This window comes from Dendrobates tinctorius, unplaced genomic scaffold, assembly GCF_039654945.1.
Source record: "Dendrobates tinctorius isolate UK_male_01 unplaced genomic scaffold, ASM3965494v1 ptg000007l, whole genome shotgun sequence".
NCBI lineage: Eukaryota > Metazoa > Chordata > Amphibia > Anura > Dendrobatidae > Dendrobates > Dendrobates tinctorius.
This window is the reverse complement of record NW_027361675.1, coordinates 21,271,711-21,343,799: the sequence shown is the minus strand read 5'-3', so window position 1 is coordinate 21,343,799 and position 72,089 is coordinate 21,271,711.

Sequence of the window (72,089 nt, the reverse complement as noted above, 5' to 3'; positions counted from 1 at the left end):
GCCAGGGTACATTTCACCACTGACACCTGGATGAACAAACATGGGATGGGGGTGTTATATCTTGCTGACTATGCACTGGGTCACTCTGGTGGCTGTGGGGGAAGGCAGGGAGGAGGCTGCTCCACATGTCTTGGAATCTCCAAGGCTAGCAAGGTGCATGGGGGAAGGTGCATGGGGGTGGAGAATTACACAACTACACACCACAAGATGGAGAACTAAACTACTAGACAACAGGGGTTGGAGAATTAAACTACGAAATACCTAGTTTTGGAAAACAAAAACACAACACACCGGTGGATGGAGAACTAAATGACTGCACACCAGGGGATGGAGAACTAAACCACTACATACCTGGGAATGGACAATTGAACCACTACAAAACAGAGGACTACTACTACACACCAAAGGTAGTGAGCTAAAACACTAGACACCAAGGTATCACTAGACAGTAAATCTTGGAATCCCCAAGGTTGTGGGACAACATTGAGTTGTCAACGCAAAAACATTAGCAGCAGTGTAAGTGGCAGAGGCGGAATGGTGGCTTAGTGGTTAGCACTGCACCATTGCAGCACTGGGATCCTGGGTTAAAACCCCACCAAGGACAACATCTGCAAAGAGTCTCCGGTTTCCTCCAACATTCAAAAGACATACAGATGGGAAATTTAGATTGTGAGCCCCAATGGGTACAGTGCCGAAAATGTGTGTGAAGCGCTGTGTAATTAATAGAGCTATATAAGTGAGTAAAATAAATAAAGCAATTTCTGTCCAGGCCTATTTCATGTGTTTTATTTTTTCAAAATTCTGTGGAAGCATGGTTGAAAAGCAATGTCTGACTTTAATTTGTTCATTTTCATAGATTTTTTTTATTATTACTTTTGTCAGATTCAAGTTATTTCTGAGACCATTGTGGGTTTTTCTGTCATTAAACAGTACCAACAATTTTAACCACGTGTGTACAGTGGGGAAAAAAGTATTTAGTCAGCCACCAATTGTGCAAGTTGAGAGAGGCCTGTAATTGACATCATAGGTAGACCACAACTATGAGAGTCAAAATGAGAAAACAAATCCAGAAAATCACCTTGTATAATTTGGCAAGATTTATTTTGCAAATTATGATGGAAAATAAGTATTTGGTCACCTAAAAACATGCAAGATTTCTGGCTCTCACAGACCTGTAACTTCTTCTTTAAGAGGCTTCTCTGTCCTCCACTCATTACTTGTAGTAATGGCACCTGTTTGAACTTGTTAGCAGTACAAAAGACACCTGTCCACAACATCAAGCAGTCACACTCCAAACTCCACTATAGTGAAGACCAAAGTGCTTTTGAAGGACACCAGAAACAAAATTGTAGCCCTGCACCAGGCTGGGAAGACTGAATCTGCAATAGGCAAGCATCTTGGGGTGATGAAATTAACTGTGGGACCAATAATAAGAAAATGGAAGGCATACAAGACAACTGATAATATCCCTCGATCTGGGGCTCCACGCAAGATCTCACCCTGTGGGGTCAAAATGGTCACAAGAACGGTGAGCAAAAATCCCAGAACCACATGGGGAGTCCCAGTGAATGACCTGCATACAGCTGGGACCACCATAACAAAGGCTACCATCAGTAACGCAGTACGCCGCCAGGGACTCAGATCCTGCAGTTCCAGACATGTCCCCCTGCTTAAGCCAGTACATGTCCGGGCCCGTCTGAACTTTGCTGGAGAGCATTTGGATTATCCAGAAGAGTACTGGGAGAATTGGAATATATGGTCTGATGAAGCCAAAAGTAGAACTGTTTGATAGAAACAAATCTCGTCTTGTTTGGAGCAGACAGAATGCTGAGTTGCATCCAAAGAACACCATACCTACTGTGAAGCATGGGGGTGGCAACATCATGCTTTGGGGCTGTTTCTCTGCAAAGGGATCAGGACGACTGATCCGTGTACATGAAAGAATGAATGGGGCCAAGTATCGTGAGATTTTGAGTGCAAACCACCTTCCATCAGCAAGGGCATTGAAGATGAAACATGGATGAGTCTTTCAGCATGATAATGATCCCAAGCACACCACCAGGGCAACAAAGGAGTGGCTTTGTAAGAAGAATATGAGGTCCTGGAGAGCCATAGTGTTGTGAATTCCTTTGTTCGGATTTCTAAGCCGAAGCTCCCTCTGCTCCCTCTGGTGGTTACTGAGAGTAGTAGAGCTGGCCAGGTTGATGGAAGTTCCCCACCTGACGACGATAATTGGGAACCTGGCAGTACTGGCTGGGAGCATATATTTGAGCTGGCTGCTCTTGAAGGTTGCTGGTGATTTTCCTCCTTGTGCATTTGGAGTTCTTTTGTCCCCTGCATGATCTGCATGGTTCAATTAAGTGATTCTTTTGCTAATCCGTTGCATCTAATCTGGTTGTGCCTTTTTTTGCTTTCTGCTTTGTTGCTAGGGTTCAGCGTGCTCCCTGCTGGGGGTAGCGCTGGGCCCTGCTTCCTATGTTAAAGTTTATTCTGTCCCCTGTTATGTTAGTATCTTTTTGCCTTGCTTCCAGGTTATACAATTCTCTGGCTGTGACGAAGCATCTAGGGCACCGTAGGAACGCTCCACGGCTACTGCTAGTTGTGTTGATAGGATCTGGGGTCTGCAATCCGCTTAGTTACCAACCTCTCTGGTCTTCTGGTGGCTTAGCCTGTTCCTGCCATCCTCCTTGGTGACCCATTCATAACAGAATCACCAGCCTAAACCGCAGACTCTAGGGTACTCAAAAGAAAGAAAGAATTGTAAAAAAAAAAAAGTGACAGAATTTTTTAATATATTTTTTCCTCTTTTTCTCTGGAGCCATAGGAGGATTTTTTCTTTAATGGAGACTAAGCAATTGTCCAATTGTGTTGAGCAGCTCACTGCTGAAGTGCGGGGAATTTCTGCCTATCTCGCTCAATCATCTGCTGTAGAGCCAAAGATCCCTACTCCTGATGTGTTTCCAGGGGATGGGTCAGAATTTTTGAATTTCAAGAATAACTGTAAACTATTTCTTGCTTTGAAGCCTAATTCATCAGGAAGCTCGGTTCAGCAGATTAAAATTGTCATCTCCCTGCTGCACGGAAATCCCCAGGATTGGGCTTTTCCTCTGACACCTGGAGATCCTATTCTGGTTAATGTAGATGCATTTTTTCAGGCCCTGGGGTTGTTGTATGATGAACCTAATGCTATTGATCAAGCTGAGAAAACTTTATTGGCATTGAACCAGGGTCAGGATGCTGCGGAGTTATACTGCCAGAAGTTGCAAAAGTGGGCGGTCCTTACTAAATGGAATGATGATGCTCTAGCAGCTCTCTTTCGGAAAGGTCTGGCAGAAACTGTAAAAGATGTTACGGTGGGATCTCCTGTCCCCTTTGGTCTTAACGACTCCATGTCATTAGCCATTCAAATTGATCGACTTTTACGTGAACATAAAAATATGCGAGAGGCGGTGCTAACTTTTGAACAAACTTCTGAACCCATGCAATGTGATAGTGTTTTGTCTAGGGTGCAACGTTAAGAGTTCAGAAGGCATAATAAGTTATGCTTCTTTTGTGGGGATGCCTCTCATGTTATTTTTGTCTGCCCTAAAAAAGAAAAACGTTTTGCTCACCCATTTGCAGTGGGCAGTGTACAGCCTAAGTTCCTGTTGGCAGTTACCTTGATCTGCACCTTGTCTACAGTTTCTGCTAAGGCCTTTGCTGATTCAGGAGCAGCTTTGAATCTAATGGATCTTGACTTTGCCAAGCATTGTGGTTTCCCCATGGTGCCCCTGAGCACCCCTATTCCCTTGAGGGGGATTGATGCTACCCCTTTGGAGGAGAATAAACCCCAATTTTGGACCCAGGTGGTAATGCGGGTAGCCCCGGACCATCGAGAGAATTGTAAATTTTTGGTGTTGCACAATTTGCATGATACTATTGTACTGGGTTTTCCTTGGTTGCAAACCCATAATCCTATTTTGCATTGGAAATCTCTGTCTGTGGTGAATTGGGGTTGTCAATGTGTACTTAGAGACACTCCTGTTTTCTGCACCTCTCCCCAGTCTCAAGACGTTCCTGACTATTTGGCTGATTTTTCTGATGTGTTTAGTGAGAAAAAGTCCGCGTCTTTGCCTCCTCATAGGAGTTATGACTGCACAATTGAGTTAATGCCCTGTTGTAAATTTCCCAAGGGTCGGCTTTTTAACTTATCTGTACCTGAACATGATGCTATGCGATCTTATATCAAGGAATCATTGGAGAAGGGTTATATCAGACCATCCTCTTCGCCTTTGGGTGCTGGTTTTTTCTTTGTGGCCAAAAAAGATGGCTCATTTAGGCCACGTATTGACTATCGTTCCCTTAACAAAATCACTGTTAAATATCAGTACCCGTGACCCCTGATTTCTGATTTATTTTCCAGAGTTAAAAGTGCTTGTTGGTTTACCAAACTTGACCTCAGGGGGCATACAATCTTATTCGCATCAAGCACGGGGATGAATGGAAGACAGCGTTTAATACTCCGCAGGGACATTTTGAGTACCTGGTGATGCCTTTTGGGCTCACTAATGCCCCTTCTGTCTTCCAATCTTTTATTAACGATATTTTCCGGGACCTTGTGGATAAGTTTTTGATCATTTATCTGGATTATATTTTGATTTTTTCCAGTGATTGGGATTCTCATGTGGAACATGTCCGGACTGTGTTCCGGATTTTGAGGGAAAATACTCTGTATGTTAAGGGATCGAAATGTCTTATTGGTGTACAGAGAATTTCGTCTTTGGCATTCATTTTGTCCCCGGCTGCTATTGAAATAGACCCGGCCAAGGTTCAGGCCATTTATGATTGGGTTCAGCCCACTTCTCTGAAGACTCTTCAGAAGTTTTTGGGTTTTGCTAATTTCTACCTTAAATTTATAAGTAATTTTTCTGGTATTGTTAAACCACTGATGGATTTGACCAAAAAGGGCACTGGTGTGGTGAATTGGTCTCCAGAGGCAGTTGGAGCATTTCAGGAGCTTAAGCAGAGATTCACTTCTGCTCCAGTTCTACGGCAACCTGATGTTTCACTCCTATTTCAAGTGGAAATAGATACTTCTGAGATTGGTGCAGGAGCAGTTTTGTCTCAAAGGGATCTGTTAACCTATAAGATGAATCCCTATGCCTTCTTTTCTCAAAAATTTTCTCCATCTGAATGTAACTATGACGTCGGGAATAGGGAATTATTGGCCATGAAGTGGGCATTTGAAGAGTGGAGACATTGGTTGGAGGGAGCTAGACATCAAGTTGTGGTCCTTACCGACCACAAGAATTTGACTTATCTTGAATCAGCCAAGCGCTTGAATCCTAGACAGGCTAGGGGGGCCTTGTTTTTCACGAGTTTTAGTTTTGTGGTCTCCTTTCTTCCGGGCACAAAGAATGTTAAGGCAGACGCCCTTTCTAGGAGTTTCTTTGCAGATTCTCTTCATGTGACCGAGCCTACTACCATTCTAAATGAGGGTGTAGTTCTTTACACCATCTCTCCTGATTTGAGATGTGCCCTGGAGGCATTTCAGGAGGATAAACCTGAACGATGCCCTATGGGAAAATTGTATGTCCCTGACCAGTGGAGGAAAATAGTAATGTCTGAAATTCATTGCTCCGCGTTGGCTGGTCATCCAGGTATCTTTGGTACCAGAGATTTGATGAGTCTGTCTTTTTGGTTGCCTGCCTTATATAGGGATGTCAGGAATTTTGTGCAGTCCTGTGGGACTTGTTCTCGGTCTAAGCCCTGTTCTCATGCTAGTGGTTTGTTGATGCCCCTGCCGGTGCCCAGGAGGCCGTGGACCCATATCTCAATGGATTTTATCTCTGATCTCCCTGTCTCTCAGAGAATGACTGTTATTTGGGTGATCTGTGATAGATTTTGTAAGATGGTCCATCTTGTACCACTCCCAAAGTTGCCATCTTCTTCTGAGTTGGTGCCCTTGTTTTTACAACAAGTGGTTCATTGTGTCGGACAGAGGGGTCCAGTTTGTTTCCAGATTTTGGAGAGCCTTTTGTTCCAAACTGGGATTTCAGTTGCCTTTCTCCTCTGCATTTCATCCTCAGACCAATGGGCAGATTGAGAGAACAAACCAGACTTTGGTGTCCTATTTGAGATGTTTCATATCTGCTGATCAGGATGATTGGGTCTCATTTTTGCCCTTGGCCGAATTCGCACTAAGCAATAGGTTTAGTTCTGCCACTTTGATGTCCCCTTTCTTTTGTAACTTTGGGTTTCATCTTCGATTTTCTTCTGGGCAGGTGGAAGCTTCTGCCTGCCCAGGTGTGGATTCTGTGGTAGAGAGAATGCAGCAGATTAGGGACCAAGCAGTGAATAAGTTGTCCCATTCTCAGGAATAGGCCCAACGGTTTTCCAACTAGCATAGGACCATGGGTCCCCGGTTTAAAGTGGGTGATATGATTTGGTTGTCCTCAAAAAATATTCCCATGAAGGTTGCATCTCCAAAATTCAAGCCAAGGTTTATTGGACCTTATAAGAATTTGGAAATCATTTGGCTCTTCCAGTTATGTTTAAGATTCATAACGTTTTTCATAAATCTTTGTTGAAAAGGTTTGTGGAGCCAGTAGTTCCCATGGCGGCGCCCCCTGACCCTGTACTGGTTTAGGGTAATTTGGAGTATGAGGTAAAGAAGATATTGGATTCTCGTCTGGCTAGATGAAGACTTCAGTACATGGTCAAGTGGAAGGGTTATGGCCAGGAGGATAATTCTTGGGTCACTGCTTCTGACATCCATGCCAAGAGATTGATTCGTGCCTTTCACCGGGCCCATCCTGATCGGCCTGGTGGCATGGATGAGGGTTCGGTGACCCCTCCTCAAGGGGGGGTACTGTTGTGAATTCCCTTGCTCGGATTTCTGAGCCAAAGCTCCCTCTGGTGGTTACTGAGAGTAGTGGAGCTGGCCAGGTTGATGGAAGTTCCTCACCTGATGACGATAATTGGGAATCTGGCATTACTGGCTGGGAGCATATAATTGAGCTGGCTGCTCTTGAAGGTTGCTGGTGATTTTTCTCCTTGTGCATTTGGTGTTCTTTTGTCCCCTGCCTGATCTGCATGGTTCAGTTAAGTGATTCTTTTGTTAATCCTTTGCATCTAATCTGGTTGTGCCTTTTTTTGCTTTCTGCTTTGTTGCTAGGGTTCAGCGTGCTCCCTGCTCAGGGCAGCGCTGGGCCCTGCTTCATATGTTACAGCTTGTTCTGTCCCCTGTTATGTTAGTATCTTTTTGCTTTGCTTCCAGGTTATACAGTTTTCGGCTGTGATGAAGCATCTAGGGCACCGTAGGAACGCTCCACGGCTACTGCTAGTTGTGTTGATAGGATCTGGGGTCTGCAATCCGCTTAGTTACCAACCTCTCTGGTCTTCTGGTGGCTTAGTCTGTTCCTGCCATCCTCCTCGGTGACCCATTCATAACAGCCTAGCCAGTCTCCAGATTTCAACCCCATAGAAAACCTTTGGAAGGATTTGAAAGTTTGTGTTGCCAACGACAGGCCCAAAACATCACTGCTCTAGAGGAGATCTGCATGGAGGAATGGGCCAACATACCACCAACAGTGTGTGACGACCTTGTGAAGACTTACAGAAAACATTTGAGCTCTTTCATTGCCAACAAAGATATATAATAAAACATTGAGATGAACTATTGTTAATGACCAAATACTTATTTTCCACCATGATTTGAAAAATAAATCTTGCAAAATTAGACAAGGTGATTTTCTGGATTCGTTTTCTCATTTTGACTCTCATAGTTGTGGTCTACATATGATGTCAATTACAGGCCTCTCTCATCTTTTTAAGTGGGAGAACTTGCACAATTGGTGGCTGACTAAATACTTTTTTTCCCCACTGTAATTTTGAAATATATATTTGATATTGTGGTGATAAATTCTCCAAACTCTTTGCATTTATTACATACTCTTGGATCATGTTTACATTGCATTTGGTGGCCTGCTCCCCCTGTTTTTATTTATGTATCATATTTTTTAATCATGCTTTGTCTTTTTTTAATTTTGATCTTGTCTTGATTGGTGTTTCTAATGAAAACTTTGCTATATTGATATACATCAATTGTATATTTTTTTTCTCATTGTTATTCTAGTGTTCAAGTAGTTTCTTTATAATTTAAATGTTTAAGGCTTTATCCTCACCTCTGTGATTTTTCACATACGAAAGTATCAAGTTTCATCAGTGTTTCATCAGTTTGTCAGTTTTAACCATTGGTGTTTCGTCAGTGATTTTCAGTTATGAAATATAAATAGATTGCAAAGCTTATCCTATCCATTAGGCCGGGGTCACACATGCGAGTAACTCGCACGAGTCTCGCATCTCAATAGCCGGCACTGTCGCCAGCACTCGGGATCAGAGCGCTCAGCTGCACGGAAAGACACGCAGCCACACACTCTGGTCCTGAGTACTGGCGGCAGTGCCGGGTATTGAGATGCGAGACTCGTGCGAGTTTCTCGCAAGTCTGACCCCGGCCTTACAGTGTTAGTCATGGACAGCACATGGATGCAATCTACTGCACATGCTGTCCATGATTTTCATGGACCCACAGTCTTGTAGGAGTAAGTTTGATCCATTAATGCAATAATTGACATCTCCATGATTTCTCTGCATACACAGTTCTGCAAAAAAACACGGATGTGTGAATAGCACCATAGACTTTAATGGGTACATTTTGGAACAAGTAGTTAAAAAGCAGGAGTCTGAATGAGGACCAAAGCCAATTTGCATTTTTGACAAACCATGGATCTCTTTATAGTAACTTTGTGTTTGGTAGCAAATGTGTGCTTCCCTAAAACCACTGGATTACCTTTCCATTATATATAAGATTTTCAAGCTCCCTACATTTTTCCTGTTTCATAATGAAAATACAAAGCAGGGCAATGTAGATACATTGAAAGGGCCTGTGTTTGTGCCTTAACAGTAATATTGCCTATTATAGATAATTCAGACTAATTGACTGCAGATGGAAAGCGAAAGCAGAGACTGTGCAGAAATTAAAAAATAAGCTTTCATGATGTGCTTGCCACCCACGCATACAAAGTTAAATAAAAACTTAGATGCCGATGAAGAAATATTTTGCCTTGAAATGTTTGAGAAATTTTGGGGGGAGGTCAATTTGAATTTTTTTATAGAATAAAGTTAGTCTCAAAATAGTCTTTGGCTATGTAATATAGCATCTAATATTCTTGTTGCATACTGGTTTTAGCCAGCAAATACTAATGTTAAAGGGCTGGTCCTACGAACAAAGTGCATTTTAATAAACAGATCTTGGAATAATAATTATAATAAGTTCCACAATTGGCTGTGTTAAGTAAAATGTTCCTGTGCTGAGATAATCTTATAAATGTGCCCCTGCTGTGTACTGTGCAATGGCTGTGTGACCCTGCAGGAACATGGTCTGGTCATACCACAGCTCCTGGGCATGGGAGGAAGCAAAAGAGAGTATACAGACAGTATAACATGGAATCACAGCTGATTGCTGATTCTTAGGCTGGAGTCACACTCCAGAGGAATACGGGTAGTGCTATGCTATAAAAAAAATCGCATAGCACTCGGACTACTGTTAATCTATGATCATTTTTTAAATCAATAAAGACCCCAGTACTCCTATTTACAAACAACAGATAAAACCCCCTAATATAGATGCCCGGCCCTCTTAAATAAATGCAAATACTTAAACTCTTACAAACACATAAAAATAAAACAGGAATTTGCTCTAGTAACACCCACATAAAACCGCTCTCTCTAGGGAAAGCAAAATTGATGCCAAAGAATTTTGATATGCGTCTATGTGAAACAATAGTAGTGACGCCCCTTGATAACTGTGGGGGTGTATTATAAATATATCTCACTGTAAAAAGTGAGTAACAGTCTAAAAAGTACAACCAGTCTCACTGCCCAATATACATAAATGCGTATGTCACCAGAGGGAGAAAATCATACTAACCGTCCAGGTTACTGTTCATACTGTGGGCGATAATAGCAGTCTTGAATTCAGCACATAGCAACTCCTCTCCTGATAGGCTTTGATGAATTCCAATGGTGGTATAATACTCAGTCCAAAAAAATGCGGCTGATAGTGGGTATAATCCAAAAAGGTCACCTCTGCTACAATCGCGGGCGATGCTCCGGCCGGTAGCAATCGCCCAATTCCCCCGATGTTGCGCTGCCCATTATTAGTGGGACATGCAGAGGGAGACGCGGTTAATGCCGGCAAGGTACAGGACCTTGCGTGACGTCACAGTCACGTGTTAAGTCACGTGACCGGCTTAGAAAGACTGACAGAACCAACAACCAATCCTACGCGTTTCGGAGGCTTGCTGCTTCCTTCCTCAGGGATGATTCCTGTCATTGAGGTGACACATATATACCCAATCCATGTGATGTATTGGTCCTATTTATTAAAAGCAAATAATTCAATCTCACTATTTAAGTCATTTGGCCTGAGCGTGTTCATTTTAAATATCCACTCACTTTCTACTTTTGACATTTGTTCAATGAAGTTACCTTTTCTCTAGCTTTTCTTAACTATTTTAATACCGGTTACCGTAATTCACCTAATAGAGCCTCCGTGATGTGTAAAAAAGTGATTGGAAAGAGGATGACCAGTAAATTTATTAATAATATTGCGAACATGTTCAGCAATTCGTACCCGCATTGGACGAATAGTTCTTCCAATATATAGTTTACCACATGGACAAATTACCTCATAGATAACCCCTTTTGTGTTGCAATCAATAAAATCAGTTATATTATTCTCAATACCTTTATTAGTAATCATTTTTTGTTTCTTAGTGTTTAATTTTTTACATGGTCCACATTTCTTACATGGGAAAAAACCGCTTAGAAGGTTTCGTTCACCATTAATTTTACTATTTGGAACTCTTGGGATTGAAGGTGCTATCAAATTCCCAAGATTATTTGCCTTCCGAAAAACAAATCTAGGGTACGTAGGCAGTAGTTCCCCAATAATTTTATCATTTTGTAAAATATTCCAATGTCTACTAACAATATTCTTAATAATCCTGACATTGGAATTGTATTGTAAAATAATCGGAATTTCATTTTTGACAAAAAAATCATTAGGAATACGTTCTTTTATAGGGTCCAATAGTTGGTCTCTTGGTATTTTTCTAACCATTTCTGTAGTTTTTTCCAATGATTTTACATCATATCCCTTATATTTAAACTTAATATTCATGGACTCGGCTTCTTTTTCAAAATCTTGCTGTTTAGAGCAATTTCTATGCACTCTAATGAGCTGACTCTTAGGAACATTAAGAAGCCATTTTGGAAGGTGGCAACTATCTAGAGAAAAATTTTTTTTTGAATCCCTGGGTTTGTGATATACTTGAGTCTGAATAGTATTCTCCTCAATAAAAATCCTCAAATCTAAAAAATTTAGCTCTTTGTGACTAATGTTTGCAGTGAAGATTAAAAAATAACAATTTTTATTTAGATCACTTAAAAATTCATTTAATAAAATGTCACCCCCTGACCAAATGAAAAAAATGTCGTCGATAAAGTGACGCCATAGCACCAAATTTGCCCGTAATTCCCCATCCATATAAATGGTCTCAAGTTCCCATTTCCCCACATAGAGGTTGGCATAGCTAGGGGCAAATCTTGTGCCCATAGCTGTGCCCCATTTCTGGGAGTAGTAGTTCTCCCCAAATTTGAAATAATTGTGCATTAGGATGAATTCAATACAATCCAGAATAAATTCTCTCTGTTCCTTGGGTATCGCACTATCCTTGGACAGAAAGAACTCGGCTGATTCACACCCTTTTTTATAGGGACCAACTATTGGACCCTATAAAAGAACGTATTCCTAATGATTTTTTTGTCAAAAATGAAATTCCGATTATTTTACAATACAATTGCAATGTCAGGATTATTAAGAATATTGTTATTAGACATTGGAATATTTTACAAAATGACAAAATTATTGGGGAACTACTGCCTACGTACCCTAGATTTGTTTTTCGGAAGGCAAATAATCTTGGGAATTTGATAGCACCTTCAATCCCAAGAGTTCCAAATAGTAAAATTAATGGTGACCGAAACCTTCTAAGCGTTTTTTTCCCATGTAAGAAATGTGGACCATGTAAAAAATTAAACACTAAGAAACAAAAAATGATTACTAATAAAGGTATTGAGAATAATATAACTGATTTTATTGATTGCAACACAAAAGGGGTTATCTATGGGGTAATTTGTCCATGTGGTAAAGTATATATTGGAAGAACTATTCGTCCAATGCGGGTACGAATTGCTGAACATGTTCGCAATATTATTAATAAATTTACTGGTCATCCTCTTTTCAATCACTTTTTTACACATCACGGAGGCTCTATTAGGGGAATTATGGTAACCGGTATTAAAATAGTTATGAAAAGCTGGAGAAAAGGTAACTTCATTGAACAAATGTCAAAAGTAGAAAGTGAGTGGATATTTAAAATGAACACGCTCAGACCAAATGGCTTAAATAGCGAGATTGAAATATTTGCTTTTAATAAATAGGACCAATACATCACATGGATTGGGTATATATGTGTCACCTCAATGACAGGAATCATCCCTGAGGAAGTAGGCAGTAAGCCTCCGAAACGCGTAGGATTGGTTGTTGGTTCTGTCAGTCTTTCTAAGCCGGTCACGTGACTTAACACGTGACTGTGACGTCACGCAAGGTCCTGTACCTTGCCGGCATTAACCGTGTCTCCCGCTGCATGTCCCACTAATAACGGGCAGCGCAACATCGGGGGAATTGGGCGATTGCTACCGGCCGGAGCATCGCCCGTGATTGTAGCAGAGGTGACCTTTTTGGATTATACCCACTATCAGCCTGCATTTTTTTGGACTGAGTATTATACCACCATTGGAATTCATCAAAGCCTATCAGGAGAGGAGTTGCTATGTGCTGAATTCAAGACTGCTATTATCGCCCACAGTATGAACAGTAATCTGGACGGTTAGTATGATTTTCTCCCTCTGGTGACATACGCATTTATGTATATTGGGCAGTGAGACTGGTTGTACTTTTTAGACTGTTACTCACTTTTTACAGTGAGATATATTTATAATACACCCCCACAGTTATCAAGGGGCGTCACTACTATTGTTTCACATAGACGCATATCAAAATTCTTTGGCATCAATTTTGCTTTCCCTAGAGAGAGTGGTTTTATGTGGGTGTTACTAGCGCAAATTCATGTTTTATCTTTAATTGCTTTAAGATTCAGACAAATAGGTGGCATAGTCTGCTAATTTGCAGCTGTTATACCCCCACACAGCGCCGTTGGTTGTTAAAAATTATTTTTTCTCTTACAAACACATAGTCCAGAACCAAATATAAATATAAATGCCAGACCAGACCAATTTATTTCTTTCCATCTCTTAATTTAAGGTCTTCAGGTCCATATTAGTTAACTGAAGAGTTAAATTGGATATACAGTAGTTTGTTATCCAGGAATCTTTTTATTGAAAATAATTGTATGTCAATTTTGATCCTCCTCTGATTGATAGGTTTGTAGTATCATGTAGAAATGAGTGGACCTTTTGCTATTTGAATTCACCGAAAAAAAATTAAATTCAGGGCAAATAAATTTGCGTGATTTTCAATACTGCTAAACTTGTGATTGCTCATAAAACACACTTGGAGGAGAGTCGAGAGAAGAGAGAGAAAAAGAGCCCCATTGTCCATAGAGCTTATACTCTACAGGACAGAAAGAGGATTCATCTTACCGTAAGACCTTACACTCTACAGGAGAGAGACTTGCCCAGCGACTCTTGAAATGGAAAATGACTCTGCCATACGAACCGTGCTCCACTTGGATCCACGGATCTGTAATGGCCGAGGTACTAACCACCACTGTACAAGGTATGATATTCCATTATTAGCTGTCATAGCTGCAGGACATTATGGGGAAGGCAGTGTGGACACGCAGAAAAAACCTTAGCCTGTTCTCTGATGCTTCAGCAATGTTGGAACTGTTGGCGAGCAAGTTTGATTTTTCTCTTGCAAATTGGGAATAGAATATCAGTGTTTGAATTCTCATGGCAACCACGAATTTCAGGAAATTTTACTCAACCTCAGTTCTTTGCGAATTTATCCGCACATCTCTAGTATCACATCAACCACATGATAGCATAAACTTTGCAGTGTTTTGAGTAAATGTTCTACCGTGATTGTGAATAGTAGTTATGAACTGTGTAGGTAGCTGTGCACCACCTACACAAGAAAACGATGCCTTGGTTTGCAGATTTTAAGTTTTTTTTTGTCAAACTTCCTAAGTCTTACTGTTTGTGTAGTGCACATCTTCGTCCTTTTATTAAGCCTCACATTTTGCTGAAAGTAGTCTAAGTGAAAAATTCTTTCATAACCCAAAGCTGAGGTTTATGTGATGCTCTTCAAAGTGTGAAGTGTGGTTCCAAGTTGGGTTAAGAACCACGAGAGGTAAATTTGAGGTCTGACTTGTGATGGGTAAAACACAGAAGAAAACCAAACTAAGCTTTCTCTCCACAAAATATTGTCAGATGGTACCATCTAGGAAAACGAATTACTAGGTGAAATGATACAAATTAACATTTGCGTAAATCTACATTTTTATCTAAAAAAAAATGCACTTCTATAAAATCAACAGTTTTATGTCAATAGTTCTACTTTATGACATTGTAAAACACATTTAATTTTTTTTCAGTTCCTTGATATGACAACCTCTTCCTGACACTGACATTCATTTTTTTTTCTTCGATTTTTCTTGATAGCCTTGTCCTTCAAGAGCTATAACTTTATCTTTTCATTGTCAAAGCCCAATTAGCACTTGTTGGTGGGATGAGTGATAATTTTGAATTCCGCCATTTCATTTACCATGTGATGTACTGAAGAAAAAAAAAAAAAAGAATGTGAGCTGTAATGGAACATACAATTCTGCCACTTTTGATTGGCTTTAATTTTTACAGCTAAAATCAATACAGTATTATATATTTTCATGTTTTACAATTTTGTTGTCACCACAATATTCCATATTCCATAAGTATATTAATGCTCATTTTTTCGGTCAGTGAGTTATAGCTTTTATTGTTACTTTTTTGGGGTGTCTACAACTTTTTAGTCCCTTTTGAATCCATTTTTGGGAGAAGCGAGGTGTCCAACTAACTGTAACTCGGCAAATTTAATTTGGCAATTTTATTTCGAAACTGCAGTCACTTGATGAGCGGTAGAATACAATGTTACAGTAGCTTATCATTTAGACAGTGAGTGATGGTTCAACAAAAACTAAAAAAATATACAGCAAACTATTCACATACGATATTGAGATTCATTTTCTTGACATAAGAATTCAATCCAGTGAGAAGGAAATGACCTAAATACACTTGTTGCAGATTGACTCATATAGTTTATTTTTTTCTTCAAAATGACACAGCTGCAAAACATATACAAGGCACATTAAGGGTAAATTATTGACTTGCTACTTCAATTTTTTACTTGACAATGCCATGTAAATTATCGTGTGGAATTATTTGTTTGTACATTTATTGTTACGTTTGTTAAAGAAGATTGCTATGCTTAGTATACGGATAAGAGCAACATTATCTTCATATAAAGTTCATCATGGTCCAGAGTGGAACAATGAGGGTTTGTTAGGACCCCTGTTCTAGTAATCAATGAGGCCCCCTAGTTATAAGACAATTTCCAAGGATAGCTGATAATTTGGGTATGAGTTACAGATTCATTTTTGTAATGTCTGGATGATGGAGAAGATTATTCATCAATTAACGGTTTCACTCTAACTGAAAACCTCTACAAATGAGAATATACGTGTGAAATTGTTATTGTACATTTGCAGTTTGAAATATTATCATACAGTCAATTTCATTTTGAATGTGCACTCCTGTGAAAATGTTTAGCATGCGTTTATCAAAACCTGTGCTATGTGTGTAAAAATCAGAAAAGCAGATGATCTTCGGAAATCTTTATGTGTTTGTTATATGAATGTACAGTGGGTCATAAGTTTGACGGCACATGCAATTCCTTAATGCTAATTTTGTTACCTAGGTGTGCATTTTTGGGAACTTGGTGGAGAGTTTTGCATTTATGCTTTTTTCTAACTGACTGAAAGTGGAAAATGGTTAACACCTTCTTTTTCGGTTTCTGATCAGTCTCTTACCTTGGATCTTTTGCTCTTAATCTGCACTATGAGGAATTTTAACAGATGTGTGATGAGTTTAGTTATTAAGTCAGTAAGAATAGTCTGGGAGAAATCTTGGGTCTTGAAGATGTGCCTCATTTTTACTAACCAACCTCTATACAATGTAATCATGTGAGTGATGTGTGGAACAGCAATACAGTCAGTCATCCATGTCACATCAAGGCAAACAGTCTTCTGTCTACCAGTCTTATATTGCCTATTTGTAAGTTTGAGACAGCATATTTGCACATTCTGTACAAAACACAACCACATTTTTTTTTCCTTTTCTGGGACCATACAGAAAAACAGAGAAAAATATGACTATATATACAGTATATCACAAAACTCACATTTTTGTCAATGTTTTCTTATACCTTGACACTGAAGATGTGGCACTTTGATACAATGTTCAGTAGTCAGTGTAAAGCTTGTATAACAATGTAAATTTGATATGCCCTCTAAATAACTCAACACACAGCCATTAACTCCTTCCCTACATTTGCAGTACATGTGCGTCTTGATCGGGAAGGTCTTCCCAACATATGCAGTAAATGCATGTCATGGCGATGGCCTACGCACAGGGGGGTGTGCGCCCGTGAACAGCATCGGGTGTCAGCTGATTCTGACAGCTGACACCCGACTCTTAGTGCCATGAGCGGTGCCCGCACTGCTCCCGGAACTATAACCCCTTAAATGCAGCATTTAGAGAGTAGGCAGAGGGAAAAAAGCCCCTCTGCCCTGTTTTAGGAGCCCTCGCAAGTCATCGTGGGGTCACGATCTTTTCCGTGGTGACCTGATACAGTCATGACGACATCCCAGTAATCAGGCACAAGAATGTTAGCTAGATCATGCACAGTGAATGATCTAACTAACTTGTGTCTATGTGGCGCCCCTGAGGCTCAGTCGCTACAGAGGTACTGCACCTCCTCCTGAGGTGTGGTATTCCACCATCCAGGTAAGGTGGAGACTCCTGACCATACTCCAACACCTGCACCCCACACCACAAAATAGTGTAGCAAAGCACCTTCGGTGGCTCCCTGCTTGGAGTATAGCAAAGCACCCATTGGTGGCTCCCTGCTTGGAACATGAAACGTGCTGGGAGGTGGGTGGAGTTAGATTCCATTACAAGGAGCAGGAAGAGTTTAGGATGGGAGGTCAGTTGGTTCGAGAGTTGGAGAGAAGAAGTTCCCTGGAGAGAGGGATAGATGGATGGAAGTGCTGCAGCAAATCCCAATGACCTGGGTCTGCTGGCACGGGAAAGGAAGAGAGAGAGAGCAACATAGACTGAAAGCCTGATTCTCCATAGAAAGAAAGATTAGTGTGGAACGTGAGGAGTAAAAGGGAACAGAGGACGTGGGCTAGAAGAGAACCCTTCCTAGAAGTTCCAAGCTCAAGGCCGGGGCCCGGTCCCCGAGGTTGTATGGATACTAATGGTCCTGCAGCAGACACCGGAGGAATAGAAGTAGTGACTACTTTATTCCCACACAAGACTTGGGGGCACAACAGCAACTGGATAGTGAGCTGGGACTTAGCAGCAAGAAGTCCCCGAAGCAGGCTACTGCTGTCTGCCATACAAGTAGAGTTTATAAGAACATCGGACAAGTGGAACTCCAGTGTAACTCAGTACTAGGAGTACTTCATTTAAAGGTGCTATAAGAGGAGACGTTCAGAAAGGCACATGTTGGCGGAGTGTTGGAAAGGAGTATTCCATCTGGCCTGGAGGTTGACTGAGTCCCTGACCCAGAGGACACGGCACGGAGGCAGGCACCTGTTTGTACAAAAGACTGTGAGTAAAGCTTTAGAACTACATGCCCTGGTGTCCTCCACTTATTCCCGCACCAACCTGCCCAGCACTGCGGCATCCTTGCGCCTGACACTACACCATCTACGTGTCACATCACCTACTCTGCCCTGGGACTACAGCCCTGCCTGTGGAGGGCTATAACATCACTGCTGCACCACACCATCTGTCCCAGAGGATCTGTTTGCAGCGTCGGCTTACATCTTCATTGCCGAACACCACAGGTGGCGTCACAAATTACTTATAAACTTTCATCAGCATAAGCACACTGAAACAACCCCTTTTACAATGGGCGCCCAGGGCCACAGGCCGGGTCACAGCTGCCATGACATCTCCCATCGAAGCTCATTGGGCCCGGTACCGAGTACCCCACAGCCCTGGGTGTGAGGGCGACTCATCTGCAGCATTGACAGTTATAATGTTTTAAGGTATAGTAATGCTCCTTTATGGGTACAATATGTATATATATACATAGTGGGTATGGAAAGTATTCAGACCCTTTAAATTTTTCAAACTTTGTTTCATTGCAGCCATTTGGTAAATTAAAAAAAAGTTCATTTTTTTCATTAATCTACGCTCTGCACCCCATGTTGACTGAAAAAAAACAGAAATGTAGAAATGTTTGCAAATTTATTAAAAAAGAAAAACTGAAATATCACAAGGTCATAAGTATTCAGACCCTTTGCTCAGACACTCATATTTAAGTCACATGCTGTCCATTTCCTTGTGATCCTCCTTGAGATGGTTCTCCTTCTTCATTGGAGTCCAGCTGTGTTTAATTAAACTGATAGGAGTTGATTTGTAAAGACACACACCTGTCTATGCAAGACCTCACAGCTCACAGTGCATGTCAGACCAAATGAGAATCATGACATCAAAGGAACTGGCCAAGGAGCTCAGAGACAGAATTGTGGCAAGTCACAGATCTGTCCACGGTTACAAAAGAATTTCTGCAGTACCTCCAGAAGTCTTCCTTGACCTTGCCGTCCAGCCAAACTGAGCAATCGTGGGAGAAGACCCTTGGTGAGAGAGGTAAAGAAGATCTCAAAGATCATTGTAGCTGAGCTCCAGAGATGCAGTAGGGAGATGGGAGAAAGTTCCACAAAGTCAACTATCACTGCAGCCCTCCACCAGTCAGGCCTTTATGGCAGAGTGGCCCGATGGAAGCCTCTCCTCAGTGCCAGACATATGAAAGCCTGCATTATCTTGTAGTGTTCTGACTGCTGGTCTTTTTCCTCTGGTGGTGGTTTGTTTTATGTCAGGTGATTATATCACCCTTTATTAACCTGCACCTGTCTCCCATTCCTTGCTGGACAACAGTGTTAATTTGCTTGAGTTCTGGCTTGGAGCTTTGCTTTGCCTTCTGTGTGTTTTATTAGTGCAGTACTGGGACCTCTGGTTCTGCTAGTCTTGGTTTCTGTTTTCAGTTTGTTTCTGCAGCCTTCTCTTTGTTTTCTGCTGAGAGGTGACCCGTTTTTGTACCAAGTCCTTAGATCTTTCAGGGACCCCCTTCCCCCTATCTTTAGGTCTTTGCTTGAGAGTAACCTAGGATCATCAGTGGGTCTATGTACAGGAATGGGTCGCCCACTCCATCATAGGGTATCAGCCTGCCATGGTCACGTGTGACTGGACACACCGCCTCCAGCAGGGCGAATTTATATGACACGCGTGACCCTGGATACTCCGCCTCCAGCAGGGCGAATTTAAATAATGGAACGTGCCGCCGGATACACCGCCTTCAGCAGGCGAATTTCAGTAGTACACGTATGTCTGGATACACCGCCTCTGGCAGGGCAAATTTCAGAATAAAGGGGAAAACCAGGAAAACAATTACAATGGTGGCCCTGCAATAGGGAACGGGGACGTGGAGACCTCCTGCACTCCCCTGAGTCAGTGTCTCTACACTCCTAACAATCCCTAGGCCGGTTCCGCACCGGGCACCTATCAGCATACCTGAAATCCCTAGCTTGCCCTGAACCAATCCCTTACTAGTGAAGTGGACGGTGCAGAAAATAATCCCACCACTGCACTAAAACACACATTGAGGAAAGTGACAAACAGGGAAACACCATTTAGCTTTGCTCTGTTGTTAATGCTCCAAGCAACAGAGTCCGACACCTGAGTGCATCTTTTCCTCCAACCAGATCCAACACCTGAGTGCAGCTTTCCAGCAACAGAGTCCCGCATCTGAGTGCAGCTCTCTTCCAGCAACAGAGTCCAGCATCTGAGTGCAGCTCTCTTCCAGCAACAGAGCCCAGCATCTTAGTGCAGCTTACTAGCAACAGAGTCCAGCATCTAAGTGCAGCTTTCACCATAGCTGCCACTCCACCAAGCTTTGCAAGAACTCCTCGCTGACACCATAGCTGCCACTCCACCAAGCTTTGCAAGAACTCCTCGCTGACACCATAGCTGCCACTCCTCCAAGTTTTGCAAGAACTCCTCGCTGACACCATAGCTGCCACTCCAGGATTCTGACTGAGCTGACAGGAACTCTCTCTAGCTCCTTCCTTCCCCGAGGATGGTTGGAAAAGACCAATATCACCAAAGTGAGTGAGAGCACCTGACACACCTTTATAGTTAGGAGCCAGAGTCTCACACCTGTAAGAGATTCCCATGCAATAACGCTCACCACCACCGGGGGCAAACTAGAACAAAAGACACCACTGTGCAATAACCCCAATGGCCATCGGAGGCAAAACCAACCCCAAGCAAGCAGCTCAAAGGAAAAAAGTTTACTTATTCAAAACCTGTCATATCCAACCTGGATCATGACACAGCCTAGTCGTAAACACAAACAGAGAGCACAGAATGACAATTGTGCAGAAATATCCTGCAGTAAAACATATAACAGTAGTCAGCAAGTGCTGATAAAAAGATGATAACAAATACAGGGTATTTAGTCGATACTTTTTTGCAAAAAAATGTGTACCAAGCTGCTCCACCGCGTCAAGGTAACCCCTATTTAAGCTGTCCCTATCAAATGTATTTAAAACCTGAACATGTGAACAGTGTCTAAATGAACAGGATGAAGACAGGCGCTTCTTAGTATGGGCACGTGGTGTAAGCCAGCTCTTTATGTGCATGTCACACAAGAGAGGGGTGGGGTCTCTCAAATCATGCATAGGCACGGAAAAAAATGGATTAAAAACACATGTGACATGCACACATATGAATAAGTCGGTAGGACACTGTTCACACCACCCACTGACTCAAACACAAACAGAGAGCACAGAATGACAATTGTGCAGAAATATCCTGCAGTAAAACATATAACAGTAGTCAGCAAGTGCTGATAAAAAGATGATAACAAATACAGGGTATTTAGTCGATACTTTTTTTGCAAAAAAAAATGTATACCAAGCTGCTCCACCGCGTCAAGGTAACCCCTATTGAAGCAGTCCCTATCTAATGTATTTAAAACCTGAACATGTGAACAATGTCTAAATGAACAGGACGAAGACAGGCGCTTCTTAGTATGGGCACGTGGTGTAAGCCAGCTCTTTATTTGCATGTCACAAGAGAGGGGTGGGTGTTATGAATGGGTCACCGAGAAGGAAAAAACCTAAACATGCTAAGCCCAAAAAAACAGAGAGGTTGGTAATTATGCAGATTGCAGATCCCTGATCTTACCACACAACTAGAAGTAGCCGTGGAGCGTGCCTATGATGAACCTAGACGCCTCGTCACGGCCAGAGGACTAACTATGCCTAAAGCCAGAAAAGGGAAAACTAACTGCCCCAGAGCAGACCCCAAAGGAATAGACAGCCCCCATACATGTATTGACGGTGAAACAAGATGAAAACACAAACACAGGTAGGAAAATAGGCTGAGCAAATGATGGGGCCCAAACTAAATAGAAAGGAGAGGAAAGGAAAGACACCGTCTGCAATCTGCAAGAAACCCTACAAAAATAATGTCCACACTTCTGATAGCAAAATTAACCCTGAAGTCACTAGACTTCTCCCACTATATCAGCACTCTGAAGTATTCTGAGACAGAGCAAAAAAGTGGCCAAATAAGGGACAAAAAACAAATTGGCAAACACAGATTAATGAGAGTGGAAATACAGCACAGCCCATGCTGGGGCTGGCTGACCACAAAAAACTGAATAAACCAACAAAGTCAAGTGTGAACGTTAACAGAGAAACTTAGCTTGAGCTGACTGGAGCAGAGCTGAGAACCAAGACCTGACAAGGCAGAAGTATCACCAGCAACTGAATAGGGCGTCGGCTGCCTTAAATCCAATCTGAGACTCCTGAAATCCAATCGTCATCCTCATTCTCAGGTGGCAGATAACCACCGATCAAATCCGCCTCACTACCCTCTGTTACCCATCAGAGGAAGTCTGGAAGGAGAACTCCCAACTGGTGAACCAGAGAATGAACTCACAACAGTACCCCCCTTGAGGAGGGGTCACCGAACCCTCATCCACGCCACCAGGCCGATCAGGATGGGCCCGGTGAAAAGCACGAACCAATCTATTGGCATGAATATCAGAGGCAGAGACCCAAGAATTATCCTCCTGACCATAACCCTTCCATTTGACCAAATACTGGAGTCTCTGTCTAACCAAACGAGAATCCAATATTTTCTCTACCTCATATTCCACATTGCCCTCAACCAACACAGGGTCAGGAGGTGCCGCCACAGGAACCACTGGCTCAACAAACCTCTTCAACAGAGATTTGTGAAATACGTTATGGATCTTGAAAGCAACTGGAAGAGCCAATCAAAATGAGACAGGATTAAGAATTTCCAAAATTCTATGAGGCCCAATAAATCTTGGCTTAAACTTAGGAGATGCAACCTTCATAGGAATATTCTTAGATGACAACCAAACCATATCACCCACTTTAAACCGGGGACCAATGGTCCTATGCTGGTTGGAAAATCGCTGGGCCTTTTCCTGAGAGAGTGACAACTTATCCACCACTTGTTCCCATATCTGCTGCATTCTCTTAACCACAGTGTCCACACCTGGGCAGGACGAAGATTCCACTTGCCCTGAAGAGAATCGAGGATGAAACCCAAAATTACAGAAAAAGGGTGACATCAAAGTGGCAGAACTAGCTCTATTGTTCAGCGCAAATTCGGCCAAGGGTAAAAATGAGACCCAATCATCCTGATCAGCAGATATAAAACATCTCAAATAAGACTCCAAGGTCTGGTTTGTTCTCTCAGTCTGTCCATTGGTCTGGGGATGAAACGCGGAGGAGAAGGATAACTGAATTCCCAGATTGGAACAAAAGGCTTTCCAGAATCTGGAAACAAACTGGATTCCTCTGTCGGACACAATGTTCTCAGGAATCCCATGTAACCGAACCACCTGTTGTAAAAACAAGGGCACCAACTCAGCGGAAGGTGGTAAATTTGGGAGTGGTACAAGATGGACCATCTTTGAAAATCTATCACAAATCACCCAGATAACAGTCATTCTCTGAGAGACAGGAAGATCAGAAATAAAATCCATTGAGATATGGGTCCATGGCCTCTTGGGCACCTGCAAGGGCATCAGCCACCCACTAGAACGAGAACAGGGTTTAGACCAAGAACAAGTCCCACAGGACTGTTCAAAATTCCTGACATCACGAGATAAGGCAGGCCACCAAAAGGACCGACTCACCAAATCTCTGGTACCAAAAATACCTGGATGACCAGCCAATGCGGAGCAATGAATTTCAGACATCACTCTCTTTCTCCACTGGTCAGGAACATACAATTTTCCCATAGGGCAGCGCTCAGGTTTATCCTCCTAAAATTCCTCCAGAGCACGTATCAAATCGGGCGAAATGGCAGAAAGAACTACCCCTTCCCCTTGGATGGTAGTAGGCTTGGTCACACTAAGAGAATCGGCAAAGAAACTCCTAGAAAGGGCGTCTGCCTTAACATTCTTAGTGCCAGGAAGAAAAGAGACCACAAAATTAAAACGCGTGAAAAACAAGGCCCATCTAGCCTGTCTAGGATTCAAGCGTTTGGCCGACTCCAAATAAATCAAATTCTTGTGATCGGTGAGGACCACAATTTGATGTCTAGCTCCCTCCAACCAATGTCTCCACTCCTCAAATACCCACTTCATGGCCAACAATTCCCGATTTCCCACCTCATAATTGCGTTCAGATGGAGAGAACTTTCAAGAAAAGAAGGCACAGGGATTCATCTTAGAAGTCACAGGGTCTTTCTGGGACAAAACAGCTCCTGCACCAGTCTCAGAAGCATCTACCTCTGCCTGAAATGGAAGTGAGACATCGGGTTGCCGTAAAACTGGAGCTGAAGTAAATCTCCACTTAAGCTCCTGAAATGCTGAGATGGCCTCTGGAGACCAATTCAGCACATCAGCACCCTTCTTGGTCAGATCAGTCAGTGGTTTGACAATACCAGAAAAATTACCTATAAATTTACGATAGAAATTAGCAAAACCCAAAAACTTCTGGAGGGCCTTCAAAGAAGTAGGCTGAACCCAATCATAAATGGCCTGTACCTTGGCCGGGTCCATTTTAATAGTCGATGGAGATAGGATAAATCCCAAAAATGAAATCCTCTGTACACCAAAGAGGCATTTCGATCCCTTAACAAACAGGGAATGCTCCCTCAAAATCCGGAACACAGTCCGGACATGTTCCACATGAGAATCCCAATCACTAGAAAAGATCAAAATATCATCCAGATAGGTGATCAAAAACTTATCCACCAAGTCACGGAAAATATCATTCATAAAGGACTGGAAGACAGAAGGGGCATTAGTGAGCCCGAAAGGCATCACCAGGTACTCAAAATGTCCCTCCGGAGTATTAAACGCCGTCTTCCATTCATCCCCGTGCTTGATGCGAATAAGATTATATGCCCCCCTGAAGTCAAGCTTAGTAAACCAGCAGGCACTCTTAACTCTGGAGAATAAATCAGACATCAGAGGTAACGGGTACTGATAATTAACCGTCATCTTGTTAAGGGAACGATAATCAATACACGGTCTTAATGAACCATCTTTCTTGGCCACAAAAAAAACAGCACCTAAAGGTGACGAGGATGGTCTAATATGACCCTTCTCCAATGACTCCTTAATATAGGATCGCATAGCATCATGTTCGGGTACAGATAAGTTGAAAAGCCGACCCTTGGGAAATTTACACCCAGGAATCAACTCAATTGCAGTCATAACTCCTATGAGGAGGCAAAGACGCAGACTTGCTCTCACTAAATACATCAGAAAAATCGGCTAGATAATCAGGAATATCATGAGACTGAGGAGAGGTGGAGAAAACAGGAGCGTCCCAAAGAACACACTGACAACCCCAACTCACCACAGACCCAGATTTCCGATCCAAAACTGGATTATGAAACCAAGGAAAACCCAGAACAATAGTATCATGCAAATTATGCAGCACCAAAAATTTTCAATTTTCTTGGTGGTCTGGGACAACTCGCATTGTCACCTGGGTCCAAAACTGAGGCTTATTCTCCGCCAAAGGGGTAGCATCAATACCCCTCAAAGGAAAAGGCGTCCGCAGAGGCATCATGGAAACACCACAATGTTTAGCAAAGTCCAAATCCATCAGATTCAACGCTGCTTCTGAATCCACAAAAGCCTTCGTGGAAAACGTGGACAAGGAGCAGATCAGAGTAATTACCAAAAGAAACTTACCCTATATACTCGAATATAAGCCGAGATTTTCAGCCCATTTTTGGGGGCTGAAAGTCCCCCTCTCGACTTATATTCGAGTCATATACACCGGGGTCGGAGGTGTCAGGTCATACTTACCGGTCCTGACGCTGTCTCTTGAGCCCCCAGCTTCTCCGCGCTCTCTCTTCCTGCCTTCAGCGGTCATGTGCATATTCATGAGTTTTAATGAGCGGTATCACAGACCGCTGAAAGCAGGAAGAGAGAGCGCAGAGAAGCTGGGGGCTCAAGAGACAGTGTCAGGACGGGTAAGTATAGCGATACTCACCTGTCCTGCATCCATGGCTGCTGTCTGTCATCGGTCAGTGACTTCAGACAGTAGAGGGTGCGGTGACGTGATTAGTTCCCGCTGCGCCCCCTGCAGTCTGATCGTCACTGACCGATGACGTGGCAGATAGTGGTGAGCAGCCATGGACGCAGGACAGGTGAGTATCTGACATCCAGCGACGGAGAGGTGAGTATGTCATTTTTTTTATTTTTACATGCAGCAGCAGCGGCAGCACATGGGGGAATAATCTAAGGAGCTTCTTATGGGGTCAGCATATGGGGGAATAATCTAAGGAGCTTCTTATGGGGTCAGCATATGGGGGAATAATCTATGGAGCTTCTTATGGGGGGCAGTATATGGGGGAACAATCTATGGAGCTTCTTGTGGGGTCAGCATATGGGGGAACAATCTATGGAGCTTCTTGTGGGGTCAGCATATGGGGGAACAATCTATGGAGCTTCTTGTGGGGTCAGCATATGGGGGAACAATCTATGGAGCTTCTTGTGGGGTCAGCATATGGGGGAACAAGCTATGGAGCTTCTTGTGGGGTCAGCATATGGGGGAACAATCTATGGAGCTTCTTATGGGGTCAGCATATGGGGGAACAATCTATGGAGCTTCTTATGGGGGCAGCATATGGGGGAACAATCTATGGAGCTTCTTATGGGGTCAGCATATGGGGGAATAATCTATGGAGCTTCTTATGGGGGCAGCATATGGTGGAATAATCTATGGAGCTTCTTCAGGGAACACCATATGGGGGAATAATCTATGGAGCATTTCCCACCCTAGGCTTATACTCAAGTCAATAAGTTTTCCCAGTTTATGTGGCAAAATTAGGGGGTCGGCTTATACTCGGATCGGCTTATACTCGAGGATATACGGTAGGTTGTACACTGCCCACAGCAAATGTGTGTGCAAAACGTTTCTCTCATTTAGGACAGACAGAAATAGTATGAGAGGCATCTCCACAGAAAAAACACAGCTTATTACGCCTTCTAAACTCCTGACGTTGTGCCCCTAGACAAAACTCCATCACATTGCATAGGTTCAAACCTCTGTTCAAAACGTGGCAGCGTTTCCCCTGTAATTTTACGTTCACGTAAACGCCGATCAACTTGAATGGCTAATGACTAGTGTTGAGCATTCCGATTCTGCAAATATCGGGTATCGGCCGATATTCGCTGTATCGGAATTCCGATACCGAGTACCGATATTTTTTCAATATTGGATACCGAAATCGGAAGTCCCCATAATGCAATGAGCCACTGTTGTGGCTGTGATTGGCTGCTGAAATGATGTCATCATGATGCGCGGTCTGTGCCGACTGCAGGGGGTCTGTGCCGGCTGCCGGTGGTCTGTGCCGGCTGCCGGTGGTCTGTGCTGGCTGCCGGTGGTCTGTATGGGCCTCTCGGGGGTCTGTACAGGCCTGTCGGGGGCCTGTGCTGGCTGCCGGTGGTCTGTACGGGCCTCTCGGGGGCCTGTGCCGGCTGACAGTGGTCTGTATGGGCCTCTCGGGGGCCTGTGCCGGCTGTCGGTGGTCTGTGCCGGCTGCCGGGGGCCTGTGCCGGCTGCCGGTGGTCTGTGTGGGCCTACTGGGGGTCTTGTGTGTGTGCAGGCATCGTCCGATGGGACTACAAGTCCCATTGGGTGATGGCTGCTACAATGACAGTGATTGACACATTAGCCAATGATGGGACAGTAGTAGTCCCATCATCCGGCTAATGTGTTGAATGTAAAAAAAACAAAAAAAACATACTACATACATACTACATACATACTACATACTACATACATGCTACATTCATACAACATACATACATACTACATACATGCTACATATATACTACATTCATACAACATACATACTACATACATGCTACATATTTACTACATTCATACAACATACATATATACTACATTCATACAACATACATACATACTATATACTACATACATACTACATATATACTACATTCATACAACATACATACTACATATATACTACATTCATAAAACATACATACATACTACATACTACATACATGCTACATATATACTACATTCATACAACATACATATATACTACATACATACTACATATATACTACATTAATACAACATACATACATACTACATACATGCTACATATATTCTACATTCATACAACATACATACATACTACATACTACATACATACTACATATATGCTACATTCGTACAACATACATACATACTACATAATACATACATACTACATATATACTACATTCATACAACATACATACTACATACATGCTACATATATACTACATTCATACAACATACATACATACTACATACATACTACATATATACTGCATTCATGCAACATACATATATACTACATACATGCTACATTCATACAACATACATACATACATACTACATACATGCTACATATATACTACATTCATACAACATACATACATACTACATACATGCTTCATATATACTACATTCATACAGCATACATACATAGTACATACTACATACATACTACATACATACAACATGCTACAGACATACAACATACATACATACATACTACATACTTCATACATACTACATACATACTGCATACAATACATTCATACAATACATACATAGACATACAGTACATATAACATAGAGTACATACTCACCATCACTTGTCACTTTGATCCCCGAAGCCAGTGTCATCTATAAAAAATTAGAAAATAACAAACAAGCGATATACTTCCTGATCCGCAGAAATCCATGAGGGTCAAACACCGATTTCCCATGGAGAACAGCAGCATCAGCAGCTGATGCGACCGCTCTCTAGGGGGTTCCAGGAATCCAATGACAGGAGGTAGATATCATTCCGGACTGTATTCCTCCGCCACTGTAAAAAAATAGTCCCTAGTCTCACTTTATGGCAAAAGCTGCGTGGGAACTTTCTCACACAGCAATGCCAAAAGTGAGACTAGGGACTATTTTTTTACAGTGGCAGAGGAATACAGTGCGGAAGGATACCTACCTCCCGTCATTGGATTATTGAAGCCCCTAGAGAGCGGTCGCATCAGCTGATGCTGCTGTTCTCCACGGGAAATCGGCGTGGGACCCTCGTAGATTTCTGCGGATCAGGAAGTATATCGGTTGTTTGTTATTTTCTAATCTTTTATAGATGACACTGGCTTCGGGGATCAAAGTGACAAGTGATGGTGAGTATGTACTCTATATTATATGTACTGTATGTCTATGTACTGTATGTATTGTATGAATGTATCAATGTATTGTATGCAGTATGTATGAAGTATGTATGCTGTATGTAGTATGTATGTTGTATGTCTAAAGCATGTTGTATGTATGTAGTATGTATGTAGTATGTACTATGTATGTATATTGCATGAATGTAGTATATATGAAGCATGTATGTAGTATGTAGTATGTATGTATGTTGTATGAATGTAGTATATATGTAGCATGTATGTAGTATGTATGTATGTTATATCAATGTAGTATATATGTAGCATGTATGTAGTATGTAGTAATGTAGTATGTATGTATGTTGTATGAATGTAGTATACATGTAGTATGAATGTAGTATATATGTATGTTGTATGAATGTAGTATATATGTAGCATGTATGTAGTATATATGTATGTTGTATGAATGTAGTATATATGTAGCATGTATGTAGTATGTATGTATGTTGTATATATGTATGTTGTATGAATGTAGTATATATGTAGCATGTATGTAGTATGTATGTATGTTGTATGAATGTAGTATATATGTATGTAGTATGTATGTATGTTGTATGAATGTAGTATATATGTAGCATGTATGTAGTATGTATGTTGTATGAATGTAGTATATATGTAGTATGTATGTAGTATGTTTTTTTTGTTTTTTTTTACATTCAACACATTAGCTGGATGATGGGACTACTACTGTCCCATCATTGGCTAATGTGTCAATCACTGTCATTGTAGCAGGCATCGCCCGATGGGACTTGTAGTCCCATCGGACGATGCCTGCACACACACAAGACCCCGGCAGGCCCGCACAGACCACTGACAGCAGCAATTTCCAGCATTTCTCGAAAGCTCACTGGGTTTCCACTCACTGTGAATATGGAGCACCAGGAATCTTTAGATTTGTTTGTACTTGATAAATTGCCTTTTCCAGTCATCCTGGGGTTACCCTTGTTAAAAATGCACAATCCTGTACTGGACTGGTCATCAAATACTATAAGATCTTGGGGCCAGGGGTGTTATGGGAAATGTTGTGATGTACACATCACTGCTGTGGTAAAAAAAATAAGCTACTTGAAGCCATTCAGGAATTCTGGAAAGTATTTTCTGAAGTTGAGTCACAAGATCTACCACCGCATAGAGATTACGATTGCGCTATTGAGTTCATCCCAGGTGCTACTCTCCCTAAGAGTCGTTTATTTAATCTGACGATTCCCGAGAGGGAGGCCTTAAATGAATACCTGCAGACTAGTCTTGCTGCAGGTCATATAAGATCAGTGTTACCCTGGTTAAAAATGCACAATCCTGTACTGGACTGAATACCTGCAGACTAGTATTGCTGCAGGTCATATAAGACCCTCCAAGTCCACTGTGGCTGTGGGATTCTTTTTTGTCAAAAAGAAAGATGGGGGTCTTAGGCCATGTGTGGATTTCGGGGAGATTAATAAGATCACTGTGAGCAATCCTTACCCCTTGCCGCTAATTCTGGATTTTTTTAACCAATTAGTTGGAGCCAAGTGGTTCTCTAAAATTGATCTCCGTGGGGCATATAATTTGCTGCGGATTAAAGAAGGCGGTGAATGGAAGGCAGCCTTTAATACCCCAGAAGGTCATTTTGAGTGCCTAGTAATGCCTTTCGGTCTTACCAATGCTCCGGCCTTCATTCAAAATTTCTTCAACGACATTCTGGTTGGAAATCCCCATATATAGATTTTGCATCGTTCTCTTAATTTAGATGTAATGTCCTTAAATTCTTTCCTGGAGTCCATCGTGGCCCTTGAAAAATCTGCAAAGATTTTTAAATTTCCATATGGATCAGGCAAGGAGCTCTTCTCTCTAGCTGCTCTGAGGACTTTCTCCTTTGTTCTGAAGAAATGGACCTTCATTATTGTGTCCCTAGGTTTCTCTGGGGCCACTCCTTTTGGATTATGAAGTCTGTGAACTCTATCTAATTTAAGGTCAAGATCCATCAAATTTGGAACCAGTTTCTTGAATAAATCTTTTGTGAATTTAGGGAGTTCTTCCTGTGTCACAGATTCAGGAATTCCTCTAATTTTGAGGTTACTTTTTCTGCTTCTGTCTTCCAGGTCAGTGATTTTATTTTTCAACATCAGTATCTCGGCCTGGAGACAAGAGCTCTGCTTGGAGGAGAAAGAGTTCTTTTTCAACCTTAGAAAGCCTGTCTTCTATTTTTCCCATTCTTTGGTTTATAGCCGCACAAGTTTCTTTCAGAGTTCTATCATGTTTTTCGAATCCAATTCTTACCAACTCATTGAAAGTCAAAAACAAGCTAGCAAGGAAACCTTCAGTGACCACTGTATTAGATGTGAGGTGGGATTCAAGTCTGTGGGTGAAAAAGAGTCAAAACTTTCTTGAGTTGGTTCTCCATGGTGTTTTTTTTGCTGCCTGTTTCTTGGGGGTTTGATTAGGAGAGTAATCTTCCGAGAACTCATCAGAGTCACTAATACGAGGGATTTGTGCATCTTTCTCTTTTCCTTTTTCCATTTCAGATCTTTTGAGAGACTTTGTAGTATCCATGTCATCTCCATTGGTTGTTTTTTGTATTTCTCTATTATTTCCCTTTAGGGTGGATGCAAAGGTAGGAATTTTTGAGGGTGAAACAGTTTTCTTAGGCCCCTCTTTACCCCCTTTATTGAATTGTGGGCGTTGGTTGGTCCACTTATGTTCTTGTTTGTCTTGTCTCAGTGGTGACCTACATCTCACTGGACTTCGCAAATTAGAAAGGTCTTCTATGGATTTTGATTGTCTGTATTGGTAGGACTTAGTATTAGTTTTCCTGCTAGGTGTGCTCATTTTGTTATCGTGCAGGTTATCTTAGCTTAGGCAATTTCAGCGACATCTCATTTGCGGTGTGAAACACTCCTGAGATCCAACGGCGTCTTAGTTGCGTTTGGAATCTCTCCTGTGATCCGGCAGCGTCTCAAATATGTTTGGAATCTCTCCTGCGATCCAACAAGTCTCAATTGCATTTGGGATCTCTCCTGCGATCCGACGGCACCGCAATTGCGACCTCAAAGCCGCGATTATCGCCGGGAAGTCACAGAACCCTCCCAGAGGCAAATAAAGGGGTTGCTATACCTTATAATCAGCAACTACTTTGTCTTGCACCTCCTGATAGGTCGAAAGGGTTGTGAAGATTGATTTTAGTTTCCTCTTGGGGCTAGTTTCTTTATGTGGAATCCCACTTCCTGTATGTACTTTCACTTTCACCAGGCCCAGATTCTGATGTGAGGAAACTACAGATTTCTTCTGTTTATAAGTCCTAAAATCGACTGAAAAGGTACCCAAAGTGGTCACAAAGCATTCCTGTGGTCATCAGGAGCAAAAAGATTGGCCTCTTGTAGCTTTAAAGTTGCTTTTGGTGAAGTCCTCACTGGAGCTATAAACTCCTGCTGCTTACATGGCAGAAGTTCAGGCCACGCCCCCTAATCACAGAGATATGTCACACAAAATACTTAATAAGTAACATTTCCCACATGTTTACTTTACATCAGCACAATTTTGGAACCAATTTTTTTTTTGTTAGGAAGTTACAAGGGTTAAAAGTTGACCAGTGATTCCTCATTTTTACAGCACCATTTTTTTTTTTAGGGACCACGTCACATTTGAAGTCACTTTGAGGGGTCTATATGATAGAAGATTCCCAAAATTTTCACACAAATTACTTCAGGTCCAACTTTTTTATTTTACCAAGGGTAACAGGAAAAAATGGACCCCAAAATAAGTTGTATAATTTCTCCTGAGCATGCCGATATGCCATATGAGGGAGAAAACCACTGTGTGGGCACACAGCAGAGCTTGGAAGGGAAGGAGCGTCATTTAACTTTTTGAATGCAAAATTTGCTGGAACAATTTTCACATTTTGAGAGCCTCTCATGTGCTTATCCCCTGAGCTGATTATCACAGGTGAGGTATGACAAAAAGACACGTCACTCCGAAAATAAATAAGGGGTGCTCAGAACAGGATACCAGTCCCAATATACCATATAGGAAAAAATCCGGCACTCCCAAATGCAAAAAATAGAAGTTCCTTTTTATTATTCACAGCTTAGTAATCCACATGATGTACATTCAATATATACGTAACGTTTCGGTCTCTATTATGGACCTTCTTCAGACATGTGGAGCTGTGAGAATCGCCGCGTGCAGGAAACAATGCGCTGTCAGTTGTGTGCTGCCATGTTAAGAAGTGCGCTTCAACCACTGACAGTGCATTGTTTCCTGCACGCGGCGATTCTCACAGCTCCACATGTCTGAAGAAGGTCCATAATAGACACCGAAACGTTACGTATATATTGAATGTACATCATGTGGATTACTAAGCTGGGAATAATAAAAAGAAACTTCTATTTTTTGCATTTGGGAGTGCCGGATTTTTTCCCATATGGATTATCACAGGTGACACCCAGCACTTTGTGCCAGGAGCGATCACGGACCACTCCCGGCATATTAACCCCTGGCACACTGCAATCAAACATGATCGCAGCATTCCGGGGTCATAGGGAAGCATCGCGCAGGGAGGGGGCTTTAAATGTGATTTGTTCCTTAAAGAAAATCGCTTTGTAAATTTTGTTGGAAAAGTGAAAACTCGCTGGTCAAATTTTAACCCTTATAACTTCCTAACAAAAAAAGTTGATTCCAAAATTGTGCTGATGTAATGTAGACATGTGGGAAATATTACTTATTAACTATTTTGTGTGACATATCTCTATCATTTAAAGGCATGAAAATTCAAAGTTGGAAAATTGCGAATTTTTTGTCAAATTTCTTTTTTTTCCCCCCACAAATAAACGCAAATTATACCAAAGAAATTTTACCATTATCATGAAGTGCAATATGTCACAAAAAAATTATCAGTATCACTGGATCAGTTGACGCATTCCAGACTTAATACCTCATAAAGTGACAGTGGTCAGAATTATAAAAATTGGAAAGGTCATTAACATGTCACTTTTGGGCATTTTCTGTCATACAGACCCTTCAAAGTCACTTCAAACTTGATGTGGTCCCTTAAAAGTTTTGCAAATTTTGTTGAAAAAATGAGAAATTCTTAATAATCTTTTAACCTCCTAACAAAAAAATTATGTTTAAAAAATAGTGCTGATGTAAAGTAGACATGTGGTAAATGTTATGTATTATGTATTTTGTGTGACATAACTCTGGTGTAACCCCTTCACAATATATGACCTTTATTTATGTTGTATTCTTGACTTTGATATAGGCTCTGACACTGAGTTTGCATTTTTAATCAGCTGTCATGTGCCTTTAACAGCCACAGGTGGATCGAAGCTCCACCCATGGCTGTTAACCAGTTAAATCTCTGACAGTGGGATTCAACATGCCAGTCATTCCAGCAGTCCATCGGCATTCCTGTCATGTGATTGCAGGTCGTCAATGGGTTGCCATGACAGCTGGGGTTTGCAGAAAATACTCTTGTGAATGAATCCGAGTTTATGGCTGGTGTTCATAGGTGATTGCCATATTGAAAACACAAAAACATTTGTGGAATTGCACTTTTGTTTGCAATTTCACCGCACTTGAAATATTTTCCCGGCTCTCCAGTACATTATATGGTAAAATCAATGGTGTCATTAAAAAGTACAACACGTTATGCAGAAAAAAAGACCTTATACAACTATGGGGTAGAAAAATAAAAGTTATGGCTCTTGGAATAAGGGAAGGAAAAAACAACAATGAAAAAAAAATGTCAATAGCATGAAGGCGTTATATGCATAAAAATTGAAAGTTTGAAAATCGCTAAATGTTCAAAATTTTTTCCCAAATTTCTGACATTTTCACAAATAGGCTGGCGTCACACTAAATGTATAAAAAAAAATGTGGTCCAATTCTCACTGCGGAGATTTGCACGATTGTATTGTAAGTGTCATGCGAGTACAACCTCATTTTTCACAAGCATCCAATTTACATCCAAATGCAGTGGGATTGCGATTTTAACATGAGATTTTACATAGAGAATTCTGTCATTTATGCATCATTTTCAAAGGAAATGTACTTCAAAGCACACACATATATTATATATATATATATATATATATATATACAGTATTTTTATATATAAATAGATATATATGTCACTGACCTCTAAGATAGATAGATAGAAGAAAAGCCGGCAATTCAGCAGCCGCTTACTGTAAAATCACAGCAGGAGCCAACAGAATAGAAAAGATGGATTACATACAGTATTTAGACATAGAATAGATAGATGTACAGATGTCTGTGACAAATACAATTAGTAGTGTGTGTGCAGCTTACTGTACGTGTATTTAATTAATAAGATTATTTTTCAGAAAATAATGGCTTGACGTAATTTTCTTAACCAGGAGAGGGAAAGCCGCCAAGTCTAGCTCTGCTACATCTAGATGGCAGGCTGTATAGTTGCATGGCATTACCATACAACCTTCCTTCCAGCAGAGACACTGAGCAGCATCTGCTACAGCTGCCGAATGTCTCCCGGTGAACTCCTATTACCTATATGATGGCATTGCAAGCATGAAAAAAAGACCATGCAGACAGCTGCTGGCTGATAATAATACCCTAGGAAGGGGCTATGGATACTGCCGCCCCCAGACTAAAAACATCAGCTCTCAGCCAGTCTTGCCACTTGCCCTGTAGTGGTGGCAAGTAGGATGAAAGGTGGGGGTTGATGTCACTTTTGTATTGTCAGGTGACAACAAGCCCTGAGGTCACCATTGAATTTACACATGTTTTTTGTCTAGTTGTGTGTTATGAACCTTTTTGTGTTCTATTTGTGCCTTTTTTGAAGTATATCTTATATGTCTTCGCCTGATTAATGAATTGCGACTTTTTAAAAGTCTCAAAAGTTGGCGCTAATTGACTCTAGTCTCTCCCTGGTGTATTTTTGAGTAATTCATACTTTTGATGAAATTTATGTTATTTTTTTACACCAACATACAAAAAACAGTTCAAGACAGGAAGAAAGGCAGTTTTTGACTTTGTGCCAAATTCATGAACCTCGTACGACATTTTGATTCTTTTGGATTTGAAGCAAGAAACTGCAATTGATACCACAAGACCAAAAAGGAAAGAGACTTAAAAAAAACCCCACAAATGAAGCCATTTTGATATAGCCATTAACTAAAAAGGTCCTTGAGATAAACTTTTTTGAAAAATCTATTTTGTGATATTCTTGTTTGAGTATGAAAATTTCATTCCTAGTACAGTTTATTCACAGATATCGTAATACTGTCCAGAAGGGATATTCTTTATCCATTTCAGGTAGTTAACTCTCCCAGAGTTGAGATGGCTCTTTAAGTCCACATTTTTGAAAAATATGGACATGTAAATGTTGCCATCTCCAGCAGTTAGCCTCTAAAGGTCTAAATTACAGTAACTGAAAGACAATACGTTTTCATGATATATACTATGTACAGGTTAATACATTTTTGTGTCCATTTTATAATTATCTATGTGTTTTTTTATTGTGATTCTCATATCCATTGTATTGTGAAGATTTTAATCCTTTTACTTTGGACATCGTTATTGTTCTGGATCAAGTGAGTGGTCTGGATCATGGAATTTCCACGTCTTGGCCATTTGCTGTTTATATGATTGTACTCGTTCCAATGTATACACCTCGGGAAGTAATCAAATCAATTTTGAAATATGTTGTCCAAATAAAATACAATTCCAATCTCTAGTGGCCGGCATTCCTATTCCTTTTGCTGACAACGCTCAATATTATTTACTTTTTTCCTCTCTTTTTGGAGTCATGGCTTATGGCTCAGCGAATGGATCAGCAGCCAGCTATGATCTGATTGTCTGATTTTCTATGCCTCTCAGAGAGTTGTGACAGGCTCCTGCACGACGGTAACAAGTGAGCGACATGGTTCCTTTCCACACTACTGTCGCTAATACACTATGTTGCACCCTTTTTCTTATTTTGCAAAAGACAATCATGGAATTCTCTTTTTTTACCATTTCATCCCACATGAAATTTCTTACTGCTTTTCACACTACATGTTAAAATGGATGGTGCATTTCAAAATTAGAACTAATCCACAAAAAATAACCTTACGGCTATGTTAAAGGAAAAATTAAAAGTCATGGGTCTTGAAATAAAGTGAGGAAAAAATGCAAGTGCAGAAACAAAATTGGCAAGAGGTTAAAGTAATGCAGAATCAGTTAGCTATTATGTTTTTGAAAGACTGCGTGTCCTTTATATTTATATGATCCTCTCTACATTAAGCTAAAATATTTATATGGCCATGCATGTAGTGGTTTACTAAAGAGAAATGTGCTAGTTTTAGCTTATATGTGGTTAGATATAAAACAGAAACAATAGATGCTAATTGTCTGCATCTTGGTTAGGGCAGTTGATATGATGTACGAAGACATCTCAGCATATGCTTTCATTTACTGGAAAGCTAGCACGGTGCCTTCCTTTCTCACAGTCACTCGCTGTGTCATACATTCCCTGTAGAATGAGTGGAAACTCGCCTTCAAAGGGCTATCATTATAGCTCTGTAGTACAGCTCAGACAAGCAGGTGCAAAGGCCTGATGTTCACTAATGACCTTATCTACTATATAATTGTCTAATTCTGTCTGTAATGGAAATCCCACCTCGCTGATTAGTCGCGGCCTAGCTGCCGCGACCAATCAGCAACAGTTGCTTGGTCGTCGTGGCAACACGGCCGCATTGCTCATTGTACAGGCACATTACAGCCGTTAAAGGCATCACTGCTGCATTGCTCATTACACAGGCACAGTCCTGTACATATTCTGGAGTACAATACATTAGGCAATTAGGTAACAGTAGAACAGTGACTGCAGCTCTGGGTGTAACTTGCGTACAAGACATTAGGTGACAGCAAAAAAGTGAATGCAGCTCTGGGTGTAACTGGAGTACAATACATGAGGTAAGATTTGAACAGTGACTGCAGCTCTGGGTGTAACTTGCGTACAATACATTAGGTGATAGCAGAAAAGTGAATGCAGCTCTGGGTGTAACTGGAGTACAATACATTAGGTAAGATCTGAACAGTGACTGCAGATCTGGGTGTAACTGGAGTACAATACATTAGGTAAGATCTGAACAGTGACTGCAGCTCTGGGTGTAACTGGACTACAATACGTTAGGTAAAAGCAGAACAGTGACTGGAGCTCTGGGTGTAACAGGAGTACATTAGGTAACAGCAGAACAGTGACTGCAGATCTGGGTGTAACTGGAGTACAATACATTAGGTAACAGCAGAACAGTGACTGCAGCTCTGGGTGTAACTGGACTACAATGCATTAGGTAAAAGCAGAACAGTGACAGCAGCTCTGGGTGTAACTTGAGTACAATACATTTGGTAAGATCTGAACAGTGACTGCAGCTCTGGCTGTAATAGGAGTATAATACATTAGATAAGAGCAGAATGGTGACTGCAGCTCTGGGTGTAGCTAGACTACAATACATTAGGTAAAATGAATAAAAAAGTGCTCCCCTCACTTATCACGCCCCCGATGAAGGAGTAACCCTCCGAAACGATCTTTGGGGTGGATTGCTGACTGCTGGAACCTCTGCCTGCCATTTCATTAGGTAATTTATGCTTCCTCTTTTACTACTATGCTTCCTAGGCATCATATACCTGTCTAACCATGGTGAATGGTCACCTGCTATCTGATAATGACCTGTGTATTTAGCTGTTTACTTAATGGATGGAGCTCGTGTATATATATATATATATATATATATATATATATATATATATATATATATATATATACTGTTTGGCGGTGCATTCTTAATTGCCATACATTGCCATGCACTATATGCACTTTGTGATAATTTAGTAACTTTATGTATGTCTTGTTACTGCATAGGTTCTGTTTGTACAACAACCCCTTTTTATCCATGCGGTGTGTGGTTTTCGCACTTTATTGTCCACTTCCCCCCATTTGTATCTGGATGTGTCTTAAATAATAAAAATTATTGACTTTACTTTGGACTTATAGTCACTTTTTTGGAGCTTTGCTCAGTTTGTTCTCTTTACATTAGGTTAAAGCAGGACAGTGACTGCAGCTCTGGGATTAACTGGAGTACAATATATTAGATAACAGCAGAACAGTGACAGCAGCTCTGGGTGTAACTGGAGTACAATACATTAGGTAACAGCAGAACAGTGACAGCAGCTCTGGGTGTAACAGGAGTATAATACACTAGATGGTGGCCCGATTCTATCGCATCGGGTATTCTAGAGTATCTTTTAAAACAAAAATTAGTGATATACTCACCTCCCGATGGCACCCGGACTCTTAGATGCCGGGAACGTGTTGAGAGGAGAGAAAGAGTCCGGGGGGCCGTCGGGATGTGAGTATATCACTATTTTTTATTTTAACAGAGACTTTAGAATACCCGATGCGATAGAATTGGGCCACCATCTAGTTTGTTAATAATTGTGTACAATTGAATAAAGAAAAATTTTCAACTATAATAATGATGAAAGAACTACAGTTGTGCTCAAAAGTTTACATACCCCAACAGAATTCTTGCTTTCTTGGCCTTTTTTTCAGAGAAAATGAATTAACTTTTTCTACACTCATAGTTAGTGGCTACGTGAAGCCATTTAATGTCCAACTACTGTGTTTTCTCTTTTTAAATCATAATGATAATCCAAAACATTCAAATGACTCTGATCAAAAGCTTACATACCCTGGTCATTTTGGCCTGATAACATGCTACAAAAGGTAACATCCTCACCTGTGACCTGTGACAAATGCCAGGAAAATTGTTTGGGATGCAAAGAAAAACCCACAAGTAGCATCAGCTGAAATACTGGACTCTCTGAAAACTAGCGGTATGGCTGTTTCAAGATTCACAAACAGGAGGCACTTGAAGAAAACTGGGCTGCATGGTCGAGTCACCAGAAGATAGCCAAATGACCATGTGACAGACAGACCTTTTCCTCAGGATGAAACAGAATTGGATCAAAACGTCTCTTGTCTGCATTAGATTTTCATCCACTCAAAAGACTTCAATATGGTGGTCTTGGTGTTCTCCCAGATTTTAGAAAAACCCTTGATGAGGCATTCAGCAACAGGAATATCGGAGGTGTTAGGGACAAGGAACAAAACATTGGAGTGTTGTCTGTAAACTACAAAGAATGGAGATCAGCTGTTCAGCCGGCGCATTCCCGGAAGCCGGGTTCCCTAAGCAGCTTATTCAGTAAGCGCTATAGCTTGCTGAATAAGAGGGAACCTGAACAAATTCACTCATCTCTATCCACAACCACCCAGATGATGGTACACTGGAAGATCAGTGATAAAATCCTTTGCATACTGCCAAGGAGCAGATGGTATGGGCAAAGGAAATAACCAACCAGTCAGAAGCTGTTTCTGTGTTTTGTTTTGGGCACAAGTGGGACAGGCAGAGAAGAAATCTGCAATATCCTTGAGCAGGGTCAGCCACCATGTGTCGAGAAATGAGGATAGTCATTTTCTTCTGTTCGGCATGGCCAGCCAACTTTGACGAGTGACGACAGAGAAGGACCCACTTTCTATCAGGTTCAGCAATGTAAGTCTGGAGAGAAGATGAGACAAATCCAACGGAGTTACTGTAATTATCTTTGAGGGCTCAATAATGTTTTGAGGCTCTTCCTCCTGGTTGGAAGACAGAAGCAATCTGAAGCGTGCGTTTGCCTTGACGTTCTTTTCAGCCGGTCGGAAATGGAGAGTAAAGTTAAAGCGGGGGGAAAAACAGAGACGACCTGGCTTGTCATGGGTTAAGCTGCAGTGCTGAGTGTAGATAACCACAGGATGCATAGCCCCTTCCGGCAAGAACTGCCACTCTTCCAGTGCCATTTTTATCGTTGGCAGCTCTCAATCATCTACTGAGTAATTGTGTTCTGGAGCAGAGAAGATCTTGGAAAAGAAGCTCCAGGTCACCTTGTGGCAGGACAAGGACTTTTGGGTAAGAATAGCTCTGGCCCCTAAGGAAGAAGCTTCTGCCTCCAGAAAGAACTGCTTATTATTGTCTTGATGATGCCGCACAGGGGCTGAGGAGAAGGCCTGTTTTAATGGTACAAAGGGACATTCTGCCTCTAGGATCCATATCTTAGGATTGGCGCCCTTACGGGTCAGGGTAGAAGTAGAAGCAATGTAGGAGGAGAAGTGGGGAATGAAGTGGCGGTGATAAATAGTACGCAAATCTGAGAAACCGCTGGATAGCTTTCAGACCATCTGGACGGGGCCGCTTCAGGATGGTGGACACCTTCTCAGGATCCATTTTCAGGCCGGTTTCGGAGATAATGTATGGAAGAAAGTTAAGAGAAGTCTGCTCAAAGATGCACTTTTCATATTTGGCACACATATGGTCCTTCCTTGATCTCTGCAGAACCTGGGAAACATATCTTTAATGTGAAGGCAGATTGGGGAGAACACCAAGATATCATCCAAGTCATGACATGCACACGTGTAGAGAAGATCCAGGAGGATGTCGCTCACCAGTTCTTGAAAGATTGCAGGAGCATTACAGAGACCAAGCGGCATAACTAGATACTTGTAGTGGCCATCATGGGTATTAAAAGCCATTTTCCATTCATCTACCTGACGAATTCACATCAGGTTGTGTGCCCCATGGAGGTCTTGTTTCGTGAAAACTTGGGAACCTTTGAGACTACCAAACAGCTCGAAGATGAGAAGCAGAGGATATCTATTTTTTATCATTATTTTATTGAGTCTCATATAGTTGAATACAGTGTTGAAGGGAACTGTCCTCCTTCTTTACAAAGAAAAATCCTGCTCCAGCAGGGGAGGAAGATTTCAAGATAAATTCCCTAGCAAGACCTTCTTTTATATATTAGGACATGGCTTGGGTCTCAGCCTGACAGGATAGAGTCGACCTCGTGGAGGGGATGAGCCTGTAAGGAGATTGATAGGGTAGTCATACGTATAGTATCTCAGCTTTCTTCTTGTCAAAGATGTCAGCAAACAACAAAAAGGGAACAAGGCAATTTTTATGGCATTCCTGTCCCAAACAGAGTACTTACCCAGATTTCCAGTCCAAAACAGGCTCGTGTCTTCACACCCATGGCAGACCAAGTAGCAGAGGGTGCGACAGACCTGACAGCACATAGAGAGGAATTTTCTCAGCGTGTAGCATTCCTACCTAAAGTTCCACAGGCTCAGTAATTAGCAAGATGGTCTCGGAAAGAGGCTTTCCATCCACCGATGAAACCACCAACGGATCCTGTAGACGTTGGATCAGGATTTTATACCTCTTCACAACTGCCTGTTGGATGAGATTGCCTAGGAACCAGAGTTCAGGTAGGTCAACTCAACAAAATGGATGTTGCGACAGGAGACAGATCCTGTCAGAGTCAGCGATGGAGAGGGGTGATTCTTACCCAGAGCAGCATCTCCAACAGACCGTAGGCTCTGGAGTTTCCCAGTTTCTCAGGGCAGGATCGGATTACATGTTCGGGACTGACACAATAGAAGCATGTTCCCTCTGCAGAGCAAACCTCCTGATGCTTACTTATCTTCAACTGGTCAATCAGCATAGACTCAGAGGTGCCGAAGCTGAGGCTTCCCGAGTGATCAATCTTTGGAAGGTTGAAGCTAGGCACACAGCTCTTATTTCGCTGGTCACCTCTTTAGAGCAGTCCTAAAACCAGATGTCAATCCAGGTAGTCAGGGAGACCAGGTCAACCAATGATGTGGGTAAATCACGACCCGCCAGATCGTCGTTGATTCTCCCAGAAAGGCCCTCCCAAAAGGTTGCCACCTGAGTCACATTATTCCAGGCAATTTCAGATGACAGGGTGTGAAAACAAACAGGATAGGGATCCACTGTTAGGTGAACCTGGTGCAGCCTAAGCAGAGAAGATGCTGCAAAGGAAGCACGGCTGTATTCATCGAAGACCTTATGGAAGGCCTCTAGAAAGGACTGGAGGTCTGACAGATGAGGATCCCCCTCTCTCACATAGGGGATTGAGCCATGCCAGAGCCTCGCCAGTGAGATGGGACATAATGAACGCCAGTTTGGCCTGATACAAGGTGAACTGATGAGCCTAGATTTCAAACTGCAGCATTCACTGATTGATAAACCCCTGACAAAGGGCAGTGTCACTGCCATAGCATGGAGAGGCTGACAGATGGGGTCCTGGAACATAGCTCGCAGTCTGAAGGGTTGCGGCTGTGTTGTCTCAGCTTGGGGAGGTGCAGATGTGGGCGGGGTTGTCAGCGTATCTAGGCGATTGGTCATAGTTCACAGATAGGACAGGATTTTATCCTGTTGGTCTTTCTGGTGGAAGACCTCCAGGTACAGGTCTGAGATAGAGGAGGCCTGGTAGCAGGAGGATTCTATGGCCTGAGCAAAACGTAATGGGAATAGTGGAACCACTGTGTTGTGCACCAAGGAGAGCCTGTAGGGGCATGACTAGGTGAGCATCTGACTTTTCACTAAAGCCGCTGATGGTGGAGTTAGGCTTGGCTCCCGAAGAACACCAGGTGCTACTCCAGGGCAGACCATGGATGCATGGCAGCTAACCCACAAGGGAATGGTAGCTGGAACAGCCCAGAAGGAGAGGACAGTAGATGCAGGCAGGCAGGCACTCCAGAAATACAGGAATCAAAGAAACAGATGGGTCCGGCTGGTATACAGATGAGCACTGGCAGGTGTTGAAGGACTGGCTGGTATACAGATAATTCACACAGCACCCGCCAGTGCTTAACTGGTATACAGAAGAGCACTGACAGCTGCAGGCTGGACCGGCAGGTATACAAAAGGGAACTGGTAGGTGCAGAGTGAACCGACTTGTATACAGATGAACACTGGCAGGTGTGGACTAGTATGGCTGAAATTCAAGGAGACAAGCCAGTTCAGGCAGACAGGTATGGAACAGGTAACTGACTGGCAGGCACTGGAGACCTGACAACTAGCCCGAGCAATGTGCTATTGACTTACCACGTTGCTCAGGCACATTCATGCCGGAGGATGTGCCTTAAGTAGTAAGTGTACCCCATCTGAACATGGTGTTTATACACAACTCTGAATAAAGCGAGATGTTTTGACAATTTTTTGTCCCTTTTTTATGATTTTCATATCATTAACACGTTTAAATAATCAAACAAAATTATAGGAATTAGCTTGGCTCTGTCAAAACACTGCAAACTTTGTAAAATAAGGACCATTTGGCTAAGTGATTAATTGGCTCTCTGCTTTAAATTGAATATTATCAATAAGTCAAAGAAAATACAGAACAGCGGCACTCAGCATCTGTAAAAAACTATTTTTCCAAAACCACTGTCAGAAAACATACATTCTATAGAATTATGTGGGATACAACCAGACAGCCGGCTCCAGGTTTTCGTATGCCCAGGGCAAAAGAATATCAGTGGGTCCCTTTATCACATACCACAATTCATGATGAACAGATACGGCAGAAAAATATTAGTATAGTACAATGCCAAAGATTTCACTTACTTCTTACATTACATGAGTAATATCTATTGTAAATTCTACAATAGCTCAGAAACTGGACAGTACAGTCCTCCATACAGTATTATTGGCACCACATAGTGCTCCATACAGAATAATGAACCCCATATATTGCTCCATACAGAATAATGAGCCACATAAATTGATCCATACAGTATTATGGGAACCACAGTGCTTCATAAAGAATAATGAGCCCCATATATTGCTTCACACAGTAAAATGGACCCCATATATTTTTCCACACAGAATAATCATCTCCATATATTGCTCCATACAGAATAATGAACCCCATATATTAATCCATACAGTATAATGAGCCCCATATAAGGCTACATACAGTATATGATGTGCCCCATATAATGCTGCATATATTATGGGTCTCATATGATGCTCCATATATAATGGGCCCCATATGATGCTCCAGTATATGATGGGCACCATATATTGCTCCAGTTTATTCTGGGCCCCATATAGTGATCCATATATAATATACCCCAAATGATACTCACTTCTCCTCGATGGACGCTGCTCTGCTCCGGACTCCTCAGCGTCGCAGCCGCTCTCTGCACTGCGACTGTTCAGGCAGAGGGTGCATACTAGTCACGTTATCAAGCCCTCTGCCATGAAACTTCACAGTCAGGAGATGTGGAAGACGCCGCAGCGGTAGAATAGGGATAGGTAAGTATTACAAGTAACGGAGCCCTGAGCAAGGGGGGAAGGGGGCCCACTTGCGGGTGCTGGAACTGGGTCCCCATAGCGCCCTGGCACTTGCCAGGGTGCTGACTTCAGCTCTGTAACCAGACAATGGCCATTTTGCGTTATGGCAAGTGCTTCTACGGATCTGGACGGCACACTTAGCAATTCCTTTGATTAGAACTCAGCACTTCACCTTTTCTCAACAATTCCGCCCAGATCGTCATGAAGACTTTTTCCAACCACAACTTGTTTCTGTAAAATTTAATGCACAGACATCTTTGTTTGATCGTTTTTCTAACACCATCCCTACATTTTTCCCACATTTGCACAAACTCTATTGTAAAATAACTACACATAATGCTTAAACTAATAATATCCATAGTAATAATGTTAATTTTGGTTCATGTTTTTTCTAAACATAGCAAAAATGCCTGTGTTGTGCTCCCACACAGTAAATAAGACTGTATTGTGCCTCCACAAAGTATTAGTGCCCCAATGGTGCTCCCACACATTATAGACCCCTTTGTGGCTCTGCATAGTAATAGTGAGCTTATTTTGTCTCCACATAGCAATCATGCTTTTACATAGTAATAGTTCCATTCTATGCCCCCATACAGAAACAGTGTTGAAAATGTAAATTCACACAATAACAGTGCCCCATTGTGCCTCCACATAGTAACAGTAATCATATTGTGCCTCCACTAAGTAACAGTGTGCCTATTGTGTGTTTACACAATAGTAATACCCCCATTGTACCTCTACCTAGTAATACAACTCCTATTGTGCCTCCACATAATAGTAGCATTCCAATGGAACATCTGCCTTGTAATTGTTGTCTCATTGTGCCTCCACATAGTAATAGTGCCCATATTTTACCTCCACTAAGTAATAGTGCCCCTTTTGTTCACCATATTACACCAATGATGCCTCTACATAGTAATAGTGACCCCTTTGTGCATCTACATAGTAACAGTTCCGCTATTGTAACTCCTCATAGTAATAGTACACCTGTTGTACCTTTACATAGTGACAGTGCCCACTCTTTGAACCCACGCAATAAAGTGACCCCATTGTCCTCCACACAGCAATAATACCCTGATTGTAGTAATAGTGCACCATCTATGACTTCAAATAGTAAAACTGTCCTAGGAATAGTGAACTTATTTTGTCTCCACATAGCAACAATACCACTCTGTGCCTCCACCTAATAATATTCCCTTAATTGTTCCAACAGAGTAAAAAAGTACACATGCCCCTGAGGATGCGAATACTTTACAAAATTTTCATTGGCCCCTTTCCGCTACGCAAATTCTACCAATTAACATCCGCCTTTTTTTTAAACTGGTTACCACTCCATACAGTGGTCACTAACCTCCATCCCCCTTATCCAAAGGTAGAAATATCCATGTTTTACAATGCAAATTTGACATATATACCAGTACGTACTCCTGACATACACACTGAACATATACACAGATTTCTATTGCTCCCCTGTGTTATCCTACTGAAATGCATTGCTGTGTATATAGAAAAAAAAGTCAGCTTACCAGTCCAAGTGTTTGAAAGCCGATGCCTCGCACAGATAAGGGTGAAGCAGCCAAGCAGCCATAGCAGAGTCCAATAGAAAAAAATTCAATGAATGTTTTCTGATAGTGTGTTTTAGTGCTGGATGCCATATGTTATTCCATTTTTATTAATCTGGAATAAAAGTGTCATGATCCAGGTTGGATTATGACAGATTTTGCACAAGTAACATTTTTTTTCCTTTAAGCTATTGGCTTAAAGTTAGTTTTGCCCCTGGTGGTCGTTAGGGTCATTACACTGTGGTTGTTTTAGTTCTACTTTTGCCCCCGGTGGTCATTAGGGTCATTGCATTCTGGTTACTTTGGTTCAGTTGCCCCCAGTGGCTGCTGGTGTTATTGCACGTGATAATGAAGCAGGTGTGATTCCCTGGCTGCTACCTATAAAGGAGTAGCAGGTGGTCTCACTCACTGTTGGTGAAATTGCTCATTTCCAACCAAGTCTGGTGAAGTAAGGAACTACAGAGAGGAGTTCCTGGCAGCTCAGGGGAGCTCTGGGGTAATAGCTTCAGGCGTAAGCTGAACTTTGGTGTCGTACTCTGTTGCTGGGAGCAATAGCAACAGAGCAAAGCTAAGTGGTGTTTTTCCCTGTTTGTTTCTTTCCTTGTGTGTGTATTAGTGCAGTGGTGGGATTAGTTTCTGCACCGTCCAAATCAGTAGAAAGGGATAGGTACAGGGCGAGCTAGGGATCTGAGGTATCCAGCTCGTCGCCAGGTGCGGAACCTGCCTAGGGATCGTCAGGAGTGTAGGGACACTGACTCAGGGGAGTGCAGGATGTCTCCACGTCCCCGTTCCCTATTGCAGGGCCCTCCATTGTAAATGTTTCCCCAGTGTTTCCCTTAACTCTGTTTAAATTCGCCCTACTGGAGCCGGTGTATCCAGGGTCACGGGTGTTATAGAAATTCGCCCAGCTGGAGGCGGTGTATCCAGTCACATGTGACATTACATTGTCACCAACCACTAACATTTTTGTAATGATGTATAGTAGGTTTCTATGAAGACAGTGGCTAGATGATAGAGTTACAGACACAGGTATACGTGAAGGTAGTTTGTATTAAACAAGCAGCACAGAACAGCACAGGTGCTGGCGGAGCCAGACAATGACAGCAGTGGTAACAGCAGCAGAACTCAGTCCAGTAGATAGCAAGTTGCACACCAGCACAATGTAGATGTAAGCAGACACAGTCCTAAGAATGCAGGCAAGGACAGTCACTTAGCCCTCTCCCTTGCGGGAGGGGAATCTTCGAGCACAGTGCAGTGGCAGAGAAAGTCACTAGGTAATTGATACTGAATGTGTAAAGGTAGCAGGGATAAGTCTCTCAGGTGAAACGCACACAGCAGTCAAGATCTTCAGCGCATACCATGAGTGCTGTAGGAGCGGTGAGCGGTGGAGGCAGGGCTGGAAGGAGCCTTCAGGCAGACACCGTCAGAAGGTCCAGGCGGCGGCGGTTAGGCAGCAGGTAATCCAGGTGGATTCAGAAGGAAGGAAGGAGGTAGCACAGCGTGCAACTCCCAGCTAGCAGATCAGGTACAGGACGAGATATACAAGCAAGGTAGTCACGTCCAGGAAAGCTATTTAAACCCGGCGGGCGGGACCAACAGGCGGTGATGTCACAGGAACCAGTATGGCCGAATGAAGCCAGGCTTAAGGGCAACAGTAAGGGCAAAGTCCGGAACACAGCAGAATAGGAACGATGCTTACATTATTCCCCCCTTAAAGAATGTCCTCCGGACAATCTTCGACCAGGCTTGTCCGGGTACCTTAGATGAAACTGCTCCAGCAGCCGCGGAGCACAGATATTCTCCACCGGTTCCCAGGAATTCTCCTCGACAGAGTATCCTTGCCACTTGACCAGGTTTTGCAGCTTCCTTCTGAAGATCCGTGAATCCAGAATCTTCTCCACGACATATTGTTCATGTCCATCAACGAGCACTGGAGCTGGAGGAGAGGAAGTACGCCCTGGGAAGGAATTTGGTACAACTGGCTTTAGTAGGGAAACATGGAACACCGGGTGAACCTTCCAGGCAGGGGGCAATTTCAGACGCACCGCTACCGAATTCACTAGAGCCACGATCTTGTATGGCCCTACAAACTTCTGTCCAAGCTTGACAGTCGGTGCCCTCACCCTCAGATTCTTGGTAGACAACCAGACCGTATCTCCCACCCTATACACCGGAGCCGGCCTCCTGGTACGATCTGCTGCTCTCTTATACCTCTCCTGCGCTGTCGTCAAGGTGGTCTTTAGAGCTTCCAAATTCTGCTGTAAAAAGGAAAGATGGTCAGACACAGCAGGCATTGCAGCCTCCTTGGGGAACTGCGGCAAGATGCTTGGGTGGTAACCCTGATTAGCAAAGAACGGTGACTGCTTAGTCGAGGAGTGCTGCGAGTTGTTATATGTGAACTCTGCCAGGGGAAGCAGATCTACCCAATCGTCCTGCAGATGACTTAAGTAGCAACGGAGGTACTGCTCCAGGGTCTGATTCGTACGTTCCGTCTGTCCATTGGTCTGTGGATGGTAAGCCGAAGACAGACTTACTCTAATATCCAGAGCCGCGCAGAAACACCTCCAGAACCTAGACGTGAACTGCACCCCACGATCCGAGATCACCTCATCCGGGACCCCGTGCAGACGGACCACCTCTTGAATCAACAAGTCTGCAGTCTGTCTTGCTGTGGGTAATCCAGCGCAAGGGATAAAGTGTGCTGCCTTAGTGAGGCGGTCCACGACCACTAGAATGGTGTTCTTACCCTTCGAGACCGGTAGTTCAACAATAAAGTCCATTGAGATGGATCTCCAGGGACGAGATGGTATAGGCAAGGGTTGTAACAACCCGGAAGGTGACGCACGAGGCGTCTTGAACCGAGCACATACCTCGCAGGATGACACGTATCCCTCAACGTCCTTCCGGTACGAAGGCCACCAGAAGTACCGAGCCAGGAACTCTTGGGTCTTCGTTATTCCACGATGTCCCCCAATCTTAGAATCATGGATCAGTCGGAGGACTTCAAGTCTTGTCACTTCTGGTACATACAGCCGATTCTCCTGTAACCACACTCCTCCACTGAATTTTAGGCTTACTTCGGGGGTAGGTTGCCTTAGCAACGGATCTGCTGCGTATGCTGCTTTGATCTCAGACAGAAGATCCTGATGATGGATTGCAGAGATGAAATGAGCGGGAGACACAACAGTACTAGGAGACGACTCAATCACTTCCTCAGGAGCAGCAATCCTAGATAGCGCATCTGCCTTACCATTCCGTGCCCCAGACCTGTAGGAGATGATGAAGTTGAATTGGTTTAGAAACAAGCTCCAACGTGCCTGACGTGGGTTCAAACATCTTACGGACTGCATGAATTCCAAGTTTCGGTGGTCGGTAAGAACTGTAATCGGAGTTGAGGACCCCAGCAGCAAGTGTCTCCACTCCTTGAATGCCGTCACAATCACCAGTAACTCCTTGTTCCCTACGTCATAGTTCTTCTGCGCCGGGGATAGCTTCTGAGAAAGAAAGGCACAAGGATGAAGAACTGCCTTCTCACCTCCTCTCTGTGACAATACTGCGCCGATGGCGACATCCGATGCGTCCACCTCAAGAGTAAAGCTCAGGTCTGGGTCTGGATGTCTTAAGATGGGAGCCGACACAAATTTGTCCTTCAGCCGTGTGAACGCCTCCTGGGCTTGCGGAGTCCACCGGAACGGTACCCCCTTCTTAGTCAGTTGGGTGATGGGTGCCACAATCTCAGAGAAGTTACGGATGAAGCGCCTATAGAAGTTGGCGAATCCCACAAACCTCTGAACTTCTTTCACCGATCCTGGCGCTGGCCACTCCTGGATCGCTCTGGTCTTTTGATCGTCCATCTGGAGACCCTGTTGAGAGATGACAAAACCCAGGACCTGCACTGTTGCCCTGTGGAACTCGCATTTCTCCAATTTGATGTAAAGATGGTTATGCAGCAGGCGTTGCAGCACTGTCCTCACGTGGAGCCGATGTTCCTCGAGATCACTGGAAAAGATTAAAATGTCATCGAGATACACAACCATAAATACATCAAGCACATCTCGGAAAATGTCATTAACAAAATGCTGAAAGGTTGCAGGAGCATTTCGTAGTCCGAACGGCATGACCCGTGACTCGAAGTGTCCATAACGACAGCGGAAGGCCGTCTTCCACTCATCTCCAGACCGAATTCTCACGAGATTGTAGGCTCCCCGAAGATCCAGTTTGGTGAATATCTTAGCCTGCTTCACCCTCTCCAGTAGTTCAGAGATTAAGGGTAGCGGGTGCCGATTCATGACCGTTACCTTGTTTAAATCACGGTAGTCCATGCAAGGACGCAGACCCCCGTCCTTTTTCTTCACGAAGAAGATTGGTGCACCTGCAGGAGAAGTAGACGGTCAGATGAAGCCCTTGGCGAGATTCTCGTCGATGAAGTCCTTCAAGGCCTTTAATTCAGGACCAGACAAAGGGTAAATACGCCCGAATGGGATCTCCGCCCCAGATACCAGTTCTATCGGGCAATCATAAGGCCGGTGGGGAGGTAACATATCTGCCCTCTTCTTGTCACATACCTCTGCCAGATCCTGATACTCCGGTGGTAATTGTCCCTCAGTCGTAGCTACTACCTTGGGGATAGCAGCGACCTTAGGAATAGCGGGGTTGCTGTTAGAACTTGGAGGGAACTGCACTTCCCTGGTCTCCCAGTTGATGCGAGGATTCTGAACCTGGAGCCAAGGTAACCCCAGGATAATAGGGAAGTGAGGAGAAGATATTAGTAAAAAGGACAAATGTTCCACATGTTCCTCTCCAATGCATACCTTCACCGACTCAGTCTCCATGGTTACCGGTCCAGATGTAAGTGGCGACCCGTCTACTGTCTCCATCAAGACTGACGACTCCCTCTTCACTGCCCTGATTCCATGCTTCCTTGCAAACGCGATATCCATGAAGTTCCCACTGGCCCCGGAGTCCAACATGGCGGCGCTCTCGACACACCGACCCTGGAAGCAGACCCTCAAGGATAGGTAATAGTGGGAATTCTTCTTAGTAGCGGAGTAGGAGGAAACGACGGATGTCATCGAGATCACCACTGCGTTCAATGGAAGAGATGCCAGCGAATTCATATCGGCAAAGTCCAGGTCTCTCTGATTGTCTCTGCCCCCCGAATTGTTCAGATCTAGGACGCAGGACTCCCCCGCCTCGGAGTTACAATCAATGATAGCTGCAGCCGTCTTACGTCTCCTGACTGGACACTCGGAGATGAAGTGACCGGTCCCCCCGCAGTAGAAGCACAGGTTTTCCTTAAAGCGATGCTCCTTGCGGGCATCAGGAGGATTTCTACGTACGGCATCCACCTGCATCGGTTCGGGCTCGGGCTCGGGATTCCTCCTGCTGGTGACATCTCTGGAGGGAGAAGAGAAGGGAACAGTGTTATTAAACCGTAGATCAGACCAGCGCTCCTGTCTGCGCTCGGAGAGTCGATTGTCAATGCGGATGCAGTGATTGATGAAGTCCCCAAGAAGCACGGGCAAGTCCCCGCGTGCCAGTTCATCCTTAACTGCCCTAGACAATCCCCTGCGGAAGATGGCCTGCTTGGCTGCCCCGTTCCAGGTGGTGTCTAAAGCCCATCTACGGAAGTCCAATGCATACTCCAGCACCGAACGCTTCCCCTGCCGAAGGGTCAGCAGCGTCGTCTCAGCAGTATTAGCTCGGTTCGGGTCATCAAACATCTGCGTCATTGCGGCAATGAAATTGTCCATAGAGTTAAGCAGGGGGTCGTCGGTCTCAATCAAAGGGTTGGCCCATGCGAGCGCCTTACCAGACAGCAGCATGACTATAGTCAGAACTTTGGAGCGTTCAGTAGTGAACTGTGGGGCATGAGCAGCAAAGAAGATCCGGCACTGGTTCAAAAATCCTCGGAATTTATCCCTCTCACCAGCGAACCGGAAGGGTGGAAGCTTCGGGAAGGTCGGTGTAGTATCCCGGGCAGCACCTGCTACCTGCGCGGCTGGGGCCTGTTCCAGAGCAGCAATCCGATCGAGCTGCATAGGAATCGCTTGCTCCAACGCCAGAACACGATCACCCTGAAGAGGAGCTGCTTGTTCCAGCGCCGTAATCCGATTTGCCAGTCGTTGCAACTGTGCCTCTGCTGCCCCGGCGTTGTGTTCGATACGTTGCTCCAGCGTGTCCAGCTGGGTCCTAATGCCTGCCACATCCTGCCGTATCAAAGCAAGCTGCTTGCTTACACGTTTCTCCAGGGACTCTACACCTGCGGTCTCCATATTGGTGGCTTGTATATCCTGTAATGATGTATAGTAGGTTTCTATGAAGACAGTGGCTAGATGATAGAGTCACAGACACAGGTATACGTGAAGGTAGTTTGTATTAAACAAGCAGCACAGAACAGCACAGGTGCTGGCGGAGCCAGACAATGACAGCAGTGGTAACAGCAGCAGAACTCAGTCCAGTAGATAGCAAGTTGCACACCAGCACAATGTAGATGTAAGCAGACACAGTCCTAAGAATGCAGGCAAGGACAGTCACTTAGCCCTCTCCCTTGCGGGAGGGGAATCTTCGAGCACAGTGCAGTGGCAGAGAAAGTCACTAGGTAATTGATACTGAATGTGTAAAGGTAGCAGGGATAAGTCTCTCAGGTGAAACGCACACAGCAGTCAAGATCTTCAGCGCATACCATGAGTGCTGTAGGAGCGGTGAGCGGTGGAGGCAGGGCTGGAAGGAGCCTTCAGGCAGACACCGTCAGAAGGTCCAGGCGGCGGCGGTTAGGCAGCAGGTAATCCAGGTGGATTCAGAAGGAAGGAAGGAGGTAGCACAGCGTGCAACTCCCAGCTAGCAGATCAGGTACAGGACGAGATATACAAGCAAGGTAGTCACGTCCAGGAAAGCTATTTAAACCCGGCGGGCGGGACCAACAGGCGGTGATGTCACAGGAACCAGTATGGCCGAATGAAGCCAGGCTTAAGGGCAACAGTAAGGGCAAAGTCCGGAACACAGCAGAATAGGAACGATGCTTACAATTTTTCTCTGGTGAGCCATGGGCCAAGTTCAGTCCGGTTAGCAGTTGCTGCTGGTCCTCACTGAGATGAGTGAGGAGCTGAATGATGAGTTTAAGCAGCACCTGCAGCGGAATTAAGGGTCTGGGGCCTACCCTCTGGCTTCACTAGAGGGTCCATTTGTGGCTTTGGCGAAGATGCGCCTTGGAGTCCCTGCTGGGGAGCAAGACTTGCTTATACATGCGAACGTACCCAGGCAGGTGGGAGGAGTTAGTGTCCCCATGGTGCTGCCTGGTGTTCCCCAAGGTGAAGGGGTACGTCACTGTAGTGAGCAGACTAATGATTTAGTCCCTCGCACTCACGCCGAAACTTCGGTAATATCAGAGAAGCCGTGTCCCCCTGGTCGTGTGGAGGAAGACAACATGGGAGTGTATATTTCTTCCTCGCCCTCAGAAGGTACTATGTCAGCAGAGGTGATGGTTGGTGAGGTACCTGAGGGCATACCGGTGCTTGTTAACAGTGGAGCAGAAGTCAGTCCGGTGGACGCTCAGTTTGTCCAGACTCATTGTCTGAGGTGTGAGTCGCCGGACAAACCCTTAAGCGTCCAGGCCATTAACTCTGTCCCACTGAGCCGGGGGGGGGTTAAACCAAGTCGAGAAGACATTGTGCTGCATAGTGGACATCATGATGAGTCCCAGTTATACTACGTCTTTGAGGGAAATCCAGCACCTATCCTTGTTGGCCCCCCTTGGTCTAAAAAACACAACCCGGTCTTAGATTGGCAGACTAGGGAAGTAGTTAGCTGGGAGCAGTCATGTGAGGGCTGCTGCCTAGGGGCTACTGTCTCTGCCGTCTCTCTACAAACGTTCCCTTCCTCTCCAGTGAGAGCAGCGGAGGTGCTGCAGGAGAGTAGGGGCAAGGTTCAACACTCGCCATTAGCCAATCCTGAGAGGCGCAGACCTCGTAGTGGGAGGGGTTGGAGGATGGTTCCCTTGATGAATTGGGGGTGTGTGAGTGTGGTGACACAGGGGTACGCCTCTGTTGTCAGCTCCAGAAAGAGTTCACCGTATTGTGACAAACGAATGTGTGGCAATAAACGTTCAGGTCCAGACCTGTGTGTGAACGAGCATGTATGGGTTGCCACCAAAAACATCCAGTGGAAATGTGTTGCGGGAGTCTGGAATTCTCTGGTGATTGGGCCGTATTTGGTGTCGGCCATCATCGGCCCGGAGACTTACCAGCTGGAGTTACCCACAAACTTGCCCATACACACTGGTTCCCCAGATCGGCGCTTTGGAGAGGGGTGGTGCCTCCGGAACATACATTGCCAATACCAGCGGTGCTCGTTCGTCAGAAACCTGAAGTTCAGGTAGTTGTTGGGGTGAACTCTGGATCTGGGCGTCCCCACTGTAGGTGGGGTTTTTTTGGTGAAGAGCGGTCTTGAGGGTCCAGAGGCCCCTCATTGAGGGAGGGTACTGTCATGATCCAGGTTGGATTATGACAGATTTTGCACAAGTAACCTTTTTTTTTCCTTTAAGCTGTTGGCTTAAAGTTAGTTTTGCCCCCGGTGGCAATTAAGGTCATTACACTGTGGTTGTTTTAGTTCTACTTTTGCCCCCGGTGGCCGTTAGGGTCATTGCACTCTGGTTACTTTGGTTCAGTTGCCCCCGGTGGCTGCTGGTGTTATTGCATGTGATAATGAAGCAGGTGTGATTCCCTGGCTGCTACCTATAAAGGAGTAGCAGGTGGTCTCACTCAGGGTTGGTGTTTATTGCTCATTTCCAACCAAGTCTGGTGAAGGAAGGAACTACATAGAGGAGTTCCTGGCAGCTCAGGGGAGCTCTGGTGTAATAGCTTTAGGCGTAAGCTGAATTCAGGTGTCGAGCTTCAGAGGTGAAGCTGAACTTTGGTGTTATACTCTGTTGCTGGAAGCAATAGCAACAGAGCAAAGCTAAGTGGTGTTTTTCCCTGTTTGTTACTTTCCTTGTGTGTGTATTAGTGCAGTGGCGGGATTAGTTTCTGCACCGTCCAATTCACTAGAAAGGGATAGGTGCAGGGCGAGCTAGGGATTTGAGGTATCCAGCTCGTCACCAGGTGCGGAACCTGCCTAGGGATCATCAGGAGTGAAGGGACACTGACTCATGGGAGTGCAGAAGGTCTCCACGTCCCCATTCCCTATTGCAGGGCCCTCCATTGTAAATGTTTCCCCCATGTTTCCCTTAACTCTGTTTAAATTCACCCTGCTGGAGGCGGTGTATCCAGGGTCACGGGTGTTATAGAAATTCGCCCTGCTGGAGGCGGTGTATCCAGTCACATGTGACATTACAAAAAGTTATTTTTTAGCTACCCTTGCCATTCACTGGATTTTTTTTTCTATTGAAATGCATAGCTAGTACAATTGAATTCACAATTACAATTGGTCTATAGAGTATTAATATTCACCTTATGCTCGAGGATCACTAATTGGCTGGTTTGAAATAATAAAGCTTGTAAATACTCCTTAAAGGGAACCTGTCAGCAGGACAGTGCACAGTAACCTACAGACAGTATCAGGTCGGTGCCATTATACTGAATAAAATGATAACTTGGTTGATGAAATCCATCCTGTGGTTGTTCTTTAATCTTTCTTTGCAATTTTTAGTTAATGATATGCTCATGCCTCAGAGCTGGCCTGGAGAGGGGTTCTTTATGTGGTGCTCTGATTAGATATTCATAATGCAGACAGCTGACAGGTCAATGACTGATCCCTCACTGACCTGCCCTATAGTTTCTTCTAACTTCTGCAGGCTGGTGCCATCCGCGGCACCTGCTCTGCAGCAAAATCGCATGTTTCATGTCCCAACAATACATGCTCTTGATGTTATTCAGCTAGAGAAAAAAAAAATCAATTTGAAAATGGCGCCTGAGCATTAGCAAATATCGGTGTCTAGCTGTGATCCGATAGCTGATATTGCGCATGTGCCGGTGGCGCCATCTTACTAGAAAAGCAAAAAATTCCCCCTCCAAGATGGCACAGTCTGCGCAGCTCTCAGAGATAGCTGATAATTGTGTAGTCCAAACAATTGCCGATTCGATGAAATGATCTTTTAGTTTGCCAAAAAAAAATACCTTGTCATTATCAACAGCCCATCATCCTGTGTAAACGTGCTGCCTAGAGCAATGACAGTGTATGAACCCTGAATGATCTATTGCTGATCATTCAGGCCTTTAAATGACCACCGTACGGCAAACCTTTTGTCAACGTCAGTCATTAAACACTGTGCATCATGTGTTGGAAATGCACCTACAACCTATTAAAAGTTTTCTCAATATAAAAGGATTTACTTGAAACTTCTAATTCTAAAGCATTTAATGACCTGTTAGAAAATCGATGTACAACAGATAGGAGTCAAGTAGGGACTTGTTAGTAACTCAACACATTTAAGCATTTCCAGGTAAATGAGATGTTACAACGATGAGAATGACATATTTTGCAGAAACACAAGCTCCTAGCTGCTCAAAAACTTTACACTTGTCTGCAACAAGTTTCAAAGCAGGAAAACCACAATTTTAACCGCACAACCCGATTGTCTGCTTGCACCTGTATTCCCTGACACTACAGCAGTATCTGCTTCTTTCCTTCGTGCGAATGCTCACATACATTACTGCCAAAAATGACATTTAGCAACACTCACAGGAGCAAACCGGATTTTGCACTTATGTTTAATAATTTAAAGTTATCTTTATATCCTCCATGTAGATAGACAAGGGTCAGTTTACAAATTATCTATTTAGGGAACAGACCGTGAGAAAGTGTTTCAGACATGCATCTTCTTATGTTCACTAGTTCTGCATTCTGTTGTCAGTGGCTGAATCAGAGTTATGTTATTAGTCAGATGTCTAAGGCACCACAATGACTTAGACATCAGTTTTCAGTGATCTTTACTATAGTCAAGAATTTCCAGACGTCATTGTCACCAAGTCCTGGTGTATTCTGGTTTCACATGCAATGGGAGATTGATGATAAATCCTGTTTCATAAATATCAATTGAATTGAAGAAAATTTATTAAAATTATATGATTGCTCTGCGTAATCAATATAGTTTTAAAAAATATAAGATAAATTAGAAGATATGCAAAAGAAAATCAGTGATAAGATGAAGCTGTTGGATGTACATCGGCCTAGTGTTCAACTCTCTGAAATGGAGCTCGCCACTGCCTCTAACCACTGGGTAAAGATATATGAGATGGATTTTCAACCACTGAAACTCCCACAAGAAATCCGGCAAAATTACATATAGATAGGGTCAAGTATCAACTTTGCTTTCAGGCTCGTGCAGATACTTGACCCTATCTATAAAGTAGGCCATACCATAAATATTCATGTAATGTTACAGAATAAAGCAAAATATTGTGTTATTCTTATACCGTACTAGTGGATTGTTGGCTCCAACAGGGCCATAGAACATAATGTACACTTGGCCCTGTTCCAGTGCACCCAGCATTTGTTTGGATTAAAGTGCACTGGAAAAATAGAGTTCAGCATTGCCCCCGAAAGTGACATTATGGGTGTGTGGGAGACCTGGCCTCTGCTTTTCCTGCTCACTGTGGGATATCTCCAGACAATGTACATTGACAACGTGACCTGTTGCCTGTTCATCATTTCTCAGCAGAGCAGGCGAGGGATCGCACTGTTACTGTACATTAAAAAGAATATTACACAGTGCCAAGATCCTACTGAGCATAAGTCAGAATTGATAACATCCTCAGCAGAGCAGTGACTACTAGCCCAACCCCTGAGGTGGACATCACTGATGATGCTACTGCCTTCTGATGACGTTCAATTTGAGTATATCTGCATTTACAACAAGAAGTTGGTAAGGAAATAAATAAATCAGTTAAATAGAGTAGAGATAGAATGATAGGGGATTTTTAACTAAAGCATAATAAAAAAAATAAATGTAAGATTAAATCAGTGTTAATATAATTATAAATCACAATTGGAAATAAATGACCTTTAAGGGGTATATTATATTATTATTATTATTATTATTATTATTATTATTATACCAAAAGGACCTAAAGGGGCAAAGCCCCACTAGAATCGACCTCTCACTAACAGGCCAATAAAACTTAACTTTTAATAAACTAAATAAAACTTATTTTAATATATTACCCCATTATATAACAGCTAATATAATAATCATTGTTTTCCACAAGTAGTGTATATTACTCAATGTACATACAATAAGTATTGCTTATTTTGGGATATATTAAATACAGCACCCCAGGGTATCATCAACTGCAGGCAAATAGGACAAATAAAAGTAAACATGCAGCACAACATGTTTCACTGAAGCATCAAAGTCATCAGGGGATGAGACAGTCTGTTACGGACTGACTTGGTTGGAGTAGTGATATTGCAACCACTAGGGGCAGCACTGGGCAGGTACCATAGTCTGGAATAGTCAAGGAGTCCATACAAAGGAACAGCAATGTAGTTTGAAGGAATAAGCAGGACTCATAGTCAAGAAAGCCATAGGTCGTTTACCAGAAGCAGCAGTATCGTTTGAAGGAGGAGCAGAAGGAAGCTTGACTAAAGGCGGTAGCTCAATAATCACACAAGGAACTAAGAGCAAGGCCAGGTTTAAGTAGGGTGTGCAATCAGAATGAGCCAATCAGGAACTCAGGGTGGTAACTAACAAGAAACTCAGGGAGGAGACATCAGCAACAACATAGGTTCAAGTATTTGGATAAGCACGAAACTGTGCAGCGAGCTGAATAACTCAGAAATTAGAGCTGCCGACTGGTACACAGGAGCTGCTAGGTTCGAATCCTGACACAGTCACATCCCCTGTCCCTTCCATTAATGACAATGATGCCTTGATGAAACATGTTGGCGGGGACATGAAGGCCATTTCTCTCCAGTCACAACTTCCAGAATGAGAGATAACGATGATCCAGGCAGTTAAACGTAAAAGTCATTAGGGTCAAGATGGTAAACAAACACCTAAGAAAAGTCACTTGTTCTGCCACTGGTGTCTAAATATTAGTACCTTTTGTCATTTAGAAATATATAGATAAGATTTCCACAAAATAATTAAATGTACCCAGTACCCACAAATAGTTCTATAAAAACTAGGTAAAAATAATTAAGCTACAGTGGGGAAAATAGGTATTTGATACACTGCTGATTTTGCATGTTTTCCCACCTACAAATAATGGAGAGGTCTGTAATTTTTATTGTAGGTACACTTTAACTGTGTGAGACAGAATCAAAAGGTAAAAACTAGTGATGAGCGAACGTGCTCACCACTACTCGTTACTTGCCCGAGTATCACGGTTCTCGGTGTACTCGGCGAGCACCGAGCATTTCTGGGATTACTTGGCGGGGTCTCCGTCCAGCTTTTTTGGCAGACTTTACAGAGCCAATCACGATGCTGGGATTGCCTGCCAGACAATGAAATGCCACAGCCATCTTTGTTGTGGTCGTGTAGTGATTAGCTAGCTGCACAGCATCTTCAGGGGTATAAGACAGCGGATGCCGCCCTGCTCAGAGCACTCAGCTCCAGATTGAGATAGTGTAGGAAGAGCTGCTGCCTTGATAGGGTCAGAATTGGGGATTTATTAGTTAGTGTGGGGTCTACCATCTTAAATACTCACATTCAGCTAAACCAACAGTCCTTCTATGGACTAATTCCAGAGTATATAGATTCCAGTGTTAGGCAGGCAGGGTAGTGTATGTTGCTGTATACACATCAGTGCAAGGCCTGCAGACGCTGTATGTGTGTATATAGAACATTGCATACATCAAGAGGGTCCATTCCCTTCCTGTGTTCTGGTGCTGCTGCTACCTGTGGAATATATTAGCTGTATATAGCTAGCCCCAGGTGTAATTGGAATACAGGCCACACATTTTTTTTGGTGTGGTATCGCAATGATAGCTCATATCTGTGCATGCTCAAAGTTTGGCCAGTTTACGGCTTTTTTTCTCTTTTTTGCCTGGCTGTCAGTTTTGGTTAAATACAGCAGCATTTAAGCAAAAAAAATACAGGTCACACATTTTTTGGTGTGGTATCTCCGTGGCGGTTCATATCTGTGCGTGCTCAAAGTTTGGCTAGTTTACGTTTTTTTTCTCTTTTTGGCCTGGCTGTCAATTTTGGTTAAATACAGCAGTATTAAGCCCCAAAAAAACAAAACAGGCCACACATTTTTTGGTGTGGTATCTCCATGCCAGCTCATATCTGTGCGTGCTCAAAGTTTGGCCAGTTTATGTTTTTTTTCTCTTTTTGGCCTGGCTGTCAGTTTTGGTTACATACAGCAGTATTTAGCCCCCCAAAAAATACAGGCCACACATTTGTTGTAGTGGTTTCTCCGTGGGAGCTCATATCTGTGTGTGCTCAAAGGTTTGCCAGTTTATGGCGGTTTTCTTTTTTTTGCCTGGCTGTCACTGTCGTTATATCCAGCAGTCTTTTGTATCCAAAAAATATAAAAAAATTTATACAGTCTGTTATCTCAGGCTGAGGCCTGGTCTATCTGTGGTGGAAAAATCTTCGCTTTGCATGCATACATATCACATCTAATTTTTCTTGAAATAAATCCATTTGTATTGAGCTTTTCAAATATTTCAGTATTCCATTTAAAATGGGCAAGGCAAAGGTTGAGGAAGTGGATGTGATGCTGATGGTGCATGCAGAGGATGAGGCCGCGGCCAAGCTGAAAGTGGGCCACAGCAAAGACCCACATCTTCGCACTTGACCTTCCTGTCCCAGTTTCTAGGGGACCGCACCACACCACTATTGAAGCCAGAGTAGTGTGCAACAGTTGTTTGTTGGATAGCGGATAATGCTTCCAGTCACTTAGCCACCACCACCACCACCACGTCTTCCACATGGTCAAGTCTGAGTAGCCATGAGTGTGGACTGGATATTACTCACCCTGATCCTCCTTCCTCCCACCATGCTGAGTGCCCTGAGACAACTGATCCCACACTCGGACACTCCGAAGAGCTGTTCAGTTTCCCATTTGGAGATTCGTGCCTCTCGCCTGCTCCACTTGAAGCGGGCAAGATGATATTCCATGTAGTGATGCACAAATCTTTGAGCAGCCATTGTCACAACAGGAGGATGATGATGAGACACAATTGCCGGAAAGTCAGGAGGAGGAGCAGGGTGCGTATGTGGAAGATGAGGTGGTGGATGACAGTGACTGACCCAACCTGGCAGGAGGACGTTCAGAGCGAGGACAGCATACATGGGGAAGGAGGCATATCACCCTAACAGGCAGGAAGAAGCAGTGTGGTGGCCAGAGACAGAAGGCGCCCATCCGTAACACCAACAGGACAGAAGTTTCCATTCCTACTGTTAGATCTTCCCGAGTCTGTTTTTTTTAAAGACTTTACCGACAACCCCAAACAGGCCATTTGCAGCACTTGCCATGCCCGCATCAGCAGGGGTAGCAAAACTACCACCCTGACCACCACCAGAATGATTAGACACAAGGCAGCAAAGCACCCAACTTTGTGGGCCGAACCCCAGGAACACTGTCTGCAGGTGACAACACTGTTTCTTCCACTGTTTTGCGTACAAGCCAATCCCCAGTTCACCATGCCTGTGAAGATGCCTCGGGCCCTGCATCTGTTGTTGCCCACAGTTAACCAGCACCATCATCAAGCCCGTCCATGTCCTTGTCCCAGCCCAGCCTTGAGTTGTCTATACCCCAGTCATTGGAACGCAAGCCAAAATACACAGCCAATGCCCCACAGGCTACAGTACTTCATTCGCACATTTCTCATCTGCTTACGATCGAAATGTTGCCTTTTAGGCTTGTTGAGACAGAAGCTTTCCGTAACCTGATGGCGGCAGCCGTCCCAAGGTACTCGGTCCCCAGTCACCTCTATTTCTCCCGTTGTGCATACCGGCATTACACCAGCATGTGTCCCACAACATTACCCATGCCCTCAACAATGCTGTTACTGGGATAGTCCACCTAACCACGGACACGTGGATAAGTGTCTGTGGGCAGGGACGGTAAATCTCACTGACGGCACAATGGGTTAATATAGTGGAAGCTGAGTCACTGTCGACCTTGGGATGGAACACATCCTCCCCGCGCTGAGGATTGCGGGCCCTACATCAGTCAGGGTTGCCCCTACAGTCTACAGCTCCTGCATCTCCTCCTCCTCCTCTTCAGCCTCCATCTCTGAAATGAACACATCAGTCAGAAGCTGGAAGCACTGCAGCACTGTCTCAGCCATGTGGCAACAGGCTGTGCTGAAGCTAATCTGCAAAGGTGACAAAAAGCACAATGCAGAAGAGTTGTGGACAGCCCTGAAAGAGCAGTGAGATATTTGGCTGACTCCACTGAACCTACAGCCAGGCATGACCGTGTGTGACAAAGGCCGGAACCTGGTGGCGGCTATGAGGCAAGGTGAACTCACACACATTTACCTTGCCTGGCCCATGTGCTTAACCTCGTTGTTCAATGTTTTCTCATAAGCTACTCGGTGCTGCCGGATCTGCTAGTGAAAATACACCGTCTGTCTGCCCATTTTAGAAAGTCAGCTACAGCTTCAGCCGCCCTTGCTGGGCTTCAGCAGTGTTTGCAGCTTCTGGATCACGACTGGTGTGTGATGTCCCCACACATTGGAATTCTACACTGCATATGTTGGAAAGGGTTTGTGAGCAGAAGTGGGCAGTTGTTGACTACCAGCATCAACATGGCCGTCGATATTCAGTTGCGACTCCACACATCAGACCTCAGGAGTGGACATGGATGTCAGACATATGTACAATCCTCCAGAACTTTGAGGACTGCACCAAGATGGTGTGTGGCGATGATGCCATAATTAGCGTCACCATCCCGCTTCTCAGCATTCTGAAAACCTCTCTGCTCACAGTTAAAGATGTTGCATTACAGGCAGACCATGAGGGCATGGAGCAAGGAAACATACAGGATGATTACACTCAGCCTAGCCTCATGTCGTCGCAATGTGGATTGGTAGACAATGAGGAGGAGGGGGAGGAAGAACAGGAGCTACTTTCATGCGCTGTAGAAGTACTACAAGCACAGCTGTCATTCTGTCTGTTCAGTGGGGATGGCCTAAGGACAGGGAGGAGGAGGATGAGGATGAGGAGGAGGAGGACAGCATGGTCAGCCATCCTGTTGGTGAGGACACACAAGTCTTGCCTGTTAGCAGTCTGGCACGCATGGCTGGCTTTATGTTGCGCTGTGTTTCCCGTGACCCTCGCATTATAAACATTTTCGGTGAGGTGACACTCATTATTGGTTGGTGACACTTCTAGACCCACGCTACAAGGAGAACTTTCAATCTCTTCTTCCAGTGGCAGAGAGATGTACAAAAATGTTACTGTACCATAGGGCCCTTGTAGCGGAGTTACTGAAAAAATTTCCATGTGAGAATGCTGGCAGCAGACATCAGAGTTTGTTGCACAGCCAAGGAGTCCAAGCGAGAGAGACAGAAGTACAATCCAGCTCAGGCAGGAAAACAATGGCAAAGTTCTGGGACAGTTTTCTCAGACCCTCCCATTTGTGCCGCCACAGAGGCAAGGAGTGGTCTTGAAGCAATTGCCGGGGAAGCCACCACCGTGCATGGAGACTACGGTACACAAGATGAGGTGCAAACGACAAAAGGTTAATTTATTGACAGGCAAGGAATGAAGTGATAGAAAAGTGTCAACGGGGATATGCAATGACAATAGACGATTTACAAGAGTGATATTCTTTAGCTGGGCCGTCAAATAGCATGGTGGTCTGTTATGATTGCGTCACCGTAGGAGGCAAAAACAGAAATGCTAGCTAAGTCCAGAAAACCAGAGAAGTTGGCAACTATCAGATTGCAGACCCCTGAACCTATCAACACAACTAGCAGTAGCCGTGGGGGGTTCCTACGATGACCTAGACCCCTCGATCACAGCCGGAGAGATATATAGGCCTAAAGAAGGAAAGGGGAAATCTAACTGCCCCAGAGCAGACCCCAAAGCAATAGGCAGCCCCCCACATATAATGACGGTGAAGCAAGATGAAAACACTTACACAGACAGAAAGACAGGCTGAGCAAAGACGGGGCCCAAAAACTACCTAGATAGGAACGGATAGGAAGGCTGCTGTCTGCAATCTGCCAAAACCCTATCAGAGACAAAAGCCAACAAGCTGATATAAAAATGGCCCTGAAGCAACTAAGCTTCAAAAACTAAATCAGCACTCAGGTACTTTCAGAAGACAGAGCTAATGGAACACTGCACACTCCAGCAGGGAGTGGCAGAATCCAAAAAGCAAGAAAAACAAAAACAAATCTTAAATGCAAAAAGGCAAAACAGAAAACTTAGCTTAAGGAGAGCAGGAATCAGACTGGTGTCCAAGAGTCCACAGAGAAATCACCCGCAGGGCAGAAAGGGCGTAGGCTGCCTTAAATCCAGTCAGTGACTCCACTCAGCCAATCGTCTTCATTAGTCCCAGGTGCCTGATAATCAGGCTCACTACCTTCCTTCACTAGAATAGGGAGTTCACCAGGCCTCAGTGACAGAGGGGAAAATGAACTCACAACAGTACCCCCCCTTGAGGAGGGGTCACCGAACCCTCAACAACACTACCAGGGCAATCAGGGTGAGCCCGATGAAAGGCACGCACCAATCTTTTGGCATGAATATCAGAGGCAGAGACCCAGGAATTATTCTCCTGACCATAACCCATCCACTTAACCAAATACTGGAGTCTCCGTCTAGCCAGACGGGAATCCAGAATTTTCTCTACCTCATATTCCAAGTTACCTTCAACCAATACAGGGTCCGGAGGTGCCACCTCAGGCACAACTGGCTCAACAAACCTCTTCAACAAGGACTTATGGAACACATTATGGATCTTAAATGTGACAGGAAGAGCCAAACGAAAAGAGACCGGATTAATAATCTCCAAAATCTTGTAAGGTCCAATAAATCTAGGCTTAAACTTAGGAGAAGCCACCTTCATAGCAATATTTTTTGATGATAACCACACCATATCACCAATCTTAAACTGGGGACCAATGGTCCTATGTCGATTGGAAAACCGCTGGGCCTTTTCCTGGGAGAGAGATAACTTATCCACCACTTGGTCCCAGATCTGGTGCATTCTCTCCACCACAGTGTCAACACCTGGGCAGGCAGAGGGTTCCACCTGCCCTGAAGAAAATCGAGGTTGAAACCCAAAGTTACAAAAAAAAGGTGACATCAAAGTGGCAGAACTGGCTCTATTATTTAAAGCAAATTCGGCCAAGGGCAAAAATGAAACCCAATCATCCTGATCAGCGGAAATAAAACATCTCAAATACGACTCCAAGGTCTGGTTTGTTCTCTCTGTCTGCCCATTGGTCTGAGGGTGAAAAGCAGAGGAGAAGGACAACTGAATTCCCAACTTGGAACAGAACGTCCTCCAAAATTTAGAGACAAATTGAACTCCTCTGTCAGATACAATGTTCTCAGGAATCCCGTGCAAGCGAACCACCTGTTGCAAAAACAGGGGCACCAACTCAGAGGAAGATGGCAACTTAGGGAGTGGTACAAGATAGAGTTGAGCGACTTTTGGTTTTTTAGGGTCGCGTTTCGTTTCGTGAAACCCGACTTTTCCAAAAGTCGGGTCGAGCAAGATCGTCCGATTATAGGGAAAAGTCGGGGTCGTCCCGAAACACGAAACCCAATGTAAGTCAATGGGGAATAAAAGTCGGCAGTGAGAGGAGGACAGGAAACACACCTACAGTGCCCATTTGAATGCCAAAAGCATCAATTCTTCTTACTTAAGCTTGTCAACCTTAATTAACTTCATAATACAAGTTACACACTGAAAAATGGGGGTTATTTGGCTAAATTTGTGGGGGGGAGGGCTGGCTGTAGGTTTTCATGTGCCCTGGGCGAAAGAGCGCCCCTTTAACACATACCACAACTCATCATGCTCCGATACGGCAGATAAATAGCGGTATAGTACAATGAAAAATACCTCACTTTTTACATCTCATGACGAGGCCCATCTATTTCTCCATACAGAATCATTGGTCCCATATAATGTTTGAAACAGTATATGATGAGCTCCACATAATGCTTCAGTATATGTTGGTCCCCATGGATGAAGCTCCACTGTCCTATGGGCCCAAATAATGCTGCAAACATAATGGGCCCCATTTCTAATGCTCTAGTGTATAATGGGCCCTGTAAATGCTGCTCCAGTGTCTGATGTCCACCTTTGGAATGTTCCAGTGTATGGTGGGCCCCATCTATCATTCTCCAGAGTATAGTGCTCCCCAAAAATTGCTGTCCCAACATTGAAAACAATCAAATAAGTCTCCTCGCTAGGGAATCCCTGTACTTGTCTGGACAGGTGCTGTAGCTTGCTTAACAGCTCGCCAGCCGTTCTCACGCCCAGTATGGATTGCACGTGATTACACAAAGGTTAGAAAAGGTACCATATCCCTGGATAACATGTATGGATAGCGTACACATTCAAAATATATGTCTCAGGAGGCAGGCTCAGACGGTGTCAGGCCCAGTATGGATTGCACGTGATTGCACAAAGGTTAGAAAGGGTACCGTATCCCCGGATAACATGTATGGCTAGCGTACACATTCAAAATATATGTCTCAGGAGGCAGGCTCAGACGGTGTTAGGCCCAGTATGGATTGCACGTGATTGCACAAAGGTTAGAAAGGGTACCGTATCCCCGATAACATGTATGGATAGCGTACACATTCAAAATATATGTCTCAGGAGGCAGGCTCAGACGGTGTTAGGCCCAGTATGGATTGCACGTGACTGCACAAAGGTTAGAAAGGGTACCGTATCCCCGGATAACATGTATAGATAGCGTACACATTCAAAATATATGTCTCAGGAGGCAGGCTCAGACGGTGTTAGGCCCAGTATGGATTGCACGTGATTGCACAAAGGTTAGAAAGGGTACCGTATCCCCGGATAACATGTATGGATAGCGTACACATTCAAAATATATGTCTCAGGAGGCAGGCTCAGACGGTGTTAGGCCCAGTATGGATTGCACGTGATTGCACAAAGGTTAGAAAGGGTACCGTACCCCCGGATAACATGTATGGATAGCATACACATTCAAAATATATGTCTCAGGAGGCAGGCTCAGACGGTGTTAGGCCCAGTATGGATTGCACGTGATTGCACAAAGGTTAGAAAGGGTACCGTATCCCTGGATAACATGTATGGATAGCGTACACATTCAAAATATATGTCTCAGGAGGCAGGCTCAGACGGTGTCAGGCACAGTATGGATTGCACGTGATTGCACAAAGGTTAGAAAGGGTAACGTATCCCCGGATAACATGTATGGATAGCGTACACATTCAAAATATATGTCTCAGGAGGCAGGCTCAGACGGTGTCAGGCACAGTATGGATTTGACGGCCCAGATTACACAGCGGAGGAGCAGGGAGAGGTAAAGATTGCAAATGCTGGGGCCCTGCCCAAGCAAGGGGGGCCCACTCGTGGGCGTCGGTACTGGCACTGGGCCCCTCATAGTACAGCGGTGTGTCTGACGGCGGGTGTGCACCACCACCGTCAGAGACACTTGATTGCACTTTGAGGGACCCTGTGCCAGTGCCCGCGCCCAAGAGTCGGCCTACCCACCTGTCCAGGGCAACGGCACTCGCACGGTGTCGTGCGGTAGGTGGTGACCCCGGCCATGGGGGGGGAGGCAGCACAGTTAGGGAGTTTTAGAAAGTGGCATATGTTGATGTTGGACATTCAGCTGATGCAAAAGGCGAAATAGGTGAAGTACCAGGAAGAGGTGGACCAAAGCAAGCCATTTTTCTGTCACCCTATGTGTCATCAGGGGAAGGTGGGACAAAATCCTTGGAAACCCATGCGTGGTTCATTTTAATGAAGGTTAGATCATCCACATTTTGGGTTGACAGACGGGTCCTTTTTTCTGTCAGGATTGATCCAGCTGCACTGAAGACTCTTTCCGATAGCACACTTGCAGCTGGGCAAGCGAGCTCCTGTAAGGCATATTGGGCCAATTCAGGCCAGGTGTCCAGTTTAGCGGCCCAATAGTCAAAGGGGAATGACCTGTATGGGAGAACATCGATATGGGAGGAAAAGTAGTTTGTAACCATAGTTGACAACTGCTGTCTCCTGTCACTTTCCATCGATGCAGTATTACCAGTTGTGTGAGCGGTATTTGAAAAATCAGTCCACAACATTGTCATGAAACCCCTGTCTCCAACGCCACTTCTGCTGTGTGCACCACGAACACCTCTGCCAAGCTGCCCAAGGCCCGTACGGCTCGTGTGAGAACCATCACCGCTGCTGTGTGCTGGGAATGCCTCAAGCAACCGATTTACCAGAGTTTCTTGTTTATTAGCCAATATTAGGTCAAGGTTCTCCTGTGGCATGATGTTTTGTAATTTGCCTTTATAGCGTGGATCCAGGATGCTGGCCAACCAGTAGTCGTCATCGTTCATCATTTTGGCAATGCGGGGGTCCCTTTTTATGATCCGCAAGGCATAATCTGACATGTGGGCCAATGTTCCCGGTGTCAATGATGCACTGCGAGTGCTGGGTGGAGGAGCACTTTCTGGCAAATCCACATCCCTCCAGTCACGCACAAACCCTGTACCAGACCTTGCCACGCCAACATTTTCACTTGCCCCACGAGATGCATCCTCCTCCCCTAAGTAATCATCCCCATCATCCTCCTCCTCTTCTTCCTCCACCTCGTCCAGGAGAGGTCCCTGAGCAGACAATGGCTGAATGTCATCAAGGATTCCCTCCTCCTCTTCCTCCTCATCAACATTGGCTGCAGACGCCTGCTCCTTAAGGTGCGTCAAAGTTTGCATGAGCAGACGCATAAGTGGGATGCTCATGCTTAGGATGGCGTCATCTGCGCTTACCAGCCGTGTGCATTCCTCAAAACACTGAAGGACTTTACAAAGGTCTTTCAGCTTCGACCACTGCACGCCTGTCAACTCCATGTCTGCTCTCAAAGTGCCTGGCCGTGTATCCTCCCACAAATGCATTATGGCCTGCCTCTGCTCGCACAGCCGCTCCACCATGTGCAGGGTGGAGTTCCACCTTGTTGCAATGTCGATAATGAGGCGGTGGTTGGGAAGGTGGAGCAATCGCTGCAGCTTCTGCATACGAACGGAGTGTACAGGCGACCGGCGGATGTGCGCTCACAGTCTTCGCACCTTCTGGAGCAGGGCTGTTAACTCCGGATAATTTTTGAGGAAGCACTGCACCACCAGGTTCAAGGTGTGAGCCAAGCAAGGTATGTGGCTGAGTTTTGAAAGGGCTATGGCTGCCACAAAATTACGGCCGTTATCACTAACTACCTTGCCTGCCTCAAGATGTACACTGCCCAGCCATGACTCAGTTTGTCGCTTCAAGTACTCGGCCAGCACCTCGGCGGTGTGTCTGTCGCCCAAACACATCATCTGCAACACAGCCTGCTGACGCTTTCCACTAGCTGCTCGATAGGGGGACACATCGTGTGCAACAGTGGCAGCTGCAGATGGAGTGCTCGTACGACTGCGCTCTGTGGACGAGCTTTCGCTTCTGGAGGAGGAGGAGGAGGAGGAGGGTCGAACGCCTACAGCCAACTGTTTCCTATACCGTGGGCTAGGCAGCACTGTCCCACCACCGCTGTCCCCTGTGGACCCTGCATCCACCACATTAACCCAGTGCGCAGTGATGGACACGTAACGGCCCTGGCCATGCCGACTGGAGGATGCATCAGTTGTGAGGTGCACCTTTCCGCTCACTGACTGCTTGAGTGCATGGACAATGCGGTCTTTCACATGATGGTGGAGGGCTGGGATGGCTTTGCGAGAGAAGAAGTGGCGACTGGGTAGGTCATAGCGTGGTACTGCATAGGCCATGAGTTCGCGGAAAGCTGTGCTTTCCACCAACCGAAAGGGCATCATCTCAAACGAGATTAGTTTGGCAATGTGGGCGTTCAAACCCAGCGTACGCGGATGAGAGACTGAGTACTTTCTTGACCTACTCATAGTGTCTGGGAGGGTGAGCTGGACTTGAGAGCTGCATATGGTGGAAGTAGCGGTGGACAGGGCGGACTGAGAGAGGGTTGATGATGGTGATGGAGTTGGTGTTCTTTCTGATGGCCTAGAATCAGTCTTTCGTTGATATAACAGTGGGATTCCCTGACTGCTGTGGTCTTGCAACGACACCTCAACATTTGCTGCTGTGCTAACCGGTGGGCTTACAGTGGGGGAAACAATGTAGCGTTGCTGACTACCTTCGTTGTGATCAGTTGCACATGTGGCACTTGAGGTTTGGTGTTGTCCACGCTTGCAAGTGCATGCTGGTTAAATGTCTAAGCATGCAACTGGTATTCAAATTTTTCAGATTTTTCCCTCGCTAAAGGTCTTTGCGCACTTCTTACAGATAACCTTGGCCTGATCATGAGAATTTTGTTCAAAAAAGTGCCACACTGCACTCTTCCTACTTTGGCAGACATTTTGCGGCCTAGCACGCTGTGATCTTTTGACCCTCTGGACAAGCTGTCCAGCAACTCTTTTGATGTTTGGAACCTGTCTTTGGAGTGCTCCGGGCCTGCCAGATAACAGCTGTTGCGATGTCAATGTCTGCTGTGGATGCTCCTCATCTGAGCTATTGGAAGCAGCACCCTCTTCCCCCAATGGATGCCAATCTGGGTCAACAACTGGGTCATCCATCACCTCCTCTTCTATGTCATGTGCACCTTTCTCTGTGTCACCGTGTATGGTGGTATAGTGTGCGGGAAGGGGCACCTGAGTCTCATCAGGGTCAAAATCTGGCTCTGTACACTGCGAGGACAATGTAGTGCTCTGAGTGAATGTACCAGCAGAATCATCCATCAGCGGCTGTGCATCAGTGCACTCCATGTCAGATTCATCTTGGCCTGGGTAATTCACCATTTCACTTGATAATCCAGGCATGGTATGTGAAAACAGCTCCATGGAGTAATCAGTAGTATGGCCTGCGTCATCCTTCAATCTTGGTTGGGGTGAAGGACACAAGGAAAGGTGTGGTTCATGAACATGAGCCTCCAATGACGACTCAGTGCTTTTACTTTTTACAACTGAAGAAGAGGAGGCGATAGAGCTGGAGG